General features: G+C 40.7%; 1 protein-coding gene across 1 annotated transcript; it reads left to right on the plus strand.

Moving 5' to 3' along the window:
• Positions 1 to 11,247: 11,247 nt before the first annotated feature.
• On the plus strand, positions 11,248 to 41,340 carry LOC124788376 (extensin-like). Its single transcript, XM_047255642.1, has 3 exons — positions 11,248 to 11,255; positions 21,259 to 21,965; positions 41,207 to 41,340. The coding sequence occupies exons 1-3, from the start codon at positions 11,248 to 11,250 to the stop codon at positions 41,338 to 41,340; spliced, it is 849 nt and encodes a 282-aa protein (XP_047111598.1).
• Positions 41,341 to 72,089: the final 30,749 nt, after the last annotated feature.

The following is a 72,089-nucleotide window of genomic DNA, read 5'->3' on the forward strand; positions in this document are numbered from 1 at the left end:
ATTCCTTGAAAAATCAATACTTTAAAAATACCTGAAGGACATGGGGCATGTGGCCTCAGAAGTGCCACATGTAGAGAGATCAAGAATACCCATCCTTCAGAAGGTGTTTCAGGCTTTCTGCAAATTTAAAAACACTGGCAGAAAACCATTTGCGACACACGTTGACAAAGTGATGAGATGGTCAGCTGCAGGACGGCCTGATCAAAATCCGCACAGTACAGTGGTCAGTGAATTGCCACACTCTTGTCACTATACCAGCCAGGCATGAATTACATGTTTCATCAGTTTGCAAACACAGCTTGTGGGAGAAATGGGGCAGTAACTAGAAGGAAGGTATATTTCCTTACTGGGCTTGGGTATGGGTATGGGAATGAGTGTCTTTATGCTGGCATCTGGCAAACGGCGCCCTCTGCCCAGATGCAGTTGTACATAAGAAAGAGCAAGTGCTTGCCCACAAAAGAAAGGTTTAGCAACATCTGAATGCAAACCTCGTCCAGCACTGTGTTGGAGGATCGATAGGAAGTGAGAGCAAGTTCTCGCCCCCTCATACTAAAGGCAGCTTGTAGCACTCGCTAATCTGCCAAAATAAGGATACTACCCAAGCCTCCTCCACTTGTTTCTGGTGGAGGAAGGCAGAATGATAGTGGGTGGAGCTTGAAATCTCCGCAGAATAGCAGCCCAATGGATCCTGGTCCTGCAGGGCCCATACAACAGATGAGGTAGTGGAACTGTTAGAAGAAGTAGTTAAGGAAATCTAGCTAGATTTTTGCTATCCTGAAGGGTGCAACGACACTGTGCATGCAACTGTTCATAATGAATGCAGTTTGCCATCATAGAATGATGGTTAAAAACATGGAGAACACATCTCTGCATGTGAGTTGAGTCACAACACAGCTCAGTCAATCAAGGCACTGGGACATGGCACAGTAAAGATGAAGGGCGAGAATGGAATATTGTGTGGTGGTAATGATGGCATTTGTAAGATATTCTACCTGGCCATCACAACTGGAGAAATTATGTTACTCAAAGGGTGCCAGGGAACAGTAAATCTCGAGTCATCCATAGAAAGTTGCCACTTGGGTGTGCATATATGTGGGGTAGGAGTCAGAAAATGGATAGCAAATGGTAAATGGTTGCTCGAGTACGTACTAGAGACAGTGATGAGATGATGGGCAAATTGGGCAGTGCAGGAGATTTCCAGATATGGGTAGGAGTGCATGTAGTATAAAAGGAAGAGGGGTACTCCCACGATAAGGCAAATGAGGTTAAGGTGACAGAGAAGTTCAGCCTAGAGGGCACCTCTCTGTCAGGTTCTGGGAGATTTCCAAAGGGAATGGTGTGCATTACAGTCAATGAGCAGCAGAAAGGGGTGAGGGAGTTGGCCAGTAAGCTGGATGAAGAGTGTCCATGACATCGAATGACTGAGGGATGTAAACAGTACATATGGAGAAGTTCAGGAGAGGAAGTAAAATGCGGACAGGAATAGCTTCAAGCTGGGTAGTCAGGGAGAAATGTTGACTTTGAACATTCTTCCATATGAGCAGCATGACTCCCCTCTCTCCTCCTACGATATGGAATGGCATCTTTGGAGAGAGGGAGTCAAAGCAGACTGGGAAGAAATACAAAAGCTCAAATTAGTCTTGAGGATGCAATTTTGTTTCCTGCAAGCACAGAACTAGCAGAGGCTGCGATTCCAAGAGCAGCCACAAGTCATCTTTTTGGATTAAAGGCCACCAATATTCCATTGGAATAATGTCATGATTAGGAAAGAGGAGGAGGGAAGAAATGGAGAGGTGGCACCTCAGCGGCCATTCCTGTGTTACATTTTTGACTGCATTTACGTAAACTTATGGCTCCTCTTTTCTGGTTTCTTAAACATTTTATTTTATCTGACACATTCCTGACCTTTAAGATTTGTGCCACATATTGGTCCTAAACAACAAGATGTATGAAAAAGAAACCACTTACTGGATAAAGGACTATTTGCCATGGTAATGGGAGCTGGAAGTAAGTCAATGCAAGATCTGAAAGATCACAAGAATGATCATTCAATTCGGTTTAATGTACCAGAGACCTATATTAATGTTACTGAAAGCAAATCCCTAACAACAAAAGCAACTAAACAGTTACTTTGAAATCACACTGCACAATTTGTGATGCACGTGCTCAAGTACACTAAGGTAGTTTTATTGAATTACTAATCAACATCTGTCAAACATAAACACTATGACAAGTATACCTCTCAAAGTAGTTCACTTGGTAGTTATTTCACAAGCAGGAAAGTATTTTCAGAAGAGTTTAGGAAGTTTGACAGGTCATGAATGTATGGAGGAGAATGAGTCTGATATAATTCTAGAAAGGTATTTTGAAACGTGTTTGCGATTCCGAGTACCTGTCATTTGTGTTTGTGATATTTGCTCAAAAATGGAGAAATCTCAGTTCCCAACTGCAATCAGTAAGCATTTTAGACAACAGTAAGTGGTAAGTGTCGATTTTAAGGAATATTTATTGTCATGTTTAATGAGTATCAACTATGGTGTAACACATCGCTTTAGTAAAGGTGTACATTTCACAATGTCTATAGTACCGATGAACAATGGTCACCACCACAAAGTGATTTTTTTTTTTTTTTTTTTTTTTAATTCAAATGATGGCTTTAAACTTTTATACCCTTCTCTGTTGTGCATAATGTGGTGTCACCGCCAGACACCACACTTGCTAGGTGGTAGCCTTTAAATCGGCCGCGGTCCGGTAGTATACGTCGGACCCACGTGTCGCCACTATCAGTGATTGCAGACCGAGCGCCACCACACGGCAGGTCTAGAGAGACTTCCTAGCACTCGCCCCAACTGTACAACCGTCTTTGTAGTGATGGTTCACTGACAAAATACGCTCTCATTTGCCGAGACGATAGTTTAGCGTAGCCTTCAGCTACTTCATTTGCTACGACCTAGCAAGGCGCCCATATCAGTTACTATTGATATTGTGAATCATGTAACATCAAGACAGACGTTCATCATTAATGGATTAAAGTTAAGTGTTCCACCAGCTAAGTCAGTTTTTCTAAATTCTAATTTCCTTGTCCTGTTCCAGACCTCAAGCCAGCCTGCGTGAGTTAAAACACATGCATTTTGGCCTCCTCTAGTAACACCTGCCAACCACAACACACAAAATCTAGTGGAGATTGATGCAGCATATCTGCAGGGTAGGATAACGATAATTAGTTTATCGTTCTTCACAGTTCATGATGAATTCAGTGTTTTATTCTATCATTATGATGATGATGATACCTGGTTAGGGGGCACTCAATGGCGTGGTTATCAGCATCCACACGAATCCCCAAATTTTACATGGTCCAGCCATGCCACTTTCACAAATGATGATGGCAACACAAACAACCAGTCCATGGGTTTATTCCTTGCTGTCTCATTCTTGTTCAGCAATGTGCCTTCCCCCTAGAACTGTCAGCATCATGACAACTGCCATTACATCAGGAGAACGAAGATGAAGTCGAGCTGTCAGTAAGATTCTGTACACTAACCAATGACACATGACTTGACATTAATAATTAAAGAGAGTTACTTGTTTTAAATTAAGAGCCAGTATATGAGTGGTCTTTGAGATATTTTTTGGTTCATTTAGCAGGTAATTTAGACTTGAGATAGCATTTCAGTTAACAGTGCTAAAGAAGTTGCAAAGTTTGTGATGTCAGGAAACAGACTGCCATGGGAGATGCAATGAGACTGAAATGGATATGAATAGGATATTAATAAAGGAGTTTATTTGATTAAGCAAGTTGGTAGTGTGCAGAGTAGCTCACAATAGGAGGAAGTATTTTAACGGTTCAAAGCACTGAGCTGATGAAATATGTCCTCACCCTGGGAGGAGGACAGGAAGCAGTGTGGGGTTCATTACATGCCACAGAACCAAACTTTATATGCTACTGGTGAAAATCACACTTGCTCTGCCAGTCTCATACGTGCATCCACTACTTTCACTCACCTGAGCGATGGGACGTGTGCCTTCCTCCTCAGCAGGGCCTGATTGACAAAAAAAGAATTTGCGTGTTAATATAAAAAATACTTTATCTGCACAATTAAAACAAACTAGTGATATACTAAGTGTGTTTCAACATGACCTGATAAAGAACAGAATCAATTGTTTCTATCTTTTAGAAAAAGTACGGATCAGTGTATAATTAGGCATCTAATCTACTCAATTATAAACAACCATTAATATTTCCGAGTTCCATAAAGCCAGAACTTTATTCCGGTTGCACGCTTGCTATCTGAAGACTGGCAGGGACAAATAAATGTTTATTGTCATCATTTCACATAATTATTGATCAAATTTTAAAATCTGCTTAATAAAACATACAATCTTATGTTACACAGTTAACACAGTGTCACGTTTAACATTTAGGAACTGTGTGTAAGCTTGTTTATGCACCTTCACTAATTGCATTCATGTACCGACATTATATTCATCCAGTATTTGGCAATGAGAGCACTTAGTGTTTTGCAGACAACTTCACCAATAATTTTAAATTATCATGAATTTCTCTCACAGATACCCCACAGAAAGTAATAGCAAAAATGTTTATCACTTACCACATTTTTGCTGTTTGTGCAGTAATAATGCCACATCAAACACATTCAATGTAACACTCCTTTCTTTACTTACAGATGGGTACAAGTAGTGAGGAGAATGAGTGGCAGGTGAGGCAGATTATTTCTCAGGTGGATTTTTTGTAGAGGTGAGACAGAAAGAAAATCTGATGCGTATGGGAACAGGATGGATTAGGAGACATAATAGGAATGAGGTGGAAGTGGGTTGTGTAGCATCTGGCTGGTGCTTTACAATCATGCCTTATGCCACACAACAGAGGTATGTCAGTTGCTGGCATCTTAACAGGCTTGAAACTGAAACTCACCCTCAGTGCAGCGGATCTTGCCAATGACAGCCACTGCACGGTTCCCCCCTGGAGCCATGTGACACTGGACAACTTAACAGTATTTCTCCGCTACATAGCCTTTGTAGGGGAATGTACAGTGGCTCACCAGCCAACCCAAGTTCCAGACTCGACATCAACTATCTACTTTGGAATGCATGACTATATTAATAAGAATGCAGCCAACAATATTGGCATTGCCAGTGCAACCTACAGCAGTGTTTGTCAGTTGTTACAGACAGAGTGCTCAACTGGAAGCTTCAAGAATAGTTTTCATATTAGTGGCAATCTTTTCATGCATCAGGGCATTCTCTTCCTTGCCTTCATCAGAAAGTTGTTTCATTTGCTTCATGTTGGCATGTACCATCTGTGCCGCAATGAAACACTCTTCCTCTTGTCCACTCAGGAACATCTCTCTTCTTGTGCTTTTATAATTAACTTTTTGTCTCTGGAAGATTTTTACCAGTGTCTTGTGATCCATTATGAAGCCTTCATCTCTGTGTTCAAGTGCTTCTGCATAGTGTTTGAATGGTTTTGCTCCGTGTTCAAATGCCTTGTGCCACTTCTTTCTTTCATCCTGGTATCTTTCTGCCTGCACCATTCTGCATCATCATCCCTCCTTACTGATGTCTTGGCCCAATTTCTGTATTTTTCTTCCAGGTGTGTTCCTCGTGGATGACACTGCCATCTCCTCCATGGGGATGACAGTTCATACTTTTGGCTGCTGTTACAGTCAAAACTTTTCCTCTGAGCACAGCAACATTGGAATCTAGGACATCATCAGTGCAACTTGCAGTGCTCAGCTTAGCTCATATTAGTGACAACCTTACAGCATATCAGGAGTATTTTTATGTTGCTTGCACTAGGAAGCTGTTTCACGTGCCCAACATTATCATGTGCCTTCTGTGTTGCAATGATGTTCTAATGTTCATGGCTACCTGAGCACATCTCTCTCCTTGTGCATGGATCATCCACATTACGTGGGACATATGACCACGAGTGTGGGTGGCAGATGGGGCAAGGCAGCTCCCTGCTGGACTCCCTGTAGAGAGGTGAGGCAGAAAGACGAACAGATTGGTCTGGGATCAAACTGTAGTGAAAGTCTTGATGGGAAATATTTTATGAACAAAGGTACTGGCACCAGAGACAAATCTAGTGAACAGGAAGTGATACTGTATTATCAGCCATTCTCTCCAAAAGCATTGACACATTCATCCCACATGCTTCAGTTGTTTTCACTCTACTATACACTCCCAGCACCTTCATTTCAGAGATGATCAGCTTTCATATGTTATAAAGTAGATCATAGAAATCTTATTTCTGCTGACTGTATTCTTCATAACCACCCTCCCCGTAATTCAAAAGACAGCTCCATAAATAATTGTAAACAATTAATTCAAAGAAACTATTGAGACATTCAAGACAAAATAAGGAAAAGAAAACAAATGTCTCCAGTACACTATCTCATGAGAAAGAAGAAAAACAGTACATCAAAAGAACAGTATCTGTACATTTGTGGTGGTAGATTTCCAACTACAGTCATGATTTTGATATGATTTTCATTAATAAAGATATGCATTAATTTTAGTTACAATACACAGACATCAGTTTTCTTCAAGAATGAGTTATCAGTGAAAATATATGTCAAATAGTATATACCTAGCAAATAATGTAACAAAGATAAATAATATCTACACTGTCTTTGCCATCCACAATTAAGCCAAAGATAGGAAGCTCCTTCTACAAAACATACTGTACTCACTTCTGTACCAACAAAGAAAAAAACACATTCTAGCATCACCTGTCAGCTTCTGGGTTTTAATTGTACATAAACTGAACAACAGATTACAGTACACAATGAAATGGGACATTCCTATGGTTGTGCAGATTCTGAAACAAACATTTTGGCAGGACCTTTATGTCTGATTGACCACAGAAAGGTTAAGGGAGCCCCTGAAAATGTTAGTATCAAATAACTTATGGTAGTGCTGAACGCATCAGCTATGACCATTTATAAACTAGATTCACACCCCAATATTTCCATTTAAGTTATTACCCTAATAGGTTGTACAAAAATGTTCAGTTTTGAAATACAAATCATCCTTAGTTTCTTCTACTCACATCATTCATTCATTGGAGTCCCACTGTTTGATTAAGCCTCTTCCCTGGCTTCTCCTGGTACTCTGGTCTCAAGCTACAGGCATTGCAGCTTGTAGTCCATGTAGCCTGATATCCACTCAATGCCTCTCACCAGACTGTCACCTCAATGTTCCCCCCACTCACCTCTCTAGGATAGGAGCATGTAATTGTCTTATCCTATCTGTCACTCACTCCATCACTACATTTGTCACTCATCTCCACAACCTCCCCACTACGTCTCCTACTCCTGCCTGTTCCCTGTCCATTTTTCTGTTTCCTTTTCCCTCCCTGTAATTCTCAGCACACATATTTCCACAGCTATATAGGTAAACTTTGTATTTCTGTAAGTCAGTAAATACTCGCCCCAAATCAAAGTCCTCAATATTCAAAAACATAAATATAATAAAATATATTGTGATTTCTGGATTCTAATTCAATTGTGTATGGTGGACTGAGTAAGGGGTTGCAGAAATCACATACATAAGAACTATAAACCCACTATCCAATCAAAATACCTGGGCACCCTTATGTAACGGGCAACTGAGCATTTTAATTCAATGAGAGGTGGAGCTACTATTATAGGAAGTGAAATGATAATTAAATGGACACCCTAGCTGCAAACAGGCGGTGATTTACTTCATTGGGGAAATGTTGAAAATGTGTGCCCCGACCGGGACTTGAACCCGGGATCTCCTGCTTACATGGCAGACGCTCCATCCATTTAATCATCATTTCATTTCTAGCAAAGCTGCATGGTTATCCATGGCAATTGTTCTTTCGGCAACAGATACTGCCGTCATATATATTACAGGAAGTGGCAGGTAATACTGTTTTGTAAGCAGAATTCATCAGTCAGGGATCTGAGTACACTGAGCATAGACTTTTCTTTGCATTACACCTGAATAATTAACACAGGGATGAATTTCAGCCCTTCCAAACTTGCCCAAGTCAGCTGTCAGCGATGTGACAGTTAAGTGAAAATGTGAAGGAACAACCAATGCTACATGAAGTCCAGGCACACACAGTATGCTGATGGACAAGTGCTTCTATCATTGTGGTAGGAAATAGTAAAAACCAGCTTGCAGTTAGCTGCTGCAGTCACTCTTCAGTTTTGTAGTGCAGCTAGGAGCGCGCTAAGGAAATGGCTGTGTACAGGGAGTTAGAAAAACTGGTTACAGTGGCTGAGCAGCTTCTGGAAACAACATTTCTGTTCAACATAAAGTCACACTGACTGTAGCATAAAAACCCATGACTGCTGTTGAGTGGATGAGTGGAAACGAGATTTGGAGTGACAAACAGTGCTATACTCTGTGGGTGTCTGACGGAAGAATTTGGATAGAGTTACTACTCAGTGAACATTATCCGCCATTAACTCCACTGCCAACAATGCAGTGCAGAGCAGGCAGTGTAACAATGTGCAATTTCTCCTCTTTAACTTGTTCTCCCCTTATTGTACTTCAGGATATGATAAATGCAGAAGGTTAAGTACATATTTGACAGTATTGTGTACTATACACAGCAGAGGAACAGTTCACAGACAACGACCGATTTGATCAGCTCAACACTTGTACCTCTCATGGATCAGCATTGTTAGGCAAAGGCTTATAACCAGTGGCATTCCTGAAGAAGGCTTGCCTGCCGATGTTCCAACCTGAAAGCAATGGATCGTCTTAGGGATTAGTCATAAATGGCATTTTCACTCCATACCCTGTGTCCAATATTTCTACCTTGTCTGGTATCAGCTGTCAAGGAAGAATGGGCTGGCATCCACCCACAGATATTTCGAAATGTCAAAGTGTCCCCAGAAGAGTTCAAGTCCTCATAAAGGAGAACACAAAATCTTAATGTCCACTAATAGGTGTCCAGATACATTTGATTCTCTAGTGTACAGAGCAGGAATGTAAGCCTGCCACAGTGGGCTCTTACTCTTACTCACCAGGTGACTTCGCTGCACCTGCAGTACTGGGTCCAGCCTCTGGTGACCGTAGCTGCTGTTGTTCTGCACTGCCTACTATTGTACACACAGAGAGTAAAACGTCTTTTAAGTACTTTATGTACTGCTTTAGTTAAGGCTGCAATTACGTGTAAATTTACTCTTACTCACCAGGTGACTTCACTGCACGTATGTCCTCAGCCCCATTACTGGTTCCAGGCTCGGGTGTCTGCAGCCGCTGTGGTTCTGCACTGGATACTATTGTACACACACAGAGGAAAACATCTTTCAAGTACTTTATGTTCACTTTAGTGACATGCTCTTAAATTATGGCTGCAATTGAGGGTAAATTTGCGTATTTTATCAAGGACAATGATGTACTGAGGCTATAACCAATCTCTGAAGCCATAGTTACAAAAAGAAATCCACCTTCATGGCATATAGGAAAAAAATTTTAAAAAAACTTTGGACTGTATTCACTGGGCACCATGTTCACAGACTGTGCTTGTACGTACCACTCCAGAGGAGAGATGCACATATCAATGACTTCTTATCAATGAATGCCATTTTGAAAGAAGTTTTGTGTACACATTATGAAAAGAGCAATAGAAAACAACATGTCAAACATAAATGTACAGATATTGTTCATTAGTGTGATTTCTATTTTGTGTGTGGTGACTTACATCAGGGGACAATATGCACCTTCAGCACTGTACAGCTATCGCAGCAGCTTTGGGTGCCAAACTACATGTGTTAAAATAAGTATTCTGTGGGGTCACCACACTGTCCTGTAAAGCAATAGGCTGCCGAAGGAGTTATTTCTACAACTGATGTATGTTGTGAGACACAGAAGAGGAACCTTCCAAATTATTGTGAGTGTCTCTTTTATACTGAATGAAGGTGATCTTTTAGTGTAGTTCACGAGTGTGATGATGAAGGGAAAAAATAATTTGTTAAGTCAAAAGTGACATAGTAAGTTATTTATATAAATGTGATGTGTCAAAGGCATCAATTTTGAATTTTAAAGTAAACAGAGTTTGAGAAGAAGTATAGAAGATAAGGTACAGAATATAATAGATCATTGTATTAAATAGTTACACCACATGACACCTGACTAAAGTGTTAGGAGACAAACAACATGAAAGGGAAGCTGTGTTGACAGAGGAGTGAGACAAGTGTCAGAGTCCTGCACAACTGAGTAAGCGAGCACAAAATGTGAGATCAGGAGACCACAGCCTAACTTGATAGGCTGCCCACACAACCTGTCATAGACATGCACAGAAGTTGTGACTGAGCCTTATACAATGTACAGATATAGTTTAAGTCCTTTTGGTCACACATATTATAAACTTGCCAGTCAGTACTATAGGCAAAATGTCAAAGGTGGTGGTGTATGCATTTATCTAAATCCCAAGCTTAAACTGAAGTTAAGATATGAGGCTAAACCATTAATCATAGAAAAGAAAGTAATTGTTGCAGCAATTTGCAGATCACCATCTGGAGATACTGAAGTCTCTCTTAAGAATTTGGAAGAAATGCTCGACATTTTTCTCAAATGAGAACTCTGCCATAATTCTTTGTGGTGACTTTAATATTAATCTATTGGTCCAGAGTTCAGTAAAATACAAGTTTTTAGACATACTAAAAGCTTCAACTTGTTTCCCCACGTATCAGCTCCCACTAGAACAACAGATTCCAGTGAAAGCCTAATAAATAACATCTTCTCAAATGTGGTCACACATGACGTTGCAGTTACAAATGTGAATATAGGATTATCAGATCATAATGCACTAACCTTTAATCTCACTGCAACTCCAAAGGAGGGGAAAATAAAAAGGAGTACAAACGATTTTTCTCTACTGAAAATTGTTATCAGTTCAAAAATAATGTTAAAAATGCAGTTTGGCCAGAGGTCTTGGCATAAACAAACACAAATGATGCTTACAATACATTTGCTTCCACTTTTATGGCATACTTTGAAATGTGCTTCCCAAAAAAGCTTTTGAGTTACAGATCATCTGGATCCAAAGGGACCTGGAGTACATCCGGAATTAAAACATCAAGTGAAACCATGATATTACTAAGTTTAAAGTTAAAAACATGTCATGATCAGCAGTTTGTTGAGTATGTGAGAACATACAAACAGACTTACCGCAAAGTAATATCAAAAGCAAAATTATAAAGTAATGATAGATTAATAAGGCAGGCTAGTATCAAGTCCAGAATGATGAGGTAAAAAAAAAAAAAAAAAAGAAAAAAAATTTGGGTCAAACTAAAGAACAGGAAATCCATCTTAAAAATAATGAAAATATCCCCATAGAAAAAAGGCCATGGCAAACAATGTAAACAATTATTTTGTTAATATTCCCCTTACTATAAGCAACAATTAACAGTGATGTCTCCAATGGTAAATACCAGCATGATGGCAATCCCATCAGATGAGCATTAAGTTCTAAAAGTCATTAAATGCTTGAAATCCAAATTGTCCTCTGGTTTGGATGATGCACCTGTATCAATAATTAAAAAATTGCTCCACGTGTTGTCGAACCTATAGTGCACATAGCAAACTTGTCCCTTAGTGAAGAGATATTTCCGGATAAACTAAAAATCTCTATAGTGATACCTCTACACAAAAAGGGTGACAGACATAAAATAGAAAATTACCAACCTATATCTCTCCTCCCATACTTCTCCAAAATACTTGAGGAATTTATGAAAATCAGGGTTACAAAATATCTAGAAAAACATAAACTAATAAATAACAGTCAACATGGCACAGTACAGAAACAGCCATATTGCACAGAAATAGTAAGAAATTTTGAATCAAATATACAGGTTGTTGGAATTAATCTAGATTTAGCCAAAGCCTTCAATACTGTGAACAATGTAATATTACTAGGGAAACTTGAAGCAATATGCATCAGGGGTACCGTTAAAAATTGGTTTGAATCCTATCTGCAAAACAGGTCACAAGTTGTTGAGCTGAGGTCATCCAAGAATCTTCACAATTTTAAACCCATATCTGAACCAAAACAAATTTAAATAGTTGTTTCTCAGGGCAGCATTCTGGGCCCATTGTTATTTCTAGTTTATATCAATGACATACAGGCTCCAGACAGCCCAGCCAAAATTCTACTATTTGCAGATGACACGAGTATCATAATTAGTGATAAAAAAGAATCACTGTGTACTACAGCAGAAAAAATGCTCTCATACATACAGTCATGGTTTTATTCAAAAAGGGCTATCATGCTCCAATGTATTTACATCAGAGACGAAAATGGTAAAATAGGTCTAAGCAATAACCACACATGTAAATTACTAAGAAAGTACTTTGATCAATTCTTGAACTGTAGATAACTGAAATGTTAGCTAGAATTTCCAGATATTTGATGAAAACATGGAGGCAGATCTACCACCTACAGCAAACAAACAAACAAACAAACAAACAAAAACCCTGAAAAACAACAAAGCCAGTGGAGAAGAAATAAAATCATCTCAACCATAACTGGTGTCAAGCAGTAATGACAACTAACCTTCAGATTATGTCTGAAGAAATATGGGAAACTGAAAAGATTCCAGAAGACTGGAAAGTCGCTCCTATCCATCCTGTGCACAAAAAAGTCATAGGCATTACCTAAATAATTGCACAGGTATATATCTGTTGCCAGTGGGCTGTGTTATATTTTTAACAATATTACTAAACAAGGTAGAAGTAACACTTGACAGCCATTTGGGAGAATATCAGAGTGGATTTAGAAAGATCAAATCTGGCTCAGAACAGAATTTTAACTTTTAGTCCATACGAATTTTAAGACATAGTTTTAACATTTACAGGTTTTAGAAAAGCATTTGATTGACAGGTAAACAGTGGGTAAAGTGACTCGAGAACTTGGCATTACACTAAACTAGCAAACCTTATTCGTGAAACACCCACACACTGAAGCATAAATAAAGTTATGGTGTGAAACACCTAAGGCACTCAAAATAACACGTGAAATGCAGGGTGACAACATGTTTCCACGCCACCTCAACTGCATCTTAGAGGAAATAGTAAGATAATTGAAACAAAAGGCAAAGAACATAAGCTATCACAATGAGACTGGAGACTTCAGGAAAAAGAGATACTGAAATTCAGTGTCTAGTATTTGCAAATGATTATGCCATTCTTTATAAAAATATAACAAATTCAGAAATACAAATCAACCTCTTAGAAGGAATACCTAACAAAGCAGCTTTAAAAGTTTTTGTAGAAAAATTTTTTTAGGGCAAACATAAAAAAATGACCCAGAAATCCTAGTAACAGGTAATGAACTGGTAAAGAGGGTTTATAAATTTAAATATTTGGGAGGAAAGATTCAAGGCAATGGCTTCAAAAATATTTGCTGTAGACAAAATAGTATGTAAAATGGAGAAAGCATATGATATAAACATGAACATTTACAACAAGAAGTGTGTGTCTAAAAATTTGAAAATACAGCACTACAGCACAGTAGTAAAACCAGAATGTCTCTATGCAAGTGAATGTTTAATGTTGAATTATGAGTTATACAAACTTCAAATCCTAGAATTAAGAATCATTTGAAAAATACTCAGGCTGCTAGGAAATCCATGAGTATGAATATTAAGAAGTAATGAAGTATATTGCAGCATAGGAAAAACAATTGAAATGCTGCAGAAGAGCTGACTATTATTTTTAGGACATTTATACAGAGTGAACAGCAACAGGTTAACCAAACAGATTGTTAAGCATCTTTGGGACAAGATGTCAACAACAGGACAGATTCAAGTAGTTAGGAAAGATTTGGAAAGAAATACAAGAAAAAGACCCAGCAGAATGATAGGATTTCAAGAAGAAAGTGTTGCAAATGGAAGCATTCCAAGGCAGGAAGAAGAAGAGGAAGACAGGGTCAGAATGGTCTGAGGAAGAAAAAAGGATAGATAGTGAAGACGAAGGAAACCTGGAAGAAGAACAAAGGAGGAAGCATTGAAATTAGTATGTGGTCATTAGATACCCCAAACAGAAAAACAAAAAGAAGAAGAATGTCTGTGATGTCATTAATATAAAACATCAATATCAAGGGCCCCACACACTTCCTTGGAGCACATCTACAGTTACATCTACAATGTTCCATACAGTTCTATGCAGTGTCCTATGTACCGATATATCTTCAGCCTTGTCACGAAGCTCATTTCATTTGTACATATTTTTTATTTAAACCACCCACCATCAATGCATTATGATGTTGGTACATCATTAGAACATTAAATGTTGGGAGCAAAAACAGAGAGATGTCTTAAGTGAACACTGTGCACTGTGTTATTGTTACTTATGCAGCCGATACCAATAATGTAAGAGTGAGCACACAATGTATGCTTTAAGTCAGCCTTTCCCATCATTGTGTTTTGTGTTGTTGGGGGCATTACATGTGATCTAAGACAAGTTCATATGCCTAGGGATCAAAGGATACAGTTGTCTTTTCCACCACTTTTACGAAGTACATCACCTTGTTCTCACTTAATGTGGACACATTCTTTTAGGTAAATTGTCATTCTATGAATATTATGTTGACACAAAGCACTGCTACATTTTAATTTAAAATGGCTAAGTCGGCAAAATGAGAACAGTGGAGTTTATGAATATGTGGTTTCAATGGTAACGTTTTCACCATGTATGGGGATAATGCCATGGGACAGAGCATGGCAAGGAAAGATTTTCTAATTTAAAGGATGATTGTTTTGACATTATTGACCCTCCATTTTCAGAAAGACCTTCAGCATTTGATGAAGATCATCTGGATGCACTAATCCACGATGATGCACATCATTGCACTCAAGAACCAGAAAATGTGATGAAGTATGACCATTCCGTCACTGTGCAGCATTTGAATACAAAGGAGAAGGTTCAACAATAAATCATTGAGCATCCACACAAGATAATGTTATGGATATTTTGCAGAGGTCCGGTGTTAGAATATTGCTGCGGGGTGTGGGAGCCTTACCAGGTGGGATTGATGGAGGACATCAAAAGGGTGCAAAAAAGGGCAGCTCGTTTTGTATTATCACGTAATAGGGGAGAGAGTATAGCAGATATGATATGCGAGTTGGGATGGAAGTCATTAAAACAAAGACGTTTTTCATTGTGGTGAGATCTATTTATGAATTTTCAATCACCAACTTTCTCTTCTGAAAGCGAAAATATTTTGTTGAGACCAATCTACATAGGTAGGAATGATCATCAAAATAAAATAAGAGAAATCAGAGCTCCAATAGAAAGATTTAGGTGTTCGTTTTTGCCATGCGCTGTTCAGGAGTGGAATGGTAGAGAGATAGTATGATTGTGGTTGGATGAACCCTTTGCCAAGGACTTAAATGTGAATTGCAGAGTAATCATGTAGATGTAGATGTAGGTGACCATGTGGTGTACTATGAGTTGCTTGCATGAGGTGTAACTTTCCTGTTGGTATTTATTGTCAACAACAGACATCTTGCAGATATAGTCCCAGAAAAACATCCAGGAAGACTGTGTGAAGTGGTGCTATTCCACAGTAACAGTCACCAGCATTCTGCAAGACTGGTAACAAACACTATAGAACAACTGGGTTGAGAAGTCATTTTGCACCCACCCTTTTCATCTGATCTTGCACCCTCAGATTTCATCTTCTCTGCTCTCTGTTCAATGATCTTGACATACTTCCTTTGGGGTGAAAATACACTTTGAACATGGCTCTTTGGTACAAAACCACATGATTTCTACAGTTGTGGATCCAGAAGGTTATCCCAACAGACTGAAGTGAACAGCGAAACAAATTATATTATTTATGATGATTTAAGTCTCCAGTATGTATAGTCTGAGTTTTTTTAACTTGTAGGAAACACTACAGTGTTATGCATCAGCCTAAGACGTTCGATTGGCCATTAAAGGGTTAATCTGGAAATAAGCAGTAAAAGGCTAAGCCTGGAATAACATTGTTGCGTTCTGTCTCTCTGCCAACCAGATAAATTGTCATAAACCTGCAGGCCAACTGCGTGAGGAGTTGTGGTGGACAGATTTAATGCAAATGTCATAGAGGGGATGGGGTGGCAGAGGCTGTAACATAGGAGGTACAGGTACAGGTACAGGTACAGGTACAGGTACAGGTACAGGTACAGGTACAGGTACAGAGCTAGGCATGGGAAAGGGCAGTGTAGGGGTGGCTAGTACTGAGGGAAGAATTGTGAAACTTAAGTTAAGGGGAACTCCAAAATTTTCAAATTAGTGAAGCTGGTATGGGAGTAGAGGGGGCGAGAGGAGTATGAGATGGGTCTCGAGAATGCAGAACACAAGTTGTGAAGCCACCAACAAGTCAGCCACCTTGTACTCAGTAGCATGTAGTCACCGTGTAGTCAATAACACTCTTGGCAGGCGGGGGATTGAGAGTAACTGTGGCACCCAGATGGGTCAGGCTATTTCACACATCAGTCAGGTGGCAAAATTCATTACTACTTATCGTAGTGTGCCTATTTGTAATGTTTGCTTAACATTACAATGACAAATTTCTAAATGTCAATTTGGTACTTAAAAATTTGTCTTTTTTCTCTTTGACCACATTTCCCTCACAATCTACCACAGTACACATTTTCAATGCAACTGCACATTTGTAACCAATCTTTCGTAGTTACCATAACACCGCAAATTTTCAGTATGAATTATGTATGACATAATTAACATCCAGTGTTAAGTTATAGTATAGAGTTTTTAAAAACTGTTTCACAAAAATTATTTAGCACACCACCAATGGAATATTAATGTCAAAGAAAAAGATGAAAAATAAAGTACCACATAATAAAATATTAAAGTCGTAACTTTAATGTGTAATTAAGCTACTGAAGAAAGCAAATATCTCACCTGCCAACAGCTCCTCCATCCTCAACTTCTGCGGCATCTGCAAAAATATTAAGAAGGTGAATAACTTTACATCAACAGAATTTGAGTGTAAATCAAACATCTTGATATGTGGCAGTGGTTGTCTTCTCACTGCACATGCTCATTTTAATGTCAAGAAGTTGCTAAATTAAAATAGTGATGGAGATTAGGAATCAGTTGCTGTGGCAAGTACATACATGTGGAATTTTATAAAAGTGAGATTGATGAAAACTGCATAATGATCCAAGTGAAGAACCACAAAATATTTTAATTTTAATTGTCTGAATTCATTACAGCTGCCATATACAGCCACTGTCACAGAGAAGGACAAAGGTGCCCACAAAAAGCAAGGCAACATTGGTGTTTGGAGGCTGGTGTAAGGACACTGCCAGTGACCGAAATAATGGTACAGCTTAGTTTGCTGGAATGAACACCCCTCATGAAAGGGGAAAGGAATAACAGACCATTATAAAATTACAGACTGTCACAGTTAGGAGATAGAGAAATTATGTCATGTACAATTCTGATAGTGTCTCCATTGGATTTCAAGTTACTGAGAACCAGCAGATCCCAAAGTGTTGAGCCACAGCAGTTCACGTAGCACACGTCGCAAATGACATGCCATGTAGTGTAGCAGAGTTGTGGCAGCTTACAACTATGTGACTCACTTTCTTTTGTATTAGTAGTGTGATGTTGATAGGAAGCCATAAAGACCACATGAATACCAAGAATCCTGATCGAAACACTTTAAACCATCTGCAAGTACTGTAATGACTGCATACCTACAAAACTGGAGGACACTGGCCTCAACAATACATTATGATTTTATGAGCTTTGTCTATTTAGGAGTGTACTAACCTGTTCCAGAGTGTTGTTGTGTTAGAGTAATTCTTCATCAAAGTTCATATTTTGGATTCCAACATGCTAATAGCTGCCCCAGAGGTAAGGAGGTTTAATGTGTCGAGGGTATGCCCACAGATACTTAACATGCGTAGCCAGCACATAAGTTTTCATTTCACTTGAGTCACACTACCCTGTTAGGGAGCTTCTTACAGATGCAAGCAGTTTGTTCAAGGTACATTGTTGGTTAGGGTTTGGATAGTTATTTTCTATGTATTTTGTGTTGATTAGCACATGCTAAGTTAGCCCCCAAACTACACTGAATAGCTCTTGTTGTTCACACTGCTACAGCAGACTGCAATGTGATTGAAATATAGCACTGTAGGCATCCAAATCGCTATTGATGGCATTCTCCTGTAAAAATGCATCAGTGGCAACTGGCATCAGTGTATCAGCCTCACTGATTTGTACCTGTACACACAGAACAAGTGAGACTTGTGTGTTTCATAGTGAATGACTAGTGGAAGCCACTTCATACTGTGGACAGTGTTAAGGTGATATGCAGAAAAGTATATATAATTTACAAAGAAGATAGTGTAGGTGTCTTGAAGTGTACTATGTGACATTGGTAGCAATGATATATGGCATCATAAATCACAAATACTGTAACAGCCTAGCACATGTTCATAGTAACACTGCAGAGAGCAACAATGTCAGCATGAAGAACCAGCATAAAGGTGTGGGAGTTTAAACAATTGGAAAATTTTATATCCAGCAACTAAAGGAACTATATGCCAATTTGGATACACAGCTTAACCAACAAAACTATCATCAACAAGTGTGGTACTCAGTACTGATGACTTAACATCAGGCATTCCTGTCAGGGACTGCTGTTACAACTTTTACAAGAAACTAATGTAACATTTACACAAAATCCAACTGCAGTGTAAATTTGGATTCCTTGACATGCATAAGGCAAGTCCTACATCACTTGGAGGGGAAAGGAAATTTCAAAACTGAAGTCTTTAAAGTAATCTGTAAGAGCACAGTTTGACAGAACTACAGGCAATGCATCATTATCCCATTTTGGTATATTCGAACATTTAGTTGGGAAGCTGTTAGAGCAGTTGCTGTGGACAATTTTGAAGCAACTTTGTATTTTGGCCATGCATATCTCTGTGGTCATGGCTAACAGGGATGGAAGCTGATATTATGTCAGCAGCAACACAATGTGACTAATGTGAACACATCCAATAAAGAGGAAACTGCAAATAAGAATTTTTTGTCAAGTAGTGACTTGAGTAAGAGCATAATTGGACTGGGGCAGCCCAACAACTAGGGTCCCAAAGGCAGTCAAAACAAATGAAATACAAGAAATTAAAATGGAAACAAAAAGTGGAAAAATAGGTAAAAACATCCGACTAAACATGTCCACAAATGTCCATAGCTCATTGAGGGGCTACAGCAGTGGTCTGGAATTAGTCCTCTGAAAGTGAACTAAATGGATTTTGGTCCACTCAGCTTGTGTCAGTTGCTAACAGGATGTGGCTTAACTTCCAGCACTGCAGTACCTCATGAGAAACAAGTACTTTTATTCACTCTGTGAAGGCAGTACAGAATTCTCTGACCAGTCATTTGCACAGAAGTTGCTGGTGGTGACTGCACTGAAGTCATACCATGTGGTACTGTGTTACAATCATTACTGTATGCCTCCTACCAGATTTAAACACATGATAATGAATTTAATAATGGTTACAGAGAGCCAAGAATGCTTGCACAAGGTAGACCAGAGTGGAGAACTGCATCAAACCCCATTCGGACTGACAATAACAACAACAAGAACAACTGCAGTCCATAAACTGGGTGAGTATGAGCCTAACACCAAGTGGTGCTTACTTTACAAACTGATTTTCTGCTACATCAGTTCCATACTGACTTCCCCCCTACCTCCCTCCCACCCACCCTACCTCCCTCCTTTCGCACTGCAGTTCTGCAAGTATGAAATGTCTGAGATGAGTGGCAGTATAGTTACTTCCCACTCACCAAATCTATCACTCTTACTGAAGGGTGCAGTGATGAGAGACAGATTGTGATTTAGTAAGCAAATTGAGTGCACGGTCTTGCTATTGTTAGGTAGCACTGATTGGGACAAATGACCGACAGTCGAGATCAGATGGCCTCTAACAAAGCTGTGTTTAGTCAGGCTGTGGAGGATGCATGGGGAAATTACATGATGCAGTGTCCACAGTTGCAGTTTTCCTCCATTACATGAAGGAAGAACAATGTGTGGACAAAGTTCATTGCTGTAGCCCAGGATTCAGACAAGAAATAAACACGTTTTGTCCAACAGAAATTAAATGTCATATTGTTTCTTATTCTACATACAGCATGAGGAAACACATGTACTCCATCAAATAAATGCAGCATACAGACCAATTTCTATATATAAACACCATTTAGAAACTACAAATTATCCTACTGCCCAGTTTTCTTATTTTGTCATGAGAGACTTTCCAATTTGTAATTTGCCTGTGTGTGTGTGTGTGTGTGTGTGTGTGTGTGTGTGTGTGTGTGTGTGTGTGTGTGTGTGTGTGAGAGAGAGAGAGAGAGAGAGAGAGAGAGAGAGAGAGAGAGAGAGAGAGAGAGAGAGAGAGAGAGAGAGAGAGAGAGAGAGAGGGAGAGGGAGAGGGAGAGGGAGAGAGAGAGGGAGAGAGAGAGGGAGAGAGAGAGGGAGAGAGAGAGGGAGAGAGAGAGGGAGAGAGAGAGGGAGAGAGAGAGAGAGAGAGAGAGAGAGAGAGAAGATGTATTTTGCACATTTTTGGCCCAGTCTGACAGGTGGCAATAGAGTGGGAGAGAGATGAATTTGACATAACAAAAAATAGCGCTAAAAAGGGGCACTCTTGATTTATTCATTTCATGTATGTTGGCAGATAGCAAGTAAAGAGAATGTAATACTCAAAATATTAAATTAAAATAAATTTATTTCAGGTACAAGGATAATGCCAACTAGAACTAGCTCAAATTTCCTTCTCTCATCTTTGATATTTTTCCGTTACCAAGAGATTTTGTGCTGGCTCTCACTGGCAGAACACTGCACAGCAGAAAAGTCATGCACCCTAACACTGAATCTGTGAGGCATTGGACCCATTTGTCAGAAGAAAAAACCCCACCGAGGCTTCAAAAAAAGCAGTCCAAAAGAGCATCAGCTATAAATGGTGTGTTTCACAGCCAGTTCTCTGTGTTCGTGCTACTTACACACACATAATTTCCATTGTGTTCAAGCGAGCAGTCTCTCACAGCCAGTCCATTACATTAATGTCTATCTTGGACAGTTGCAGTTGAATGAGCAGGCCTGTACACAAGTGAATATTCCTCCTGTAGCATGAATTCCCCTCCACAATATAGCATTCACACTAAATGCAGCACCACTTTCTTCAAAATGTGGACATACGGCCTGCTACTGAGGAAGCATTCCTGCTCCTCTCACAGGGAACCGACGCCCCCGGCGGGGGAACCGACGCCCCCGGCGGGGGAACCGACGCCCCCGGCGGGGGAACCGACGCCCCCGGCGGGGGAACCGACGCCCCCGGCGGGGGAACCGACGCCCCCGGCGGGGGAACCGACGCCCCCGGCGGGGGAACCGACGCCCCCGGCGGGGGAACCGACGCCCCCGGCGGGGGAACCGACGCCCCCGGCGGGGGAACCGACGCCCCCGGCGGGGGAACCGACGCCCCCGGCGGGGGAACCGACGCCCCCGGCGGGGGAACCGACGCCCCCGGCGGGGGAACCGACGCCCCCGGCGGGGGAACCGACGCCCCCGGCGGGGGAACCGACGCCCCCGGCGGGGGAACCGACGCCCCCGGCGGGGGAACCGACGCCCCCGGCGGGGGAACCGACGCCCCCGGCGGGGGAACCGACGCCCCCGGCGGGGGAACCGACGCCCCCGGCGGGGGAACCGACGCCCCCGGCGGGGGAACCGACGCCCCCGGCGGGGGAACCGACGCCCCCGGCGGGGGAACCGACGCCCCCGGCGGGGGAACCGACGCCCCCGGCGGGGGAACCGACGCCCCCGGCGGGGGAACCGACGCCCCCGGCGGGGGAACCGACGCCCCCGGCGGGGGAACCGACGCCCCCGGCGGGGGAACCGACGCCCCCGGCGGGGGAACCGACGCCCCCGGCGGGGGAACCGACGAACGGCTAGTACTGCCTGTTGTCACCACTTATTTGCCATTATGTCTGGACCCTCGCGGCTGCTAAACTACTGTTTGGTCGTGGTAAGACAACTTATCTGTGAAAAAATACATTTTTCCACATTGCATTCAGATGTAGCTCTGTGGCTCCCAGCCAGTGTAACATTTCCTCACTGAGTTCCTGTTTCATAGTGGATCATTGTGCGTGCAATACAGCTTTCCTTGGCCCTCAACTAACTGCATCATTGGAACTGGGAAGTTGGTCACTCACTACAACTGCTTCGTATCTAGGGGAGGGATTAGTTGGCTCTTGCAGGCAAGCTATGTGTTATCCTGCTGTGTGCTCAGTATCTTGAGCCAGGCATTCTGCTGATAGTGCCTCCTTCAACAAAATTCTTTAAAATTCTGTTTACAGTAGGGGTAGACTTCTGACATTCCAAAGATTCATCAATCACACAGGTTGATATTTTATCCAAAGTTCCCAATACTCAGGCAACTTCCACTCCCATAGTCACCCTTGGGGTGAATTTGTATAGCTTTAAAAATGCACGTTACTACCCCTTAATATTTGTCATGTCAACACAGGATACATAGAAATTCACGACTCTGCCAGATATGTGACAAGCATGGATGGAAAGCCAAATCATCTGCATACTGCAGACGTTTGCTTAACCTTGCACAGCTTACACAGAGGACAGGCCACATATTTGAACAAAATTTCCTTAAACATTTTTGCCATTTATCAGCATGACAAGAGAGAAATCAGCATTGGACTAATATGCCATTTCTGATGACTAACACCTCTGACAATACCTCAGTTACAGTCATCCACTCACAAGCAGCACCACAGGAATATCACAGTCAAGCAAACATTAATGGTTTGAGTTGGAGCCAGGGCATGGGTAACAACAACCAAAGGTGTATTCATTTATTTCTTATGTCTGTTACTTGTAATTAGGGTCTCAGTGATGTTCTAAGACCTTCCATGGCATCTTCCACTGATCTGTGCTGGCTGGGCTGTTTTGAGGGAAGAGACCAAACTGCGAGGTCATTGGTCTCATCACTTTAGGGAAGGATGGGGAAGGAAGTCGGCCGTGCCCTTTCATAGGAACCATCTCGTCATTTGCCTGGAGCGATTTAGGGAAATTGCGCTGATCTGTGCCCGCAACTATTGCTGCTATGATGGTCTAACCCAAGACTGCAACTCACCTCGCCATAATCTTCCTTATCTTCCCCTTCTCCCCATTCCCTTTTTCGAGCACGATATGCAGTACACTAGGACTCCCATATAAGACAAACATTGTGTGATGAAAACCTGAATAGTATTGTAAACCCCGTGAAGAAATTTGATCTCTTTATGCTGTAGAAATGTTTGTGGAAGTGCACTTCACAATGTTGATATTGTGCTGGACTATATACAAGCACTGTAATGGAAAATGAAGTTATAGTTTGGCACATGTGACAGATGAGATCTGATGGAATATGATCAAATGTTTTGTTGCAACACTTTGCTTACCTAGGCCTGCAACTGGATGATACTGTGAATCATTAGTTTTACTGTTTCTATTCTTTGCCGTGAGGTCTGGTTTGTGTTCAAATAGCTATATCAAACTTGGCACCCATTCTACATCTACATCAGTAAAGGCACATAAGTGAGTACTTAAGATGCCAGCATCCAAGTTCAAATGTATCTGGAAGCTTTTAATTGTTGGCATTCTTCTTTCTAGTAGTTCATAATAGATCTAATAGATTATAGTTAACATTCTCAGACAAGTAGCTGACCCAGTAATGTTGATAACTAATTTGATAATGCTGCCTGCCCATTCATTAGAGCTTTAATGGCTGTATGTAGGTGCAAAAGTACATCATTATTTGTTCACACTTTGTCAAAGTACTCTGGGAAATTTTAACCACTGCTTTAAACATTTAAGGATGGTAAGTATTAAGTGTGGTTGTAGTAGTGTGTAATATTTCTTATCATGAACTGTTAAAGGTATCATGTTTCATTCTGTTTTTTAAGAAGAGCTCTTCAAATGTTGCTTTTGTTGTTGGTTATTTTCTCTATCATAAAACATTATAACTTTCATGACTTTAGCTACAGGTAGTTTAATAAATGTATCTGAAACAGAGTGAAGCCCATACACAACAAGAGCAGCTATTTCATTACTCAGACACACAATTCCATTATTTGCATAAATGTCAAAAAAATCTGTCTCTCTTTCTAGTGAACTTGCAAAAACAATTAAACAATGGAAATGTGTAACTTTGAACTCTGCACCTTCAAGTTACCATGCAATGCTTCTCTCATTTCACCATGGAGAATGGATTTGGGAAGAGCAGGTAATTTTGAGGCCTTAACCTTCATTCCAAAACATGCAGAGATATATTTTCAAGCTGCAAAATGAAGAATATGAGTGGCAGTGGAATACAAAAAACTTGTTTGTAAAACTGGTCTTCCATTCTTAGTTGCTTGAATGGTAGACAGTGAGCACTTAGAATCTGAATGCCAATAAATATACTAAGGCTAAGAGTGTGCTTATGTCAGTGATTTGAACCTTCTGAGAGTCAGGTCCATAACCTATGCAGTTAAGTAAGCGATCACTAGCATATGGGGCATACATGAATACTGAGTATCAGACACCTCACGTTTACCACACCAATGACACTCATCTCCCCAAGATCAATCCCTGGTCTGGTTTTTACGGCACTATTGCCAAATGGTCTGATCTTTCCTGGCTTTTGTCTAATAAGACACAATTGTTTGTTTGCTGATGAGTGTACACTGACCCCTACCTCAGCACCTCAATGCCTCCAGCCATCACAATTCTTCAGAAATGAATTTAACAATACCATGGAAAGCACAGAGGCATGACACAAAAAAAAACTGTAAGAAAGTGAGCTCTCAGTGAACAAGGCCTCTGTTATATATAGATAACATACACTCACATACTCACGCAAATGCAACTCTCACACACGTGATCACACTCTCTGGCAGCTGAAGCCAGGCTGCAAGCAGTTGCACATGATGAGACAGGCAATCATGTGGGGGTAAGGAGGAGGCTGGGACAGGGTGTGGGAGGGTAACAGGGTAGGGGTGGGCAACAGTAGACTGCTGGAGATGACCTGCAGGAGACCGGACATAATAAGGTTAAAGGCAATAGCAAAGAGGGTCACACTCAAAACAGTACCCTGAGGCACACCAACTTCCTGGTAAAGGTGTCTGACAAGGCAGTACCAACATTCCTTGAAAAATCAATACTTTAAAAATACCTGAAGGACATGGGGCATGTGGCCTCAGAAGTGCCACATGTAGAGAGATCAAGAATACCCATCCTTCAGAAGGTGTTTCAGGCTTTCTGCAAATTTAAAAACACTGGCGGTGTCTGATATATCCACAGAAAACCATTTGCGACACACGTTGACAAAGTGATGAGATGGTCAGCTGCAGGACGGCCTGATCAAAATCCGCACAGTACAGTGGTCAGTGAATTGCCACACTCTTGTCACTATACCAGCCAGGCATGAATTACATGTTTCATCAGTTTGCAAACACAGCTTGTGGGAGAAATGGGGCAGTAACTAGAAGGAAGGTATTTTTCCTTACTGGGCTTGGGTATGGGTATGGGAATGACAGTGTCTTTATGCTGGCATCTGGCAAACGGCGCCCTCTGCCCAGATGCAGTTGTACATAAGAAAGAGCAAGTGCTTGCCCACAAAAGAAAGGTTTAGCAACATCTGAATGCAAACATCGTCCAGGACTGTGTTGGAGGATCGATAGGAAGTGAGAGCAAAGTCTCGCCCCCTCATACTAAAGGCAGCTTGTAGCACTCGCTAATCTGCCAAAATAAGGGTACTACCCAAGCCTCCTCCACTTGTTTCTGGTGGAGGAAGGCAGAATGATAGTGGGTGGAGCTTGAAATCTCCGCAGAATAGCAGCCCAATGGATCTTGGTCCTGCAGGGCCCATACAACAGATGAGGTAGTGGAACTGTTAGAAGAAGTAGTTAAGGAAATCTAGCTAGATTTTTGCTATCCTGAAGGGTGCAACGACACTTTGCATGCAACTGTTCATAATGAATGCAGTTTGCCGTCATAGAATGATGGTTAAAAACATGGAGAACACATCTCTGCATGTGAGTTGAGTCACAACACAGCTCAGTCAATCAAGGCACTGGGACATGGCACAGTAAAGATGAAGGGCGAGAATGGAATATTGTGTGGTGGTAATGATGGCATTTCTAAGATATTCTACCTGGCCATCACAACTGGAGAAATTATGTTACTCAAAGGGTGCCAGGGAACAGTAAATCTCGAGTCATCCCTAGAAAGTTGCCATTTGGGTGTGCATATATGTGGGGTAGGAGTCAGAAAATGGATAGCAAATGGTAAATGGTTGCTCGAGTACGTACTAGAGACAGTGATGAGATGATGGGCAAATTGGGCAGTGCAGGAGATTTCCAGATATGGGTAGGAGTGCATGTAGTACAAAAGGAAGAGGGGTACTCCCACGATAAGGCAAATGAGGTTAAGGTGACAGAGAAGTTGAGCCTAGAGGGCACCTCTCTGTCAGGTTCTGGGAGATTTCCAAAGGGAATGGTTTGCATTACAGTCAACGAGCAGCAGAAAGGGGTGAGGGAGTTGGCCAGTAAGCTGGATGAAGAGTGTCCATGACACCGAATGACTGAGGGATGTAAACAGTACATATGGAAAAGTTCAGGAGAGGAAGTAAAACGCGGACAGGAATAGCTTCAAGCTGGGTAGTCAGGGAGAAATGTTGACTTTGAACGTCCTTCCATATGAGCAGCATGACTCCCCTCTCTCCTTCTACGATATGGAATGCCATCTTTGGAGAGAGGGAGTCAAAGCAGACTGGGAAGAAATACAAAAGCTCAAATCAGTATGGAGGATGCAATTTTGTTTCCTGCAGGCAGAGAACTAGCAGAGGCTGTGATTCCAAGAGCAGCCGCAAGTCATCTTTTTGGATTGAAGGCCACTAATATTCCATTGGAATAATGTCATGATTAGGAAAGAGGAAGAGGAAAGAGATGGAGAGGTGGCACCTCAGCGGCCATTCCTGTGTTACATTCTTGACTGCATTTACATAAACTTATGGCTCCTCTTTTTTGGTTTCTTAATCATTTTATTTTATCTGACACATTCCTGACCTTTAAGATTTGTGCCACATATTGGTCCTACACAACAAGATGTATGAAAAAGAAACCACTTACTGGATAAAGGACTATTTGCCATGGTCATGGGAGCTGGAAGTAAGTCAATGCAAGATCTGAAAGATCACAAGAATGATCATTCAATTCGGTTTAATGTACCAGAGACCTATATTAATGTTACTGAAAGCAAATCCCTAACAACAAAAGCAACTAAACAGTTACTTTGAAATCACACTGCACAATTTGTGATGCACGTGCTCAAGTACACTAAGGTAGTTTTATTGAATTACTAATCAACATCTGTCAAACATAACAAACACTATGACAAGTATACCTCTCAAAGTAGTTCACTTGGTAGTTATATCACAAGCAGGAAAGTATTTTCAGAAGAGTTTAGGAAGTTTGACAGGTCATGAATGTATGGAGGAGAATGAGTCTGATATAATTCTAGAAAGGTATTTTGAAACGTGTTTGCGATTCCGAGTACCTGTCATTTGTGTTTGTGATATTTGCTCAAAAATGGAGAAATCTCAGTTCCCAACTGCAATCAGTAAGCATTTTAGACAACAGTAAGTGGTAAGTGTCGATTTTAAGGAATATTTATTGTCATGTTTAATGAGTATCAACTATGGTGTAACACATCGCTTTAGTAAAGGTGTACATTTCACAATGTCTATAGTACCGATGAACAATGGTCGCCACCACAAAGTGATTTTTTTTTTTTTTTTTTTAATTCAAATGATGGCTTTAAACTTTTATACCCTTCTCTGTTGTGCATAATGTGGTGTCACCGCCAGACACCACACTTGCTAGGTGGTAGCCTTTAAATCGGCCGCGGTCCGGTAGTATACGTCGGACCCACGTGTCGCCACTATCAGTGATTGCAGACCGAGCGCCACCACACGGCAGGTCTAGAGAGACTTCCTAGCACTCGCCCCAACTGTACAACCGTCTTTGTAGTGATGGTTCACTGACAAAATACGCTCTCATTTGCCGAGACGATAGTTTAGCGTAGCCTTCAGCTACTTCATTTGCTACGACCTAGCAAGGCACCCATATCAGTTACTATTGATATTGTGAATCATGTAACATCAAGACAGACGTTCATCATTAATGGATTAAAGTTAAGTGTTCCACCAGCTAAGTCAGTTTTTCTAAATTCTAATTTCCTTGTCCTGTTCCAGACCTCAAGCCAGCCTGCGTGAGTTAAAACACATGCATTTTGGCCTCCTCTAGTAACACCTGCCAACCACAACACACAAAATCTAGTGGAGATTGATGCAGCATATCTGCAGGGTAGGATAACGATAATTAGTTTATCGTTCTTCACAGTTCATGATGAATTCAGTGTTTTATTCTATCATGATGATGATGATACCTGGTTAGGGGGCACTCAATGGCGTGGTTATCAGCATCCACACGAATCCCCAAATTTTACATGGTCCAGCCATGCCACTTTCACAAATGATGATGGCAACACAAACAACCAGTCCATGGGTTTATTCCTTGCTGTCTCATTCTTGTTCAGCAATGTGCCTTCCCCCTAGAACTGTCAGCATCATGACAACTGCCATTACATCAGGAGAACGAAGATGAAGTCGAGCTGTCAGTAAGATTCTGTACACTAACCAATGACACATGACTTGACATTAATAATTAAAGAGAGTTACTTGTTTTAAATTAAGAGCCAGTATATGAGTGGTCTTTGAGATATTTTTTGGTTCATTTAGCAGGTAATTTAGACTTGAGATAGCATTTCAGTTAACAGTGCTAAAGAAGTTGCAAAGTTTGTGATGTCAGGAAACAGACTGCCATGGGAGATGCAATGAGACTGAAATGGAGATGAATAGGATATTAATAAAGGAGTTTATTTGATTAAGCAAGTTGGTAGTGTGCAGAGTAGCTCACAATAGGAGGAAGTATTTTAACGGTTCAAGCCCTGAGCTGATGAAATATGTCCTCACCCTGGGAGGAGGACAGGAAGCAGTGTGGGGTTCATTACATGCCACAGAACCAAACTTTATATGCTACTGGTGAAAATCACACTTGTTCTGCCAGTCTCATACGTGCATCCACTACTTTCACTCACCTGAGCGATGGGACGTGTGCCTTCCTCCTCAGCAGGGCCTGATTGACAAAAAAAGAATTTGCGTGTTAATATAAAAAATACTTTATCTGCACAATTAAAACAAACTAGTGATATACTAAGTGTGTTTCAACATGACCTGATAAAGAACAGAATCAATTGTTTCTATCTTTTAGAAAAAGTATGCATCAGTGTATAATTGAGCATCTAATCTACTCAATTATAAACAACCATCAATATTACCGAGTTCCAGAAAGCCAGAACTTTATTCCGGTTGCACGCTTGCTATCTGAAGACTGGCAGGGACAAATAAATGTTTATTGTCATCATTTCACATAATTATTGATCAAATTTTAAAATCTGCTTAATAAAACATACAATCTTATGTTACACAGTTAACACAGTGTCACGTTTAACATTTAGGAACTGTGTGTAAGCTTGTTTATGCACCTTCACTAATTGCATTCATGTACCGACATTATATTCATCCAGTATTTGGCAATGAGAGCACTTAGTGTTTTGCAGAAAACTTCACCAATAATTTTAAATTATCATGAATTTCTCTCACAGATACCCCACAGAGAGTAATAGCAAAAATGTTTATCACTTACCACATTTTTGCTGTTTGTGCAGTAATAATGCCACATCAAACACATTCAATGTAACACTCCTTTCTTTACTTACAGATGGGTACAAGTAGTGAGGAGAATGAGTGGCAGGTGAGGCAGATTATTTCTCAGGTGGAATTTTTTTAGAGGTGAGACAGAAAGAAAATCTGATGCGTATGGGAACAGGATGGATTAGGAGACATAATAGGAATGAGGTGGAAGTGGGTTGTGTAGCATCTGGCTGGTGCTTTACAATCATGCCTTATGCCACACAACAGAGGTATGTCAGTTGCTGGCATCTTAACAGGCTTGAAACTGAAACTCACACTCAGTGCAGCGGATCATGCCAATGACAGCCACTGCACGGTTTCCACCCTGGAGCCATGCGACACTGGACAACTTAACAGTATTTCTCCGCTACATAGCCTTTGTAGGGGAATGTACAGTGGCTCACCAGCCAACCCAAGTTCCAGACTCGACATCAACTATCTACTTTGGAATGCATGACTATATTAATAAGAATGCAGCCAACAATATTGGCATTGCCAGTGCAACCTACAGCAGTGTTTGTCAGTTGTTACAGACAGAGTGCTCAACAGGAAGCTTCAAGAATAGTTTTCATATTAGTGGCAATCTTTTCATGCATCAGGGCATTCTCTTCCTTGCCTTCATCAGAAAGTTGTTTCATTTGCTTCATGTTGGCATGTACCATCTGTGCTGCAATGGAACACTCTTCCTCTTGCCCACTCAGGAACATCTCTCTTCTTGTGCTTTTATAATTAACTTTTTGTCTCTGGAAGATTTTTACCAGTGTCTTGTGATCCATTAGGTAGCCTTCATCTCTGTGTTCAAGTGCTTCTGCATAGTGTTTGAATGGTTTTGCTCCATGTTCAAATGCCTTGGGCCACTTCTTTCTTTCATCCTGGTATCTTTCTGCCTGCACCATTCCACATCATCATCCCTCCTTACTGATGTCTTGGCCCAATTTCTGTATTTTTCTTCCAGGTGTGTGCCTCATGGATGACACTGCCATCTCCTCCATGGGGATGACAGTTCATACTTTTGGCTGCTGTTACAGTCAAAACTTTTCCTCTGAGCACAGCAACATTGGAATCTAGGACATCATCAGTGCAGCTTGCAGTGCTCAGCTTAGCTCATATTAGTGACAACCTTACAGCATATCAGGAGTATTTTTATGTTGCTTGCACTAGGAAGCTGTTTCACGTGCCCAACATTATCATGTGCCTTCTGTGTTGCAATGATGTTCTAATGTTCATGGCTACCTGAGCACATCACTCTCCTTGTGCATGGATCATCCACATTAGGTGGGACATATGACCACGAGTGTGGGTGGCAGATGGGGCAAGGCAGCTCCCTGCTGGACTCCCTGTGGAGAGGTGAGGCAGAAAGACGAACAGATTGGTCTGGGATCAAACTGTAGTGAAAGTCTTGATGGGAAATACACTCCTGGAAATGGAAAAAAGAACACATTGACACCAGTGTGTCAGACCCACCATACTTGCTCCGGACACTGCGAGAGGGCTGTACAAGCAATGATCACACGCACGGCACAGCGGACACTCCAGGAACCGCGGTGTTGGCCGTCGAATGTCGCTAGCTGCGCAGCATTTGTGCACCGCCGCCGTCAGTGTCAGCCAGTTTGCCATGGCATACGGAGCTCCATCGCAGTCTTTAACACTGGTAGCATGCCGCGACAGCGTGGACGTGAACCGTATGTGCAGTTGACCGACTTTGAGCGAGGGCGTATAGTGGGCACGCGGGAGGCCGGGTGGACGTACCGCCGAATTGCTCAACCCGAGGGGCGTGAGGTCTCCACAGTACATTGATGTTATCGCCAGTGGTCGGCGGAAGATGCACGTGCCCGTCGACCTGGGACCGGACCGCAGCGACGCACGGATGCACGCCAAGACCGTAGGATCCTATGCAGTGCCGTAGGGGACCGCACCGCCACTTCCCAGCAAATTAGGGACACTGTTGCTCCTGGGGTATCAGAGAGGGCCATTCGCAACCGTCTCCATGAAGCTGGGCTACTGTCCCGCACACCGTTAGGCCGTCTTCCGCTCATGCCCCAACATCGTGCAGCCCGCCTCCAGTGGTGTCGCGGCAGGCGTGAATGGAGGGACGAATGGAGACGTGTCGTCTTCAGCGATGAGAGTCGCTTCTGCCTTGGTGCCAATGATGGTCGTATGCGTGTTTGGCACCGTGCAGGTGAGTGGCACAATCAGGACTGCATATGACCGAGGCACACAGGGCCAACACCCGGCATCACGGTGTGGGGTGCAATCTCCTACACTGGCCGTACACGACTGGTGATCGTCGAGGGGACACTGAATAGTGCACGGTACATTCAAACCGTCATCGAACCCATCGTTCTACCATTCCTAGACCGGCAAGGGAACTTGCTGTTCCAACAGGACAATGCACGTCCGCATGTATCCCGTGCCACCCAACGTGCTCTAGAAGGTGTAAGTCAACTACCTTGGCCAGCAAGATCTCCGTATCTGTCCCCCATTGAGCATGTTTGGGACTGGATGAAGCGTCGTCTCACGCGGGCTGCACATCCAGCACAAATGCGGGTCCAACTGAGGTGCCAGGTGGAAATGGCATGGCAAGCCATTCCACAGGACTACATCCAGCATCTCTACAAATGTCTCCATGGGAGAATAGCAGCCTGCATTGCTGCGAAAGGTGGATATACACTGTACTAGTGCCGACATTGTGCATGCCCTTTTGCCAGTGTCTATGTGCCTGTGGTTCTGTCAGTGTGATCATGTGATGTATCTGACCCCAGGAATGTGTCAAAGTATCCCCTTCCTGGGATAATGAATTCACGGTGTTGTTATTTCAATTTCCAGGAGTGTATTTTATGAACAAAGGTACTGGCACCAGAGACAAATCTAGTGAACAGGAAGTGATACTGTATTATCAGCCATTCTCTCCAAAAGCATTGACACATTCATCCCACATGCTTCAGTTGTTTTCACTCTACTATACACTCCCAGCACCTTCATTTCAGAGGTGATCAGCTTTCATATGTTATAAAGTAGATCATAGAAACCTTATTTCTGCTGACTGGATTCTTCATAACCACCCTATCCATAATTCAAAAGACAGCTCCATAAATAATTGTAAACAATTAATTCCAAGAAACTACTGAGACATTCAAGACAAAATAAGGAAAAGAAAACAAATGTCTCCAGTACACTATCTCATGAGAAAGAAGAAAAACAGTACATCAAAAGAACAGTATCTGTACATTTGTGGTGGTAGATTTCCAACTACAGTCATGATTTTGATATGATTTTCATTAATAAAGACATGCATTAATTTTAGTTACAAGGCACAGACATCACGTTTCTTCAAGAATGAGTTATCAGTGAAAATATATGTCAAATATTATATACCTAGAAAATAATGTAACAAAGATAAATAATATCTACACTGTCTTTGCCATCCACAATTAAGGCAAAGATAGGAAGCTCCTTCTACAAAACATACTGTACTCACTTCTGTACCAACAAAGAAAAAAACACATTCTAGCATCACCTGTCAGCTTCTGGGTTCTAATTGTACATAAACTGAACAACAGATCACAGTACACAATGAAATGGGACATTCCTATGGTTGTGCAGATTCTGAAACAAACATTTTGGCAGGACCTTTATGTCTGATTGACCACAGAAAGGTTAAGGGAGCCCCTGAAAATGTTAGTATCAAATTATTTATGGTAGTGCTGAACGCATCAGCTATGACCATTTGTAAAATAGATTCACACCCCAATATTTCCATTTAAGTTACTACCCTAATAGGTTGTACAAAAATGTTCAGTTTTGAAATACAAATCATCCTCAGTTTCTTCTACTCACATCATTCATTCATTCATTGGAGTCCCACTGTTTGATTAAGCCTCTTCCCTGGCTTCTCCTGGTATTCTGGTCTCAAGCTACAGGCATTGCAGCTTGTAGTCCATGTAGCCTGATATCCACTCAATGCCTCTCACCAGACTGTCACCTCAATGTTCCCCCCACTCACCTCTCTAGGATAGGAGCATGTAATTGTCTTATCCTATCTGTCACTCACTCCATCACTACATTTGTCACTCATCTCCACTACCTCCCCACTACGTCTCCTACTCCTGCCTGTTCCCTGTCCATTTTTCTGTTTCCTTTTCCCTCCCTGTAATTCTCAGCACACATATTTCCACAGCTATATAGGTAAACTTTGTATTTCTGTAAGTCAGTAAATACTCGCCCCAAATCAAAGTCCTCAATATTCAAAAACATAAATATAATAAAATATATTGTGATTTCTGGATTCTAATTCAATTGTGTATGGTGGACTGACTAAGGGGTTGCAGAAATCACATACATAAGAACTATAAAACCACTATCCAATCAAAATATCTGGGCACCCTTATGTAATGGGCAACTGAGCATTTTAATTCAATGAGAGGTGGAGCTACTATTATAGGAAGTGAAATGATAATTAAATGGACACCCAAGCTGCAAACAGGCGGTGATGTACTTCATTGGGGAAATGTTGAAAATGTGTGCCCCGACCGGGACTCGAACCCGGGATCTTCCGCTCACATGGCAGACGCTCCATCCATTTAATTATCATTTCATTTCCAGCAAAGCTGCATGGTCATCCAGGGTAATTGTTCTTACGGGAACAGATACTGCCATCATGTATAGTATAAGAAGTGGCAGGTAATACTGTTTTGTAAGCAGAATTCATCAGTCAGCGATCTGAGTACACTGAACATGGACTTTTCTTTGCATTACACCTGAATAATTAACACAGGGATGCATTTCAGCCCTTCCAAACTTGCCCAAGTCAGCTGTCAGCGATGTGACAGTTAAGTGAAAATGTGAAGGAACAACCAATGCTACATGAAGTCCAGGCACACACAGTATGCTGATGGACAAGTGCTTCTATCATTGTGGTAGGAAATAGTAAAAACCAGCTTGCAGTTAGCTGCTGCAGTCACTCTTCAGTTTTGAAGTGCAGCTAGGAGCGCGCTAAGGAAATGGCTGTGTACAGGGAGTTAGAAAAACTGGTTACAGTGGCTGAGCAGCTTCTGGAAACAACATTTCTGTTCAACATAAAGTCACACTGACTGTAGCATAAAAACCCATGACTGCTGTTGAGTGGATGAGTGGAAACGAGATTTGGAGTGACAAACAGTGCTATACTCTGTGGGTGTCTGACGGAAGAATTTGGATAGAGTTACTACTCAGTGAACATTATCCGATATTAACTCCACTGCCAACAATGCAGTGCAGAGCAGGCAGTGTAACAATGTGCAATTTCTCCTCTTTAACTTGTTCTCCCCTTATTGTACTTCAGGATATGATAAATGCAGAAGGTTAAGTACATATTTGACAGTATTGTGTACTATACACAGCAGAGGAACAGTTCACAGACAACGACCAATTTGATCAGCCCAACACTTGTACCTCTCATGGATCAGCATTGTTAGGCAAAGGCTTATAACCAGTGGCATTCCTGAAGAAGGCTTGCCTGCCGATGTTCCAACCTGAAAGCAATGGATCGTCTTAGGGATTAGTTATAAATGGCATTTTCACTCCATACCCTGTGTCCAATATTTCTACCTTGTCTGGTATCAGCTATCAAGGAAGAATGGGCTGGCATCCACCCACAGAGATTTCGAAATGTCAAAGTGTCCCCAGAAGAGTTCAAGTCCTCATAAAGGAGAACACAAAATCTTAATGTCCACTAATAGGTGTCCAGATACATTTGATTCTCTAGTGTACAGAGCAGGAATGTAAGCCTGCCACAGTGGGCTCTTACTCTTACTCACCAGGTGACTTCGCTGCACCTGCAGTACTGGGTCCAGCCTCTGGTGACCGTAGCCGCCGCTGTTCTGCACTGGATACTATTGTACACACAGAGAGGAAAACATCTTTCAAGTACTTTATGTTCACTTTAGTGACATGCTCTTAAATTATGGCTGCAATTGAGGGTAAATTTGCGTATTTTATCATGGACAATGATGTACTGAGGCTATAACCAATCTCAGAAGCCATAGTTATGAAAAGAAATCCACATTCATGGCATATAGAAAAAAAAATTTAAAAAACTTTGGACTGTGTTCACTGGGCACCATGTTCACAGACTGTGCTTGTATGTACCACTCCAGAGGAGAGACGCACATATCAATGACTTCTTATCAATGAATGCCATTTTGAAAGAAGTGTTGTGTACACATTATGAAAAGAGCAATAGAAAACAACATGTCAAACATAAACGGACAGATATTGTTCATTAGTGTGATTTCTATTTTGTGTGTGGTGACTTACATCAGGGGACAATATGCACCTTCAGCACTGTACAGCTATCGCAGCAGCTTTGGGTGCCAAACTACATGTGTGAAAATAAGTATTCTGTGGGGTCACCACACGGTCCTATAAAGCAATAGGCTGCCAAAGGAGTTGTTTCAACAACTGATGTATGTTGTGAGACACAGAAGAGGAACCTTCAAAATTATTGTGAGTGTCTCTTTTATACTGAATGAAGGTGATCTTTTAGTGTAGTTCACGAGTGTGATGATGAAGGGGATAAATAATTTGTTAAGTCAAAAGTGACATAGTAAGTTATTTATAAAAATGTGATGCATCAAAGGCATCAATTTTGAATTTTAAAGTAAACAGAGTTTGAGAAGAAGTATAGAAGATAAGGTACAGAATATAATAGATCATTGTATTAAATAGTTACACCACATGACACCTGACTAAAGTGTTAGGAGACAAACAACATGAAAGGGAAGCTGTGTTGACAGAGGAGTGAGACAAGTGTCAGAGTCCTGCACAACTGAGTAAGCGAGCACAAAATGTGAGATCAGGAGACCACAGCCTAACTTGATAGGCTGCCCACACAACCTGTCATAGACATGCACAGAAGTTGTGACTGAGCCTTATACAATGTACAGATATAGTTTAAGTCCTTTTGGTCACACATATTATAAACTTGCCAGTCAGTACTATAGGCAAAATGTCAAAGGTGGTGGTGTATGCATTTATCTAAATCCCAAGCTTAAATTTAAGTTAAGATATGAGGCTAAACCATTAATCATAGAAAAGAAAGTAATTGTTGCAGCAATTTGCAGATCACCATCTGGAGATACTGGTCTCTCTTAAGAATTTGGAAGAAATGCTCGACATTTTTCTCAAATGAGAACTCTGCCATAATTCTTTGTGGTGACTTTAATATTAATCTATTGGTCCAGAGTTCAGTAAAATACAAGTTTTTAGACTACTAAAAGCTTCAACTTGTTTCCCCACGTATCAGCTCCCACTAGAACAACAGATTCCAGTGAAAGCCTAATAAATAACATCTTCTCAAATATGGTCACACATGAAGTTGAAGTTACAAATGTGAATATAGGATTATCAGATCATAAATCACTAACCTTTAATCTCACTGCAACTCCAAAGGAGGGGAAAATAAAAAGGAGTACAAACGATTTTTCTCTACTGAAAATTGTAATCAGTTCAAAAATAATGTTAAAAATGCAGTTTGGCCAGAGGTCTTGGCACAAACAAACACAAATGATGCTTACAATACATTTGCTTCCACTTTTATGGCATACTTTGAAATGTGCTTCCCAAAAACGCTTTTGAGTTACAGATCATCTGGATCCAAAGGGACCTGGAGTACACCCAGAATTAAAACGTCAAGTGAAACCACGAAATTACTAAGTTTAAAGTTAAAAACATGTCATGATCAGCAGTTTATTGAGTATGTGAGAACATACAAACAGACTTACCGCAAAGTAATATCAAAAGCAAAATTATAAAGTAATGATAGATTAGTAAGGCAGGCTAGTAACAAGTCCAGAATGATGTGGTAAAAAAGAAAAAAGAAAAAAAATTGGGTCAAACTAAAGAACAGGAAATCCATCTTAAAATAATGAAAATATCCCCATAGAAAAAATGCCATGGCAAATAATGTAAACAATTATTTTGTTAGTATTCCCCTTACTTTAAGCAACAATTAACAGTGATGTCTCCAATGGTAAATACCAGCATGATGGCAATTCCATCAGACTAGCATTAAGTTCTAAAAGTCATTAAATGCTTGAAATCCAAATTGTCCGCTGGTTTGGATGATGTACCTGTATCAATAATTAAGAAAATTGCTCCATGTGTTGTCAAACCTATAGTGCACATAGCAAACTTGTCCCTTAGTGAAGAGATATTTCCGGATAAACTAAAAATCTCTGAAGTGATACCTCTATACAAAAATGGTGACAGACATAAAATAGAAAATTACCAACCTATATCTCTCCTCCCATACTTCTCCAAAATACTTGAGGAATTTATGAAAATCAGGGTTACAAAATATCTAGAAAAACATAAACTAATAAATAACAGTCAACATGGCACAGTACAGAAACAGCCATATTGCACAGAAATAGTAAGAAATTTTGAGTCAAATAAACAGGTTGTTGGAATTAATCTAGATTTAGCCAAAGCCTTCAATACTGTGAACAATGTAATATTACTAGGGAAACTTTAAGCAATATGCATCAGGGGTACCGTTAAAAATTGGTTTGAATCCTATCTGCAAAACAGGTCACAAGTTGTTGAGCTGAGGTCATCCAAGAATCTTCACAATTTTAAACCCATATCTGAACCAAAACAAATTTAAATAGTTGTTTCTCAGGGCAGCATTCTGGGCCCATTGTTATTTCTAGTTTATATCAATGATATGCAGGCTCCAGACAGTTCAGCCAAAATTCTACTATTTGCAGGTGACACGAGTATCATAATTAGTGATAAAAAAGAATCACTGTGTACTACAGCAGAAAAAATGCTCATACATACAGTCATGGCTATATTAAAATAAGCTGACATTAAATAGAAAGAAAACGAACTTTATACAGTAAGGGAGAAAGTGACAAGGGGAAAATATGTGCCTTATGCTGGATAGCAAAGAAATAGAAAAAATGTGCACCACGAAGTTTCTGGGAATGCGAATTGACCAAGATTTTAACTGGAATGAATACAGTTTTTATATTACTCAGGAACTTAGCTCAGGATGTTTTGCTTTAAGAATAATATCCAAGGTATGTAGCAAGGAATATATTAGAGCAGTGTACTTTAGTTATTTCCGATCAGTTGCTAGCTGTGGCACAAGCTTTTGGGGAGAAAACCAGGTCAAGACTAAATGACATTTTTATTATGCGAAAAAGAGCTATTCGTATCATGGCACACAGCCCACCACAAACTCACTGTAGACCCTTATTCAGACAACTGAAGATACTGACAATACCATTGATATATATCTTTAAATGCCTGGAAATGGTCAGTAAAAATAACTGCGATCTCCAAATCAACTCAAGCTACCATGATCACAATACAAGGCGTTGTTAAGACTTCCACATTCCCTATGTAGCAAAAACTAGAAGTCAGAAACATGTTAGGCAATTAAAGAATTGAAAGGTAAAAATAATTTCAAGCATTAAGTAAAAAAAATACTTAATGGAAAAATGCTACTAGAGTAAGCAAAGACCTGTCTCAGACTGTGGATTGAAACCAGTACGTACTTTTTAAAAAATTTAAACTAATTTAATTGTGTTTTCAACTTCATAATTATGGTACTTATGAAAAATCTGTTAAGTATCTGTAATACGTTTTGTGTACAAGGCGTAGTTCATGGTCTGTAATTGTTTATCATGAGCACATACTTTTGTTTTTGTGTAATAAGTTCTTGTACACTACTTATGTACTATGTGTATGTAATTTGTTTGGCTGTTTGTATATGTTCGTCCATTTATTTTGTGTATGTGTTGTTATGAGTTACGTGTAATCAAATGACAAATCCTATATCACGTGTGTGATCTATTGGATGCTAAATAAATAAATAAATAAATAAATACATTAATTAATTAATTAATTAATAGACATCCAAAGGAACAGACACCACACTTTTATAAATATTCATGCCTGATGTAATATTGGCCTTTCAGTCCAAATGCACTGCAATGTCAGATATTCCACAGAAATATAGTAGACCCGCAAGAAAAGAAGGCTAATATACAGGGTACACTACTGTGGAGATTTGGGTTAGGAAGGAAACAGACTGATACCCAGAGTGCAAAAGAAATTTTCATCTGTCACTATTCAGTTGTTTTAATGTGCTATTGCAGTAGAAGTCAAATTTCTTTCATCAGGCCTCGATAATGTTTCACTCCGAAGACATTCAATATGTCTATAATGCTTGGCTACATCCAGTAATGTCTTCTCATGTATGTGTAAATAATCCTGCAACATGAGACAGCCAATGCAGTGAGCAGTAAGACTGGAATCAATGCATACACATTGAGGAAGTAAATAGGGGGGATCTAATCAGTGAAGTATAGAGTACAATTTGAAAGTTAGCGATGGAAACATCACGTCTAGTAGGTACGTATTCCACATATACAGCTTTGCATGAATTTGTTTCCAGTCAGGAACCACTCATTTAAAGCAACACATTTGTGATAAAACCCACACTGACACAGCTCCTTCAGAGATAGTGGAAGTAATAAACAATAGTATATCACAGAAGTGTGTTGAAATGTGTGCCAAAGACATGAGTCCTCAAAGCTGTTTCTGATGAAGGTTGCAAAGAACTAGGCCAATGATTAACACATTTAGGTGCACAGTATATAGAATTCTGTAGTTCAGATGCCATACTGCATGCCATCTCTTGTGAACTTTGTTTTCTTTACACCTAAATTTCTGGATTTAGGAGCACACGAGTAAATGCTATGAAAATCAAAGGAGAGTAATACTGTTTAGAACATTTCACTGGACATGTTTCATAATTTTCTTACTGTCTCCAACCAGGATACTAGAACAATAAAACTTTTTGGAAAACTGCAAAAGGATTTTTTGTTTTGTTCTGATCTCAATGTTGTTTGTTATAATTGAAAATTGAAGTAATCACTGAATAAAACAGGATTCTCAGTCTTTTACATTTATTAACCTTCAAAATAAGCAAGGTGTTCCACCAAAATAGCAGGGTTCTCAATGTTCCACAACTGCCATAAACTGCTCTCAACTAGAATGATCACACCATTCCCCTCCCTACCCTTTCCCATGTGCTGAAATCACAATAATTAGTTTCAAGACAAAATTATCATAAACACTAAAAATCAGATAATGTGACTCATTTGTGGAACATCTGCAGTGCTTACCATAATCAGGGTCCCTGGCGAGCACACGAAGTATAATTAATTTCTTAAGCTGCTTTACTCGCATTTCCTTCTCATCTACCTCATTAATTTCAGAACAGCATGCTTCACAGAGCATTCCTTTTCTGTCAATTTCTACGTTCCTCATATGTATAATTTCAGCCAGCCTCTGGCTGAGGCTAATTCTGCTGGTGTTGGTGAGGGCAGTCATGGGAGTCCCTGTAATTCCCACCACTTCACGGCATAAAAAGCAGCTGCTTGCCCTGGCTGGTAGATGTTCTTGGAACTGGAAGTAAAAGCATACACAAACCTGTGTTAAGTATTTGTCAATGTTCATTTGTGTTACATTGGACTACAGTACTGCATACCCTAAAAGGAGTGCCTGTAACTACTATAACCAGTTATATTTGTGACAGTCTTTTTGTTGTGCCTATCTCCAACTTAGCATCTCTGTTTAATGGTGAGTAGCAACTTTCCTTTCCAGGTCAACTTGGGGACAAGCTACTTAATTTTAGGTGTATGTGTAATGCTGTGCTCTAATATGAAAAGTCACAGTGAACTACTTATCCAATTCTTTGACATGAGCTCCTCTATCCTACAGTGTTTTAACTACTCCATTGAAACTCCACATTTTGGAAGACACACCACAGTCCACCTCTAAGTTTACACTGGAGCAATAGGTGACTATTTCATTCTTCTTGCAACAAAATTCAACCATATGAGGCTCATCACTTAAATATACATTTCACATGGCAATCTAGCACATAGTCAGTTAGCTTGAGCATCAATATGAACTGCATAAAAGAACATGTTTGACCTGCTGCTGGAAGGTATGTTGCTGCTCACAGTGTTCATCCTCACACAATAGCCACACTGAAGACAACCTTGGAAGAAAGTGGCACTGTCTCCCACTTTGGAGGTCAGTAAGACAACCCTGCAGTCGTCATATAGGCTAAATCAGTAAATATAAATGAAATATTGAAATCATCTTTAAAAATTCAGTCAATGCCAATGACAAATTGGGGCAGGCAGTACAAAGTTTTCATGATCTCAGATGAGAATCAGAATGCAGAAGAGAGACAGGAGGCCAAATGGAGGAGTAAAACAACAAACTGGTAGTGTGAGAGACCTGACAGGAAAACAAGATCCAAATCCTGTCAATGACACTGATTTTATATGATGGTACTTACTGTCTTTCAATGTCCTGCCTCTTCACTAAGTTTGAAAAAGAATTTCAATTTCTTGAGTCTTAGTTAGAGAAACATGACACCATTGAATGAATATATCCAAGCTTAACAACTTATACAAACTAAACACATTTTTGCAGTAAGAATTAATGTTTTGTGGATTTACTAATGTGCTAGTAATTCAAATCATCTTATATTATTCATTAAAAAGACAATATTCAGAATTAAAATCAGTTATATTGCTACAAGTCCAATTGTGATGAAGAAGTAAGATGGATCAGGTTAGATCTGCTTGGTTTTCCTGAAAGTCTGTAAGAGGGGTGGCCCGGAGGCAGATGGCTAACAATCTAATCCCATGCAACTGTCACTTACAGTACAATGCTGATTTATAATAGCTAACAATCTAATGCCATGCAACTGTCACTTACAGTACAATGCTGATTTATAATAAACTTAGTCTTCAGTGCATGTGTCAAGAGTAACTGTTATGCAGAGAATTCAAGGCTGTTCAGCAATACTGTCGTTGTTAAAAGGCAAAGGACTGATAATTAAATATTTATTGCAAAATATATTCCAATTTGCTCAATTTTACCACTACAATGTAATAGAACAAATATCTTATTGCAGTTTATGAACTATTTTACTTTTAAATTATCTATGTATGTCATTTAGCCAAGTACATCATTCACATATTTTTTCCTTTACTCTTCCCCTAAAAAATGGTTATAGTAAAAGGATTTTAAGCCATAAATTATGGCCACAAAGGGGCAAGAAGGTTCTGAAAATACAGATCAAAAGGTGCCAATGGAATTACTTCATTTGATTTACATCAGCTACATTAACTATTTTTGTCCCATGTCCAGGGATCTGTTGTATCAGATTACACAAATCACTTCAGTTTTCACACCAAGTCATGGACACTGAGTTCAATAGTTCCTTATACATGAAGAAACACTGCTTCACTTCTAAAGAACCCAATTGTGCATTTCCTGTCAGCACTCATAAAGGGAGCCCAGTCAAAGCTGCAAAAGGTTTCCACATCTGAAATCTTCATTAAATTCAATTTGAATTTGAATTTGTTTTTAGAAACCCCATCAAGTATGTTCTTAACACTCTGATTGTTTTATTTGTTTTATTCTAGGGCATAAGAACAACTAAGGTCATATGTACCCATGTCAGAGCATCTGAAAACTAAGACAAAAAAGAAGTTAAAAGTAAGTGCACGTTAAGTCGAATCTACAGAAGAGAGAAAGTTAAAACTGAAAAATTCCTTGTGGAGAAAGTTGCATAAAATTTTCCATTGAGACAACAGAGGTCCTGAACTAAATATTAAATGTCATTTGCTGTATTGCTACGATAGATTAAAGGTAAGACAGGATCAACCACCTGTGGAGCTTTCGCTAAAATGGGTAATAACTCAGGCAGCAAACATAAATGAGAAGATAAGTGGTTGAAAAAAGGGAATTCTGTCAGGAAATGCCAAACTGTCAAAGGCTGCTGACAAGCAGATGGACTTTGCTGGAGCTTGTTCCCATGAAGGGGGGACCAGTGGTGATGCCCAAGGGTACCACCTGCGGACTGATGGCAACACAGAGATCATCAGACGGTATGGAAGAACTAACAGGCTGAGGTAGTCTGTTGCCTTGGCAGCAACAAGAGAAGCTGCGTTTCTGATCAGACCGACATGACCAGGTACCCACATAAACATCACAGTAGCTCCATAAAGAGTGAGCAAGTGGAAGCTTTCCTGAACGAGTTGCACTAAGGGATGGACCTTGTGCAGCACAGGGGATCTGAAGGGATATGAGAGAACTGGAGCAGATAACAATTGAAAAGCCTGTGTTGCCAAATGTAATGCGTGGCTTGATACAGAACAAAGAGCTCTGCTGTAAATACTTAGCTGTGTTCTGGAAGCTGGTACCGAAATTTGTCAATGCAAATGACAAAGGCACACGTGATACCACAATCAGTCTTACTGCCATCAGTGTACACAAATGTACTATTGCTACGTTCTGTGCGAAGGTTGAGAAACTTATGCAATAGATCAAATCTGGATTAGTGTTCTTATGAAGTCTGGAGTGAACACAGGCTGCCGCAAGAAGCAGAGGTTGGTAAAGTGTCAGGTAGCATGTATTTAAGCAGCTGGAGCAGCATCCAAAAGGGAAGTAACAGAAGAAGGATGCACCTAACACTGGTGGTGAAAAGAATCATCAAAAAAGAGGGGAGAGGATGGGTAGCCAGGCATGGCAGACAAACACCATATGCACCTGTTGAGGAGAACATCACACCAGTATGACTGTGGTAATTCAGCAGCTTCTGCATTCATACTCTCAATTGGGCTAGCGTAAAATGCTTCAGTAGCCAAACAGATGCCATGATGGTGCAAGATGGATGCATAAAAAGAACACCGATAGCCTAGTTTTGAATGGACAAGGGATCTGTTGGACTGGAGGAGGAAGGTCCAATCCACTCCCCAGGAAGTGCTGTTGATGGGACATTGAGGGACAGGGTATAGCAGGCAGCCAAGTAAGATGTGGGAGGACTAAGAAAATTTCCTATCAAGCATGAGCCCCAGGAATTTCACAGTTTCAGCAGACAGAAGAGCAACAGGCTCAAGATGTAAAGACAGTGGAAGAAACCCATTGCACTGCCAGAAATTCCTACAAACCGTTTTGTCAGTGGAAAAGCAAAAGCCTTTGTCAATGCTTCGTGAGTAAAGACAATCACTGAAGACGCTGCTCAATGAGACCAGTCTGTGGGAGAGTGCAATAGATCGAAAAATCATCAATGAAAAGGGAGCCGGATATGCCCTGCGAGATACAGGCCATAACAGTATCACAGGTGACAGCAAGGAGGACAACACTCAGGACGGATCCCTGAGGCACAGCATTTTCCTGGATAAATGGGGTTGACAAGCAAAACCCTTATGTACCTTGAAAGTTGTCTTTAAAAAATTCCTGAAGGGAATGGTGCAGGCAGCCTCAGATGCCCCATGTGTAGAGAGTACGGAGTATACCAGTCCTCAAGCATGTATTTTACATTTTCTCCGGGTCAAAAAATGCACGTAGTGTTATTTCCGCAGAAATGACACGGGTTGACAAGGTTATGAGATGGTCAACTGTAGGATGGTGTGTTGGAAATTCACATTATGCAGTGGTTAGTAGATTGCGAGACTCTAGCCGCCACACCAGGCACCCAGCTCTGACTGGACATCACGTTGTATAACCCCACTAGATATCAAGTTATGTTTGCAATCGACAAACTATGTGGCTGTGCATTCCTTGGTGTTTTCCATGTTAGCAGGTCATCCTTACCCTATCCCACACTACTTACCAGCAAAAATGTGAGATTACTGTCACAAAGACAAATTGAAATGTTGGTTTGTCCATTCTTGAACCATTCCCTAATCTTTCTGTTCTCGTACTGTAGCTCACTAAGCAAATTCTGGTCAGCACATTGAGCTTGTTGCTATCTAGGCTTTAACTCTCCTTCATTTTGGTTTCTCAGTTTTCAAGCAATGCTCACCACCAGCATTACATTAAATTCTGCTGAGTAGACAGTTAACTATTCAACATCCTTTCCAAAGAAACTACAATGAAATGTTATACGATAGTGTCAAGACTGTAGTGAAGTAATTTTTTCAAAGTAATTTGACAAAGATGTGTGTAAATGATTTTTTACAGCGTAATACAGTTATGAAGAGCTTCCCAGAGGGCACAAACAGTCATCAGAGCATACTGATGACAGCCAACCTCTCACTACTGACATGGGTACTATTGCAAGTTCATACACCTACAGCCAACTACAAACATACTTAAAACATGGTGACATACCCCTCCAAGTGGCCATCGATAGTATTCACCCATAACAACACATATTTGACTGCTAGCATCAGTGTACTGGCCTCACTGCATTGTAACTGTACGCACAGTACAAACGAGGCCACTGCTGTATTTGGTAGTGTATCAACAGATGGAAGTCATTTAAACCGTAACTCAAGAGGCGACTTTTCTGCAACGTATGCCACGAGCTCCACAGCTCATGGTCTCGCTGTAGCATTCTCGCTTCCCGAGCATTGGGTCCCAGGTTTGATTCCCGGCGGGGTCAGGGATTTTTCACCTGCCCCGAGATGTTTGGGTGTTGTTGTGTCCCCATCATCATCATCATCATCATCATCATCATCATGTCCCCATTACAGTTGGAGGAAGGCAATGGCAAACCACCTCCATTAGGACCCTGCCTAGTATGGTGGTGCAGGTCTCCTGCATTGTTCCCATATGCTCTGTCATGAAGCATGGGAATTTTTTTCCATTTCATACCACAAGGAGGGGTCTCTGGGAGCCCGATGTTTAAACTGGGATCAAGGCAAAAATGATTTGAAATTTTTAATTTATGCTACATAACATTTATTTTTACAATTAAATAAGTGTTGTCTAAATGCTTCTAGTTTATTTTACTGCACTAAACAAAGCCTGCAGCATTTGACTATTCATCACACAAAAGCATATAATTTTGTGTGGTTCATTTAAATAGTACACATAAACAGACTGTTAGAGTACTGAGTGTTACATCCTGTAAAATTATACAATCTCCGTAGGAAATAAATTTACAAATAAAACTAATGTCCAGGGTTTAAAATTGCACATAAAAAGTCCACCTGATAGGGACAAAAAAACCTTTTTCAAACTGAAATTAATTGCTAGGAACAATTTTTTCTTATCGCCACTCCACTGACACGTTCCTCCATAGACCAACTAACAACTACTACCACACAGCACAGGTCATCATGTGCTCTCCAGTGGATAGCTGGGAGAAGTCCTGGGCTGCAAATTGATAAATCAATGGCCGAGTAACTACCATGAGCCACAATGAAATGTGTGGTGGACCCAGTATGTAAGAGGAGGAGGTCGAATTGCAACAGTAAAGTTTTGACATCTCTGACTCTGCCAGTGAGCATAGTACCAACCCACAAGGGGTTATGGGCATTAAAATCTCCCAGAAGTAGGAGAAGTTTAGAGAGTTGATCAATCACTGCAACTAATACATTCAGGGTACTGCACCATCTGGAGGAAGGTATACATTGCAGACAGTTATTTCCCACATCATCCTTATTCTGACAGCCAGAGCTTCAGCTACAGACCAAGTTTAGGACATAAATGCCAATTCCACCTGACACTCTATTGTAGTCACTATGGTTCATGTAATATCCCTTATAGCTGTGGAAGGCAGGAATCCGCATATCTGGGAACCATGTTTCCTGGAGAGCAATGCAGGTAGCAGGTGTAAAGTGCAACAGTTGCCGTAGCTCTGCCACCACTGGAGGATGACATCGTGAGATTGGGAAGGCATGGAACATTCAATGAGGCAGTTTACGCCTCAGAGTCATACGCTGCCTCTGATTTATTGCCTGAGCAGTCTATATCCATTGTGTCTGAGGTTCTGGCGAGATCTAGGTCCTCAGCAGACACCAAAAACTCCACCCCATCCTCAGCCACAGATCTTGTAGGTAGCAGTGGTTTGGGTGCCACCACAGTTTCCTTGGTCTTGGGAGTTTTCATTTTGGATTTCTCTCGCTGCTCCTTGGGTTTCCCTGGCTGGGAGGACTTCACTGGCTCAGTCTCCGGGACTGGGTATGAGCATGAAGCCCTACAGCCAGCTGCTTTTGGGCTCTTCAGACACTGGCGGGTGTCATCTTTCCCACTAGAAGAAACCTGGGAATGGAGTGTCCCAAGGGACCCTTCCTAGTGAGAGAACCCGAAGACGACTTACGCTCCTCCAGCTTAGAAATGGGGACAGATGTCCCTGATGGTTGAGGGGGTGTTGCTCCTGAAGTAGGTGGTGCAGGAGCAACAGGGACAGAAATGCCCCCACTGTCAAGGGGGCAGGTGTACTCTTCTGGCTCCGAGAGGTGACCTGGGGTGGCGGAGCTGATGGTGCCAAAACTGTTGTAGCGGCAGCATAAGACGATGTCATACGCACAGGCAGCAGATGTTCAAATTTTCTCTTAGCCTCAGTGTAGGTCAGTTGGTCCAGGGTCTTGTACTCCATGATTTTCCTTTCTTTCTGGAGAATCCTGCAGTCAGGGGAGCAAGGCAAATGGTGCTCTCCACAGCTGACACAGATGGGAGGCGGGGCACATGGAATATTGGGATGTGATGGGCGTCCGCAATCTTGGCATGTTATGCTGGAAGTACAGCAGGAAGACACATGACCAAACTTACAGCACTTAAAGCACCGCATTGGATGAGGGATATAGGGCTTTACATCACACCGGTACACCATCACCTTGACCTTCTCAGGCAACATATCACCCTCAAAGGCCAAGTTGAAGGAACTGGTGGCAACCTGATTATCCTTCCAACCCCAGTGGACACACTGGATGAAATATACACCTCGCTGCTCTAAATTGGCGTGCAGCTCATCGTTGGACTGCAAAAGAAGGTATCTGTGATACCCTGGACCATATTTAAGCTCTTATGGGGCGCGATTGCTACAGAAACATTCCCCTCCATGTCAGAAGTGAGTAACTCCCGTGACGTGGCAGAGGACTGTTTTGATCAAGACTGACACAGATCTCATTTAAGCCCTCCATCTCCCTGAACTTGTCCTCTAAATGCTCAACAAAAAACTGAGGCTTCATCGTCATGAAAGTTTCCTCATCAGCTCATGAACATACAAGGTACCGGGGCGAATAAGATCCGCTGCCATCCTTAGCCTGATGTTCCTCCCATGGTGTGGCCAGGGAGGGGAATGATTTGGGGTCATACTTCTGTGCATTTAATCGAGTTCGTCATCGCTTAGAGACTGCTGGTGTTTCACCACCAGCAAGAGATGATGGACTACACTTCATCACGTGTGATCTGCCCTGATGCCACCCACTCCAACCAGGGGCCCTCCCCATGGGCGCCGCCTAGCTGCAGCAAAGGCCACCTGTCAGGATGGCCATTATCGGGAGTCCTGGTGCCCCAGGGGGCTGGGCGTCTACCCCTTGGCATACATGGGGAGTTAACGGCACAGGCATCATCAGCAGAGCAATCCCTGTGTGGTCAGGGGACTACAACCAACAGGGTACATGGTGGCCCCACCACTACGGACTGGCTACCATGCTGGCTATCAGGTGCAAAGAAGTCCATGTTCATTGTCGATGCAGAAATCGATGCTGCATAGTGAATTGTGGAAAATGCACGGAGGAAGGTGTCCTCTCCCATGAGATGGAGAATGGGCAGGACTGCAATGCGACGACAAGAAAGTGTGCTAAAGATGTCAATGCGTGATGGACACGATACACCTTGTAAGGTGCCCTTCCCCAATTGGTTCGCTCTTTGAAAAAATTTTGTAGAATGGAGGTCAAACCTTGTTTAGATTGAAGTCAGCTGGTAGGTATTCCTGCTTAAGGGAAGTCTCTCTAACAAAGAAACCACTTTCTACAAAGCTTGGGTATCCGATTAATGAGGGAATTAGTATATTTCATCAAAATATACAAGGTATTAGAGATGAAGTTAGTGAACTGCTTATAGATGTTGACTCTGAAATTATTGGTATATCTGAACACTTCTTAAACAAGGAGATAATTCAGAGGCTTCCTTTACCAGGATACAGGTTGGCTGGCAGCTTTCCTAGGAGCTCTTTGCGGTGTGGGGGAGTAGCCATGTATGTAAAAAACGGTATCTCATTTGAGTCAATTGATGTTTCAAAGTACTGCACTGAAAAGGTGTTTGAATGTTGTGCAGGTGTGGTTAAATTTAGTGGAGCTAAACTTCTTACTACTGTTATTTATAGATCCCCAGACTCCGATTTCACAACATTTTTGCTAAAGCTAGAGGAGGTTCTTGGTTTACTTTATAGGAAATACAAGAAGTTAGTTATATGTGGTGACTTCAATATTAATTGTATAAGTGATGGTGCAAGGAAAAGGATGCTGGTAGACCTCCTTAATTCATATAATCTTATGCAAACCATATTCTTTCCAATGAGAGTGCAGGGGAACAGTAGAACAACCATAGACAATATTTTTGTTCATTCGTCATTATTAGAAGGGCATTCTGTTAGCAAAAAGGTGAATGGCCTTTCAGATCATGATGCACAAATTTTAAGTCTAAAAGATTTTTGTGCTGCAACGCATGTTAAATATAGTTACCAACTTTTTAGGAAAGCTGATCCAGTTGCTGTACAGACTTTTGTAAACCTTATCAAGGAACAAGAGTGGCAAGATGTTTATAGTGCTGATACAGTAGACGATAAATATAATGCTTTCCTCAAGACTTTTCTCGTGCTCTTTGAAAGTTGCTTTCCATTAGAATGTTCAAAACAGGGTACTAGCACAAACAGGCAGCCTGGGTGGCTGACTAATGGGATAAGAATATCTTGTAGAACAAAGTGGCAATTATATCAAAACGTTGGAAACAGTCAAAATCTAAATGCAGCAGCCCATTACAAACAGTATTGTAAGGCGCTTAAAAAAGTTATTTGGAAGGCAAGAAGTATGTGGTATGCAGATAGAATAGCTAAGTCTCAGGATAACATTAAAACCACATGGTCAGTCGTAAAGGAAGTGGCTGGTCTGCAGAGACAGGTCGAGAATATAGAATCAGTGCGTAGTGGGGATGTCCGTGTTACTGATAAGTCGCATATATGTACAGTTCTTAATAATCACTTTCTGAATATAGCAGGTGAACTAAATAGAAACCTAGTCCCAAGAGGGAATCATATAGCGCTCTTAGAAAAAAGTGTTCCGAGACTGTTACCTGAAATGCTCCTCCATGATACTGACAAGAGGGAGATTGAGTTAATAATTAAATCACTAAAGACCAAGAACTCTCATGGATATGACGGGGTATCTAGCAGAATACTGAAGTATTGTTCCACGTATGTTAGCTCAGTACTTAGCCATACCTGTAACTTTTCCTTTAGGAGTGGTCGGTTTCCTGACCGATTAAAGTACTCGGTAGTGAAGCCACTTTATAAAAAGGGAGACATGGGTAATGTTGACAATTATAGACCTATTTCTATGCCATCGGTGTTTGCTAAAGTTATCGAGAGGGTTGTATATACAAGGTTACTGCAGCATTTAAATTTACATAATTTGCTGTCAAATGTACAGTTTGGTTTTATAAATGGCTTAACAACTGAAAATGCTATAGCCTCTTTTCTCTGTGAGGTTTTGGATGGATTAAATAAAAGGTTGCGAACATTAGGTGTTTTCTTTGATTTAACGAAGGCTTTTGACTGTGTTGACCACAAAATATTACTGCAGAAGTTGGAACATTATGGAGTAAGGGGAGTAGCTTACAATTGGTTCGTCTCCTACTTTAAGAACAGAAAGCAGAAGGTAATCCTCCGCAATATTGAGAGTGGTAATGATGTTCAGTCCCAATGGGGCACCGTTAAATGGGGTGTTCCCCAAGGGTCGGTGCTGGGGCCACTGCTGTTTCTTATTTATATAAATGATATGCCTTCTAGTATTACAGGTGATTCAAAAATATTTCTGTTTGCTGATGACACCACCTTGGTAGTGAAGGATCTTGTGTGTAATATCGAAACATTATCAAATAATGTAGTTCATGATATAAGTTCGTGGCTTGTGGAAAATAATTTGATGCTAAATCACAGTAAGACTCAGTTTTTACAGTTTCTAACTCACAATTCAACAAGAACTGACATTTTAGTCAGACAGAATGGGCATGTTATAAGCGAGACGGAACAGTTCAAGTTCCTAGGCATACGGATAGATAGTAAGCTGTTGTGGAAAGCCCATGTTCAGGATCTTGTTCAGAAACTAAATGCTGCTTTATTTACCATTAGAACAGTATCTGAAATAAGTGACATTTCAACACGAGAAGTAGTATACTTCGCATATTTTCATACGCTTATGTCATATGGTATTATTTTTTGGGGTAATTCTTCTGATTCAAAAAGGGTATTTTTGGTTCAAAAATGGGCTGTTTGAGCTATGTATGGTGTAAGTTCGAAAACCTCTTGTTGACCCCTATTCAATAGTCTGTAATTTTGACACTGCCCTCACAGTATGTATTTTCTTTAATGTCGTTTGTTGTTACCAATATTAGCTTATTCCCAAGAGTTAGCAGCTTTCACTCAGTTAATACTAGGCAGAAATCAAATCTGCATGTGGAATGCACTTCCTAGACTCTTGTGCAGAAAGGAGTGCAGTATTCTGCTGCATCCATTTTCAATATGCTACCACAAGAACTCAAAAATCTTAGCAGTAGCCCAAACGCTTTTAAGTCTAAACTGAAGAGTTTCCTCATGGCTTACTCCTCCTATTCTGTCGAGGAGCTCCTGGAAGAGCTAAAAAATTAAGCAAATTCCAATGTTACAGTCTTGATTTTCTTTATTTAAACTAACGACTTGTTGCCTGAATATATTTCTTATATTTCATTTTATCTGTTTCTACAATTGTGTTATAATTTCATGTATTGACTCGTTCCATGACCATGGAGACTTCTCCTAAATGTGGTCCAACGGAACAATAAATAAATAAATAAATAAATAAATAAACCCTACAGGGGACCATCACATAGAGGCTGAAATGTGTGAAACTCCTTTTAGTCACCTCGTATGACAGGCAGGAATATCTCGGGCCTATTCTAGCCCCCAGACCCACAGAGGGGCTGGTCTGTTCTGATACTCCGTAAGCTCGAATTTCCCCTCCCCTTTTCATTAAACGGCAATGAAGAAAGCTATGAAATGCCTTACTGAAGTCAAGGAACATAACATCAGCATGAGCGCCATTGTCCACTGCACTGTGATCTCGTGGAGACACAGAGCCAGCTGAGTTTTGCATGATCTGTGTGGAATCCATGTTGATTTTCTTCCAAGAAGTCAATTTTTTAGCGTAAAACATGTTCCATAATTCTACAACAGATTGACATCAATGATATAGGTCTATAATTAATTATATGGATCTGTCTTACAGCCTTTCTTATTAAACGGGAATGTGCTGCACTTTTTTCCAGTTGCTAGGTACCTTTCATTGTTCAAACGATCTATGATGAATTACTGCTAGGAAGGGAGTAAGTGCTTTTGCATAATCTTTACAGAATCTCACAGGTGTCTCATCTGGTCCTGCAGCCTTTCCACTACTAAGCAATTGTAGCCGCTTTTCAATACCGCTATCAATTATCTCAATATCTCCCATTTCATTTCAACGTTCGCACAATGATTGAAAGGAGGGACAGTGTTATGATCTTCGATGGTGAAACAACTTTGGAAGACTGAATTCAGTATTTTGGCCTTCTCTTTGTTATCTTGCGTTTTGGTGCCAGTGTGGTCACAGAGAATAGTAGATGATTTTGACCCACTTACTGATTTTACATACCAAAATCTCTCATGGTTTTTACTCGGGTTGGTTGACAACATCTTACTTTTGAAATCTTTGAACACTTCTCTCATTGCTCTCCTTAATCTCATTTTTGCTTCATTCAGCTTTTGTTTGTCAGCTAGGTTTTTACTTCTCTTGAATCTGAGATGAAGTGCTGTTTGTTTACATAGCACTTTTCTAACATGGCTATTAAACAATGGTGGATCTTTCCGATCCCTTAAAACCTTACTCAGAACATACTTGTCTAGGGCATATTGAATATTTATTGCACACTGCTGAGTATCTTGAAATTTGTATCCTGTCTGACTTGCCAAAGAAATATATCTTCCTACCTTTCTTGACATTCCTTGTACGACCTGTCGTCATAGATGCTGTCTCAGCCTTGTCGAAGTGGGCAGAGGAGTTGACAGATTTTCAGAGCACTCTCTTGTCCTTGAGTATGAAGCTGCTCCTAAAGGCGAAAGAATCAGCAATGATCAATGTCATGAGGATGCAGAAGACAATGGAAACCTCTGTATTAAATACATGTAGTGTGAATTCACAGAACATGTGGCATGTAACTGAGATAGTGTCATGATCTCTCCAATGCCAAAATATTCTGGACTAGTCCTCCATTCGGATCTCCAGGATGGGACTGTCAAGGGGGAGGTGACCATGAGAAAAAGATTGAATGATCAATTAAAGGATAACATCCTGCATCCCACGGCATGGAATGTAAGAAGCTTGAATGTGGTAGGGAAGCTAGAAAATCTGAAAAGGGAAATGCAAAAGCTCAATCTAGATATATTAGTGGTCAGCGAAGTTAAATGGAAAGACAAGGATTTCTGGTCAGATGAGTATAAGGTACTATAAACAGTGGCAGAAAATCGTATAATAGGTGTAGGATTCATTATGAATAGGACGGTATGGCAGAGAGTGTGGAATAGTGAACAGTTCAGTGATAGGTTTGTTCTTGTCAGAATCGACAGCAAATTGACACCAGCAACAATAGTTCTGGTATACGAGGTGCGGCTAGAAAAAAACCGTACTGATGCTGGAAAAAACATTTATTTACAATTATTTACAATTTCATGTTATCTCCTTCAATGTACTCTCCTCCTCGGTCTCTACACCGCTCCACATGAATTTTCCACTGTTCATAGCAATGCTGCAGATCATTTTCGGTAAGTCCATACAATACTTCTGTTGCTTTTTCTTTTACTGCTTCAACAGTCTCAAATCTAGTTCCTTTCAAAGCTGACTTGACTTTAGGGAAAAGAAAAAAGTCACAGGGGGCCAAATCAGGTGAGTAGGGTGAATGATCTAAGATGGGAATGTTGTGTTTTGCCAAAAACGTCTTCACTGACAACACACTGTGAGCTGGGGCATTGTCTTGGTGAAGGATCCATGACTTTTTTCTCCACAAATCGTTCCGTTTTCTCCGTACTCGCTCACGTAGGGTAGCCAGGACGCTAATGTAGTAATGCTGATTCACTGTTTGTCCCTCTGGTACCCAATCAATGTGCACAATCCCTTTGATGTCAAAAAAAAAAAAAACAATCATTGCCTTGAATTTCGATTTTGACATTAGTGCTTTTTTTTGTCATGGAGAACCAGGACTTTTCCAATGCATCGATTGGCGTTTAGTTTTGGGATCGTAAGTAAAGAACCACGATTCATCGCAAGTAATAACATTTTGTAAGAAGGTGGGATCACTTTCAATGTTTTCCAGGATGTCAGAACAAATCATTCTTCGGCGTTCCTTCTGTTCAATTGTGAGACACTTTGGAACCATTTTTGAACACACTTTGTTCATGTTGAAACTTTCATGAAGAATCTGCCTAACACTTTCCTTGTCAACTCCTGTTAACTCAGACACTGCTCTGATTGTTAAACGGCGATCTTGTCGAACAAGTTTACCGATTTTTTCAATGTTTGCATCAGTTTTTGCTGACAATGGTCTGCCAGTGCGAGTGTCATCACTGGTGTCTTCGCGGCCATCTTTAAATCGTTTAAACCACTCAAACACTTGTGTTCGCGATAAACAATCATTTCCATACACTTGTTGTAACATTACAAACGTTTCACTTGCAGATTTTCCTAGTTTGAAACAAAATTTGATGTTAACACGCTGTTCTTTCTGTACACTCAACATTTTCTGACGCACAGACAAAACGTCAACTACTTAAAACAGACGTCACGGGGAGACTGAGTGCAGGAGGCAGATGAAACTCGAGCAGTAGGTGGAGCGAGAGTCATGTGACAGGCCACGCGACTTTCAGCCTTATTGCATTCGTTTTATTGTTTCACCAGTACTAGTCCGGTTTTTTTCTAGCCACACCTCGTACGTGCTGATGTCACAAGCTGAAGATGAAAATACAGAGAAAGTACATGAGGATGTTGAAAGGGCAATACAGTACATTAAGGGAGATGAAAATAAAATAGTCATGGGGGACTGGAATGAAGTTTTAGGGGATGGAGTAGAAGAAAAGGATACTGGAGAATATGCGCCTGGGACATGGAGAGTTAGAGGAGAAAGACTAATTGAGTTCTGTAATAAATTTCAGCTAGTAATAGCAAATACTCTGTTCAAGAATCACAAGAGGTGGTGGTATACTTGGAAAAGGCATGCAGATAAGGAAAGATCTCAGGTCGATTACATCATGGCAATACAGAGATTCGGAAATCAGATACTGGACTGTAAGGCATACCCAGGAGCAGGTACAGACTCTATTGAAATAGTGATGAAGAGTAGTCTGAAGTTCAAGAGAATAGTCAGGAAGAATCAATACTCAAAAAAGTGGGATACAGATATACTAAGGGATGATGAGATGCACTTTTAAGTTCTATAAGGCTATAGACAGCACAGTGAGGAATAGCTCAGTAGGCAATACAGCTGAAGAGGAATGGGCATCTTTTAAAAGGGCAATCACAGAAGTTGGAAAGAAGAACAGAGGTACAAAGAAGGTAACTGTGAAGAAACCATGAGTACGGAAGAAATACTTTAGTTGATCAATGAATGAAAGAAGTACAAAAAGTTCAGGGAAACTCAAGAACATAGAGATACAAGTCATTGAGGAAGGAAATAAATAGGAACCACAGGGAGCTAAGACAAAAAGGCTGCATGGAAATTCCGAATAAATCAAAGAAGTTCAGCATACAGGAAAGTCAAAACAACCTTTGGTGACACAAAAAACAAGGGTAATAATATGAAGAATGCAATGGGAATTCCACTGTTAAATGCAGAGGTGAGAGCAGATAGGTGTAAAGGGTACATTGAAGGCCTCTATGAGGGAAAAGATTTTTCAGATGTGATAGGTGAACCACAAGTCAATTTAGAAGAGATAGGGTATCCATTAATAGAATCAATTTAAGACGGCTTCGGAAGACTTAAAATTAAGTAAGGCATAAGGAACAGATAACATTCCATCAGAATTTCTAAAATCATTGGGAGAAGTGGCAACAAATTGACTGTTCACATTGGTGTCTAGAATGTATGAGTCTGGGGACGTATCATCTGACTTTCAGGAAAATATCATCCACTCAATTCCGAAGACTGCAAGAGTTGACAAGTGCAAGAATTATCACACAGTCAGCTTAGCAGCTCAGGCACCCAAGTTTCTGACAATAATTATACACAGAAGAGTGGAAAAGAAAATTGGGGATGTGCTAGATGACGATCAGTTTGGCTTTACAAAAGGAGCAGAGAGGCAATCTTGACATTGCAGTTGATAATGGAAGGAACACCAAAGAAAAATCAGGACACATTCATAGGATTTGTTGACCTGGAAAAAGCATTCCCCCAATGTAAACTGGTCAAGATGTTCAAAATTCTGAGAAAAACAGGGGTAAGCTATAGGGACAGACACTAATATACAATATATACAAGAGCCAAGAAGGAATAATAAGAGAGGATGACCAAAAATGAAGTTCTCAGATTAAAAAGTGTGAAAGACAGGATGTAGTCTTTCCTCCCTACTGTTCAATCTGTGCATCAAAGAAGCAATGATAGAAATAAAAGAATGCTTCATGACTGGAATTAAAATAAAAGGCAAAGGGATATTAATGATATGATTCACTGATGCCATTGCTACCCTGAGTGAAGATAAATTACATGATAAGCTGAATGGAATGAACAATGTAATGAGTACATAATATGGACTGAGTGTAAATCAAAGAAAGACGAAAGTAATGAAAAGTAGCAGAAATGAGAAGAGTGAGAAACTTAACATCAAGACTGATGGGCATGAAGTAGATGAAGTTAAGGAATTCTGCTACCTAGACAGCAAAATAACCAATGACCAGTGGAGCAAGGAGGAAATCAAAAGCAGACTAGCCCTGTCAGAAAGGGCATTTCTGGCTAACAGAAGTCTACTAGTGTCACACACAAGCCTTAATATGAGGAGGAAATTTTTCAGAATGTACGTCTGGAGCAGTGTTGTATGTCAGTGAAACACGGACTGTGGGAAAACCAGAACAGAAGGGAATCAAAGCATTTGAGATATGGTGCTGCAGGCAAATGTTGAAAATTATGTGGATGATAAGGTAAGGAATGAGGAGGTTCTACGCAGAATCGGTGAGGAAAGGAATACATGGGAAACACTAAAAGGAGAAGGGACAGGATAATAAGACGTTAAGACATCAGGGAATGACTTACATGGTACTAGAGGAAGCTGTAGAGGGCAAACCTGAAGAGGAAGGCAGAGATTGGAATACATCCAACAAATAATTGAGGACATGGCTTGCAAGTGCTACTTTGAGATGAAGGGGTAGGCACCAAGGAGGAATTTCCGATGGGCCACATAAAACCAGTCAGAAGACAGATGTCAACAAAAATTAAGTTAGTTTTGTGTCACATGCAACCATTTAGTCTCCTACTGACGTGATGCATTTGTCAGAAAATGAGATGATGGCATGCAACAAAATGGGACACTGATGAACAGCACCATTCTAACATGAATCCTCAGTGGCTTTGTTGGCCATATAGTTTCCTTGTATCATGATGTGGCCAGGTACCCAGCAAATTATCACTTCCTTGCCACAGTGTTTGCATCACTATAGTGAGTCATTGATGTGTTGAACCAACTGGTCTTCCAGATTTCCGGATACAATTGGTGAAGTTCTTGTAGTAAACTAAGCAAGTCGAAACAGACAAGAAACCTTGTACGGTGATGTCTGTATCCCCTTCAGTGCCATTAGAATGTCATTTAACTCTGCATCATAATTTGTGAATTATTCTGGAAGACACACTTTGAAAACCCATTGAGGGAAAACAGCAAAACTGAAGACATTCTTTTCCTGTGATCCATCTGTATAAACGACAATAAAACTGTGGTACGTGCTTAAAATGGATGAAACCAAAGTTGGGACACAGAGATTTTCAGCACCTGTCCAGCCAAATCCAGAGAGACTGAAATGGACTGGTCCAAAAGGCTCCAGTGAATATCAGAATGTCCTCATGGTGGACAGCACCTAACACCTTGAGATAGGAAATAAGGACTGATATATAGACCACACTGCCGTAAACTAAAAGTGATTGAACAAATGCTGTATAAAACTGCAAGAGGGAGGACCTGTCAAGCGTCCCTTATTTGTACACTAAGGCAGTTAAAAGTATTCAGTGACTGAAAGCCCTTTGTTCATATGTCTTTCAAGTTAATTTTGAGTCAAATAATAAACCCAAAAAGTGCTCAGTTTCTCGAAAACGTAAAATATTGTCCCTCATTGTGAATACTGGTTGGTTAAAACTTTGACAAGGACAGTTAAAATTGGCATGTCTAATCTTCTCTGGTGATTACCAAAAAGCTGTAGTCCTGGTCCAGGTTTTCAGCTACATTGTCACTGTTGTAAGATCAGAGGAAGAGTAGAAGATTGCAAAGTCATCCACAAACAAAGAGTATTTGACAGTTCTCCTGACTGTGGAGGAAATGCCACTGACAGTGATGGCGAACAGTGTGACACTGAGTACACTGAATGAGATGTTCACTCTGCAGCAGAGTGTGCTTAAGTCATGCTTGGGTACCTCAGATGGTAGAGCACTTGCATGCGAAAGGCGAATGTCTCGAGTTCAAGTCTCGGTCCGGCACACAGTTTTAATCTGCCAGGAAATTTCACTGAGTACACTGCCTAGCATGACAATTCTCTTTAACATATCAGTCACCCAAGGCATTTCCCATGTGTATCAAAAATGCCGGTCCACAACAAAGAACTGGATAAAAAGTGGCAGATGTCTATGTAGTCCCCATTCATGAAGTTGGCAAAGGATGTTGTACCTGCAAAACGTTTCATACTTTCTGGATGTCTAAAAAGTCCCAAACCAAATGGTTTCAGCATAAGAAGGATTCCTGTAGCGCTGTCTCCAGTAAATTTTGGTTGTCCAGAGTGGAATTGTAGTGTAGGGGCTGAAATCACACCACTAAGGGATCACGTGACCTCACGACACAAGCAACCAGAGGAGGTGGCAGTTGACCATGCGTTGACGAGTCTTACCCATACCACTTGTAAGGGCTACACCCCAGTAACTGTTAGGGGCACTAAGGTCTTTGCCTGGTTTCCAGAATGGAATTAATATTGCCTCCTTCAAATTCATGGGGTAGTGTCCATGAAACCAGATCTGACTAAAACAACAAAGGAGCCATCCTTTCAGTTCAGAGCACAGATGACAAAGCCTGACATAGTGAATCTTATCACGTCCTGGAGCTGTGTCTCTGGCTACAGACAAAGCTAATTCCAGTTGCCAAATGGAGAACAGAAGGTTGTGGACTTCCTCATTACATGACAAGAAATTGAATTTCCTAATCTCTGCAATCCTATGGAACACCTGTAAAGCAGGAGCTGGTCTGGATGACTTGGTGACAGTAAAAATGTTTTCAGCTAAAACCTGAGCCATGGCTTGTCATGTCTATCAACACCAAATTCCTTGACAAGCCTGTAAGGGGAAGTGTACTGTGCTTGCCTGAAATCCACTTTACTGAGTCCCAAACTTGCGCAGCAGAAGTGGACCAATTAATATACGTCGAGAATTCCTTCCAGGAAGACCTGTTCTTTTATCACTCACCTCCCATGTGCTCTCACAGATCTGTAGGCATGAAGGTTTCCTGTATTTGGATGGTGTTTGAAGTTCTGCAGAACTGTTCATTTGGCCCTGATTGCCAATCTAGTCTTAATTCCACCAAGGCTCAGGCCATCATCTGAGGTGGCTACTAGACTGGGGGATGGACTCTGCAGCAGCTGAATGGATCTTTCAACTGATATGGGCCACTGTGTCCTGTGCACAGTCCTTTTGCTCAAAAATAGCCTATCAACTATACTGCAACCCATTTGCCCTTTCTATCATCCATCTGCATGGTCTCCTGTCAGCCCCTGTTGGCAGAATGATCCACACTGGGAAGAGGACATTGGAATGTGAATCTGTAGCCACTTCCCACTGAACTCAGTCTGCAACAGCTGGGGAACAATAACAAAGGTCAGGGGCTGAAAAAAGACATTGGAGCTGTGGAAAAGTGCATCATCTGACCCAAGTTCAGAAAGCAGATATTCTCAGAACGGCTGAAAAAAGACATTGGAGCTGTGGAAAAGTGCATCATCTGACCCAAGTTCAGAAAGCAGATGTTCTCAGAACGGATGAATCGCTAGAGCATCTGACCCCTGCAGCAAGTGGTAGGTGAGCCCTACAACACAATATGTGCACTTAAGTCCCCCATGAGGAATGGGTGTGGGAGTGCCTGAAGAGTTCTGTCAGTATGTTTACAACCAAATCATCATTAGGTGGAAGGCACAAAGAACATGCTGTGATATTAAAGGGTGTGAGAACTTTCTCAGCAATTACTGCCATGGTCGTGGTAAGAGGGATAGGTGAGGAGGGGTAACTGTCATCAATGAAAACAGTCACTCCACCTTTAGCCCTACCTCCAGTGTCATCATCTAACCTCATAATGCTGATGTGTCTGACTTTAAAATGAGTATCTTGTCAGCAGATGCAGAAGTGTTTCTCCTGGACCAGGAGCTGTCATTCTTCCAAATGTGAGCGGTATCAATTTAAATACAACTGCAATGCAGAAGTTCATGTGGCAACCATTGTTAAGTGATGGTTGGCCTTCTTTTCTCCTTCAGAGGTGATTTGCTGGTGAGATCAGGGGGAATGTTAGCCAGTTCTTAGCTCCCCAGATCCTGTCACTGGAAGGCCGTATCTTCCAAAGCTTAGTTCCCACCAGAGAGGGAGAAAGCTCACCAATCTGAAGGTTTAGCTACCACTTTCTTGGACTTTGAATTACTTTTCGAATGACGTTTTTCTTTACAGATGGTTTAGAGGTATGGCTTAGTTTGTTTCTGATGGTGGGTAGTGGTATGTGCCTTAGATGGTGACACCCACTGCTGATGGCTTTCGAAGACTTCAGTTTCAACTGGAGCATTTCCCCCACAGGTTCTCCAACAAGTTCATGAGCTCATACTTTAATCTGTGGTCTGAGATTGTGCAGAGGCATCACGCTCAGCAATTGGCGTCTTAAGGGCTCATGTGAAAGAAGTAGCAAGAACATGAGATTGCGTAGCTTTGAAAGCTTTTATAGCTTCACCATAGCTTGACTTTCAACTCCTGAATTTTCCATTCCTTGTTGTAAAACCTCGCACTTCTTGCTCCACACTGGGTGATCCTAGGAGCAGTTCATATATTTTGCAAGAAGTATACAATAATTGCCTGTTTTGTGAGCTGAGCCTCAGCAATGGCCACATGTAGCACTCCCATTACATCCCATAGAGGTACAGCCAAATTCTTCCAATTTTTACCATCACTCTGGGTTAGGAACAAATGGACAAACCTCGAGACAGATATAGCATATTGGAGCTGGTAACAACATCCTCACTAAAGTTAAGGCCTCTAGTGGGTATTCATCTAAGTCCTTATATCCCGGAAGCTTAGATACCTGGGTTGAATTAGCAGTTTCAACTAGAAGTGTTCCATTACATAGTTATTTGACTCTTTTTTGGGACCAAGCAATACCTTTCCATGCCTTGAGAATATGGAAAGGGAAGGCCTTCTCAAAGGTTCCTCCTGTTCTCCTGATTACAATGAAAGTGTTCATCATCATCATCATCATCATCAGTTATCTGCTATATTAGCAGGTCCTTTGCCTCTCCATTTTCTGCGATCCAATGCTTCCTTCTTAAGGCTGCTGTATGTTGTACCGTCCATCATGTCATCCAGTATCTGGAATCTCTTCCTTCCTCGCTTCCTTTTCCCTTCTACATAACCTTCTAAAACTGTTTTTATCAGTCCGTCATTCTTTCTTAATATATGCCCAATCCAATTTCTTTTTCTTCTCTTTATTACATCTAGTAACTGTCTTTTCTCTACCACTCTTCTCAGTACCTCTTTATTTTTTACTCTGTCCATCCAACTTATTCTTTCCATCTTCTGCCATGTCCAGATCTCAAAAGCATCCAGCCTTTCTCTGTCTTTTTTCCTCATAGTCCATGTTTCAGTGCCATATAGAAGAACACTCCACACGAGACATTTTATGAGTCTCTTTCTGAGTTCTCTGTCCAGACCACTGCAGAAGATTCTCCTTTTCTTATAAACACCTGTTTTGCCATTGCTATCCTTGTTTTAATTTCTGTGGTGCACTTCCAGTCGGTGTCTATCCTGCTTCCAAGATACTTAAAATTTTTCACCTGTTCTAGTGTTTCTCCATTCAGCACAATTTTTATTTCCTTATTTCCTCCTATTGCCAATACTTTTGTTTTATTTGTGTTAATTTTTATTCCATATTTTTTTCCGTTAGTTGCAATGGTGTCCACCAAATCCTGTAATTCTTTTTCCCCTGTGTCTAGAAGGACCATGTCATCAGCAAATCTCAAGCACCCTACTCTTCTCTCTCCAATTTCTACTCCTTTGTCATCTAATGAGCATTGGTCAATCATATTTTCCAAGTACAGGTTGAAAAGAGTAGGTGATAAACAGCATCCTTGTCTTACTCCTTTCCCTAGTCTGATCCAGTTTGTACTTTCTCCTCTCACTTTAACTGAAACTTTTTGAGTAAGGTACAATGAGTTTATAAGTCTCCTGGTTCTCCAGTCCACTCTTTTCCCTCATAATAGTCGCCAGCGTGTCCCAAACCACATTGTCAAATTCCTTTTCTAAATCGATGAAGCACATATATAGGTCTCTTCCTTTTTCAATAAACCTTTCTCCCAAATTTCGTAGGAGCCCTATTGCATCTCTGGTGCCCGTATTCCATCTAAAGCCAAACTGCTCCTCACCGAGATTCCCCTCTATTACTTTTTCAAGTCTTTTATTAATTATTCTTAACATCACTTTGACTGCATGTGAAATGAGGCTGATTGTTCTGTGCTCACTGCATTTCTTGGTTCCTTATTTTTTCAGTAATGGAATCATTATTGTTGTCAAAAAGTCCTCAGACCATTCACCACTGTCATATTTTATTACATAACCTCAATATTTCTCTTATTCCATTGTGGTTCAAACATTTTAGTATTTCTCCCGGTATTGTATCTGTACCTACTGCTTTGCCATTTTTCATTGCAGCAATGGCAGACTTTACTTCTTCCATTATGATGGTCGGTCCTTTCTCTTCATCACTTACACTGTTGTGTGATTCAAGTTCCAGAGTTTCTGGTTTGCTATTTGTGTCATATAGCTCTTTTATATATTCTTCCCATCTCTGGAGGACATCATCATGATCTTTGTACACTACCTCTTCGTCTTTACTCAAAATTTCCATAGTAGCACTTCCTGCTCTGTTTGGTTCCCATGTCATAGTCTTTACTCTGTTGTATAGTAAGTCATATCTTCCCTTCCTGTCCAGTTCTTCAATTTCATCACATTCCTCTTTTAGCCATTTTTTCCTAGCCAGCTCTGTTCCTCTTCGCAGTTCGTTATTTAACCTCCGGTATATCTTTCTTGCATCTTCAGTGTTCTTGTTTTTCAATTTTCTTCTCTCCTCCATCTTGGAAATCATTTCTCGTGTGACCCATGGTTTTTTTACCTTTTCCCTTTTACATATCCTATATTTTGCTGCCCTGCTTTAATGATTCCTTCTTTCAGCATATTCCAGTACTTGTTGGCATTATCAGGTGCTTCTTTGTCTCGTAATGTGTTTAGAAAGTCCTGAGACAGCATTTCTGCAATTTGTTCTTTGTTGGACCTTATCTTCTCTAAATCCCACTTCTTCACCATTGTCACCTTTTTCAGTTTTTTCATTCTTATTTCTATTTCTGCCATAAGTAAGTTGTGGTCACTATTAATATCTGCACCTGGTAATGTGTGCACCTTCTCGATTCCATTCCTGTATCTTTCATCTACCAGTATAAAATCGATTTGGTTTCTGTATTTATCCCCTGGTGATTTCCAAGTGTAGAGCCTCCTCTTATGGTTCTTGAACCATGTGTTTGTCACTATCAGCTGCCTTTCCCTGCAGAAGTCAATTAACCATTCACCTCTGTCATTTCTCTTTCCAAGACCATGACTGCCTACTACGTTTCCCTCTTTCCCTTCTCCCACAATGGCGTTCCAGTCTCCCAATACTATTTTGCAGCGTTTTTTGTTTTTGTCCATTATTCTCTCTATTACATTGTACGTTTCCTCTACAATTTGGTCATCATGTTCTGTAGTTGACATATTCACCTGGACAATAAGTAAATCTTTTTGTGCTCCTTTCGGCCTTACACCAATAACCCGGTCATTTGCATAGTCTCGTTTTGATTTTTTGCCTCCTTTCAAGTTGCTGGAGTATAGACAGAGATATGCTGAATGAACATGTTTGGCTGTCAAGAGAGCAATGCATATTACCTTCAATGACCACCATAGCATCATATTGTCAAATGACATTTAAAAAATCCAAAGTAATTCTGCTCATATGTAAAGGCTGTAAGTGGCACTGAAGTTCAGGTCCATTCCCTAGAGAATGAGACGGGATCTGAAACTCATGGTAGCAAAGCAAAAGCTGAAATGCTTAACTCCATTTTCAAAACCCAGGAGAATTGCCCCAATTTAGTCCTTGTACCATTGAAAAGATGAATTAAATGAACAGTACTTCAAGCCAGATGGAATCTGATGTGTTGGCAGAAGAGCCAACACCGTGTTGCTAGAGGAGGCCGAAATGCACGCGTTTAAGCTCATGCCGACTGGCGTGAGGTCTGGAGCAAGGTAAAGTAGTTGAGTCTAGTAAGAAAAGAATGTAGTTGCAGGAATACTTAACTTCAATCCATAATTGGATAACATCGCTCTTGTTGATACATTAATTACAATCTCAATATAACCTGGTAAAGGCGCCTTGCTAGGTTGTAGCAAATGACGTAGCTGAAGGCTATGCTAACTATCATCTCGGCAAATGAGAGCATCGTTTGTCAGTATAGCATTGCTAGCAAAGTCATCTGTACAACTGGGTCGAGTGCTCAGAAGTCTCTAGACCTGCCGTGTGGCGGCGCTTGGTCTGCAATCACTGACAGTGGTGACACACGGGTCCGACGTATACAAACGGACCGCGGCCGATTTAAAGGCTACCACCTAGCAAGTGTAGTGTCTGGTGGCGACACCACAGAATCCCCATCATATTCTATACTGAATTTGCAGCTGAGTTAGCCCCTATTCTCACTACACTACCATATCTGCCCCGAGCAAAAAACCATGCCCACTAATTGGAGAATGGCACAGGTCACACCTGTCTATGAGAAGGGTAGTAGACGTGACCCACAGAACTACCATCCAACATCCTTGATGTTAATTTGATGTAGACTCTTAGAACATACTCTGACCTCAAACATGATAATGTACCTTGAACAGAAAGACCTCCTCGATGCCAACCAGCTCGGTTTTTGAAAACACTGATCATGTGTAAACCAACTCACACTTTGCCCACATGCCGTACTGAAAGCTTTGGATCAAGTCAATCATTTAGATGCCGTGTTTCTTGATTTTCAAGAAGCATTTGATTCACCTATGCTTATTGTCAAAAGTATGATCATATGGGGTACAAAATGAAATTTGTGACTGTATTGAGGACTTTTTGGTAGGAATGGCACAACATGTTACCTTGGGTGGAGACTCATCATCAGATGTAGAAGTAACTTGGGGTGTGCCCCAGGGTAGTGTGTTTTGACCCTGGCTGTTCTTGCTGTATATTAATGACCTCACAGGCAACATTAATAGTAAAACCCGGCTTTTTCCATAAGATGCAGTTATCTATAATGAAGCACTATCTGAGAGAAGCTGCAGAAATATTCAGTCAGATCCTGACAAGTTTTCAACATGGTGCAGAGATTGACAAATTGCTCTAAATGTTCACAAATGTACAATTTTGCACTTTACAAAACGAGAAAACATGGTATTCTTGGATGACAATATCAATGAGTCACAACTAGAATCAGCCAACTTATACAAATACCTGCATGTAACACTTTGTTGGGGTATGAAATGGAATGATCAGAGGGTGAAGTAGGTGGTAGACTTCAGTTTAATGGTAGAATACTGGAGACGTGCAATCACTCTACAAAACATACTGCTTACAAATCACTCGTGCAATCAATTCAAGAATACTGTTCAGGTGTGTGTGACTTATACCAGATGGGACTAACAGGGGATATTGAAAGTATACAGAGAACGGCAGAACAAATGGTCACAGGTTTGTTTAATTCATGAGGGAGTGTCAGAGATACTGAAGGAACTGAAATGGCAAACTTTTGAAGCAGACAAACTACCCTGAGATAGACTATTAACAAAGTTGCGAGAACCAGCTTTAAATGGTTACTCTAGGAATATACTACTAACATCTATGTACTGTTCAAACAGGGATTGTGAGGATAAGATGACAATTATCACATGCTCAGAGGCATTCACACAGTCTTTCTTCTCACATTCCATACACGGATGGAACAGGAAGATACCTTAATAATGGGTAAAATGGGGTGTACCCTCTGCCGTGCACCTCATAGTGGTTTGCAGAATATAGAAAGGGAAACATGACATCAAAACTGAGGGCTCAAAGTTAATGTGTAAGAGTGAAGCTCAACAGAGCTACCATCAATGGATGAATTCTCTATTGTTGGCACATTTAAGCACGTAATACGGAAGCTGCTAGAGCAGTTTCTCTGTACAATTTTAAGGCTTCTTCACATTTTGTCCAGGCAAATCATTATGGTGAGCAGGGCATAACTGGACTGAGGCAACCAGAGAACTAGGGGGTACATTGGCACCCACTACAAGGAAATAATTAAATAATGAAAATTTGAAATGCGCCTACAATATGCATCATATGTAAAGTGTGTACTGTAAAATCCACCTTCCTTCAGGAAATGTATGGCTGGCTTAGCTACTATCTCATCATCCCACATATTTTGGGTAGTGTGGTAGACAAGTTGATGGCTCATCTCACATCAACTAGCAGGGCAGATTCTACAGAAATATGAGTTGGCATAAGATGATCAGCACAGCTGCATCAAGTGGTGTCCTCTATTAATAAGGAACCTGTGGGAAACTGTGTAGAGGTCACTATGCAGTCAACAGTAAAATTGCACCTTTCTGAGTGGCCAGGAGTGACATATCCCCTACCACAGCGGTCTCTTCAGTTATTCTCAGCTTGCTGAGGGTTGTTGTAGTCTGCCATTCATATCCTAGGCTTTCAAAATGTTATGTTGCAGCTGAGATCTTAGGTCTCTCTCTCTCTCTCCAGTACACATATTCAAGCTTGCCTCTTGCGGTTGCCTCTTTAGCCGATTTGTCAGTTCATTTCACAGAAAAACCACATTGCCCTGTGTCCAGATGAATGTTAGTACTCTGTAGCTGTGTAGGTCATCTACTAAGCCTTGGATGTTCACTTCTGAAATGTACACAGGGTGATATGTCCTTTGTAAGCAGTTCACGTAGTTCCTACAAACCAGTTGTCCTTTGTGGTGATTTTTTCAATAAACTGCAGAGCCTGGCCATGACCAACTCTCCAGTGTTTACACTGTATGCGTGAAGCAGAAAATACATTTTGCATATGAAAAAGCACAAACAAACCTGCCATTAACTTTCAGTCTGTCCATGTACATGCTCGTCGAATTAGGATAGTTGTGAGGAACTGAACACCAGTTACCTGAGGGTGGTGCATCTGCATTTTTCTTATGGCCACAAAAGAGATCCACTTGAATCATAAGGCTGGAGGCATATCGCAGAGATGCTGAGAAGGAATTACGTACACAGACAAGTGGGGCCCGGTCCGCGCATACTGTTTTCAATAGTATCTAAACTAGTCTAACCATTTTTGGAGGATTCAGAATGAGTATGAACAGGTAGTTGTGAAACAGAGTTGACTAACATAGATGTTTAGGCATGTGGCAAATTTAGATTGAATTCTTCACCAATAGTTGCTGGCACTTGACTCTCAATTGTGGGATACCAATTTCCAGCAGTATTTTGCGTGTGGGACTCTTCACAGAAAGCACCAGCTGCCAACTGCACACCATTGAAGTGGATAGGGTCTAACAAACTCAGTATTGATGTGGTATTGACTCATAAGCAACATCCATAGATCAGGTGGGATAAAACCAAAGCTCTGCAAAATTGTAGGAGAGCTGTGCTGTTGGGGCTCCAGGTAGTGCTGCTAAAAAATCTGAGGGTATTGAGTTTCTGCGTGCAATTTGGAGAAATTACTAAAACACAAAATCATTCACCATACTGAAACATCTGAAGTTCAATCTTCATACAAAGTCAAATATTATGGGGACACAGTGAAGAATTACATACCACAGACAATGTCAAAACAATGAAAACTATAACTTTGGAGAAGTTTAAATCCTCTTGGGACAAAGTGATTCATAATGTATATAATGTGGGAACTGCTGTGCATCACAGTAAGTGAAACTAAAGATAAAAGTATCATTTATGGATGGCAGAGTTAGTGTTGGGCAAGGGACATCAAATATCCTTGTGACTTTCTCAAATGAAGTAAGATGAGGTATATCAGTTCATCATCATGTCTCAGTAGAAAATAATTTCAGTGATGACACAGTAGCAAGATAAGAGATGTGGTTTTGAAAACTTTGATGATGCACCAGTGGATGTTGAAGATAAAACTGATATGCCTGGGAAAAAATGTAGTACATTTTAAAACAGCTGATGTTCCATTGCTGGAAAATTTGTAATTTATTTGTGTGAAACATCTGATCACATGCATTGCATTTGGTAGTACAACAAACACAGCAGTATACAATCTATGTTATAAAAGGTACTGAAGTATATGCTAAATTATTTTACATAATAATATATTAAATTTTTGTATCTAAGGTAGGCTCTAGTAGCATTGCTCAGTGAGCTATGATTTTCAATGCATTTAGAATTTTTGAGTAGTTACCGTATTTACTCGAATCTAAGCCGCACTTTTTTTCCAGTTTTTGTAATCCAAAAAACCGCCTGCAGCTTAGAATCGAGTGCAAAGCAAGCGGAAGTTCTGAAAAATGTTGGTAGGTGCCACTACAACTAACTTCTGCTGTCTAATATATGTAGCCCTACACAGGCATACTTTGTAGACACAAAGATAAATACTGGCGCCAAAACCCCTGCGTCAAAAAAAAAAAAAAAAAAAAAAAAAAAAAAAAAAAAAAGAAGAAAGAAAGAAAGAAAGAAAGAAAGAAAGAAAGGTGGAAGACGAGCTTCTTTTCTCCGCCCCGAGTTTCGACCACTGCATTTTCATACATTATCCAACAAAGTAAAAACAAAATTCCGTATTGTTCATCTTCGAATGTAGCAGAATTTCAATGTACTACGAAAATCCGACTAGCAAGGCTGTTTAGGATGTTTGTCAACATGGCCAACTCTATGTTCTGAGTTTTTTCCTACCTGTGAGAATAGATGGTTGCTAATAGGAACCTGATGAAATGTGAATCACATGCAGTATTCTCTTCACCATAAGAATAATATGAATATAAACATTTTGCCATGTATTCTTTCACGTTTGCTGCTATCTCATTTAAATCCTGTCTGCCTAATAAACTACGAAACTGGAGTGAGACAACAGGAAACGCGGAAGAATATACCATCGTGTCATGTTTATATTCGTATTATTCTTATGCCTAATAGTGATACAGTCAGAAATGAAGCACACCTACTGACTAGATTTTTAACTCTAAGATGACTCTAATTTCTGTGCATAATTTGATGTACTAAAGAAGCGGCCGCAAAGATTTTCAAACGGAGAAAAATTTTCGCCTAACTCTCGTACAGAACATGTTCTATCATACACAGTCTATTATTTGGTTCTTGTTGATCATTATCAAAGATAGCAGCACTGTATGTAACAACAAATAGCAGTCTCTTGCCATTGTTTCGCTAATGAGACGATTCCTCTTTTTAAAAAAGCGGCGGTAGCGCGCACAAAAGCAAGCCGTGCCGCGAGCGGCGACAGGCCGTAAACACGCACTATCAGAATGCGACAAACAATGCATGACAGTACAGTAATGCATTTTTTGCTTAGAGTGACGTGAACACCTATAACAAAGAAAACAGAACTTATCAGATCAAAGCAAAATAAGCAATCGATTCAAACCAGACTGAGCACGTGAAAAAGGAAGGGTACTCGTATAAATACGGACGGAGCGCCTGACGCATAGCAATGGCTACCTGGTAAAGCTTAACTGCTTGGCCTAAAACTTCTCTCTCCCCTTGAATTTCGAGTCCCAAATTACAGGTGCGGCTTAGATTCGGGAATTTTTTTGTCCTTGATTTCGAGTCTCATTTTTCAGGTGCGGCTTAGATACGAGTGCGGCTTAGATTCGAGTAAATACGGGCATTGAAATATTTTGCTCCTTTAGTGTATGGACCATTTGCAATTCTTTTTCGGTCTTTGTCTGCCACATGGTAATATTCTACTCGTACAGAGTTTTGTTCATGACTTTCCGTTTTATGACATGTATATTTCTTGTCTTCTACAGCCAGTACTATTGCTTCAAATACAAACCTAGAACAGACAGTCATTATTTTAAAATCAATTAATTCCCTGAAAGATGTTCTTTCATCTTTCTTACCTAATATTCTCAAAGCTCATTTGCGCAGCTTAAAAACTCTGCCCAAATGAGGTATTGAAGCCCCAACCAATAATACCGAAGCATTTGGAAGAAAGCGCTGCATTAAACTGAAATGCATTAGGCCTACCCTCATTGTTGGGTGTTGACATATGGAGTTATTCTTCTTGAAACATGTAAGCTGGATATTAGTCTAACAAACACACATTGCCAACTTCTTGTGTCCATAACCGTTTTCTGTTTACACATATACCTACAAACTTACACTCACTGCAGATTTTCCCTAACACATTATATCTTGACAATTGGTACAATTTTGCAAGTACCCAACATTGAAGGAAATTATACTTCTTTTTTGTAAATTGACTTATAATTTTATTTCCTAACTGTGACTTTGCCATATCTATAAAATTTTTTACCTTCATGACAAGATTAAACACACAATTTCCCCAATAAATTCTGAACCGTCATCTGCATACATTGTAATGAAGATACCAGTTTTTAATTTATTTGGGAATTCACTGGCATA

The sequence above is a fragment of the Schistocerca piceifrons genome, chromosome 3, assembly GCF_021461385.2.
Source record: "Schistocerca piceifrons isolate TAMUIC-IGC-003096 chromosome 3, iqSchPice1.1, whole genome shotgun sequence".
NCBI classification, from domain to species: domain Eukaryota; kingdom Metazoa; phylum Arthropoda; class Insecta; order Orthoptera; family Acrididae; genus Schistocerca; species Schistocerca piceifrons.

Bases quoted from the DNA above. Each gene is read 5' to 3' on its own strand.
- LOC124788376 (XM_047255642.1), top strand. The intron at 21,966-41,206 runs GCTAGTACTGCC...GTATAATTTCAG, and splicing joins GGCGGGGGAACCGACGAACG to CCAGCCTCTGGCTGAGGCTA.